Source organism: Mixophyes fleayi, chromosome 6, assembly GCF_038048845.1.
Source record: "Mixophyes fleayi isolate aMixFle1 chromosome 6, aMixFle1.hap1, whole genome shotgun sequence".
Classification (NCBI taxonomy): Eukaryota; Metazoa; Chordata; class Amphibia; order Anura; family Limnodynastidae; genus Mixophyes; species Mixophyes fleayi.
The window spans coordinates 154,081,487-154,153,575 of NC_134407.1; the positions used below are offsets into that span (position 1 = coordinate 154,081,487).

Sequence of the window (72,089 nt, forward strand, 5' to 3'; positions counted from 1 at the left end):
TTCTGTGGATGTTTATGTTATATTCAAATAAACTCACATTTGTTTGATTTTTTTCCTGCCTCTTTCTACCATTGACTTACCTAATAAACAGACAAGATATATCAAGCATCTGAACCTGGTTTTCAATAGACCAGGGGCTAGATTTACTAAGCTGCGGGTTTGAAAAAGTGGGGATGTTGCCTATAGCAACCAATCAGATTCTAGCTATCATTTTGTAGAAGGTACTAAATAAATGAAAGCTAGAATCTGATTGGTTGCTATAGGCAACATCCCCACTTTTTCAAACCCGCAGCTTAGTAAATCTAGCCCCAAATGTACATTATGTTACACCCCTAGTGGTTATATGTGCCTCATTAGAATTCTGCTGGGCAGGAGTGTGTAGCTGTAACCGAGGGGTCGTTAACCAGAAGCAATCCCTATATCCTGAATCACCTGAAATGAAACACAGCAGCCATCTGACATTTAGTGCACATATCTGTGAGCACATGTTAAACATTTCAAAAAAGTTTCATGAAATGATGATTTTTACCTACCCAGTAGCCCTCCCTCCGGCATTTCCACTTTCTCAAATTTGGTAAATAGGAATGTCTGGTGCAGGATATAGGAGTCAGGGCATGAACCAGGATTGCCAGACAGAGCGCTCATACACGTTTGCATCACAGACCACCTGCCCATTCAAGGAGTGATAGTGGTGGTAGTGATGGTTGATAAAGTCTCTGCTCTGTGGTTAGGTGGTGTCAGCCCGATATGTGTGCAATCTGTAGTTCTCAAGACAGCAGAGACTCTGGAGAGCATATAGTAAGCTATTTTAGCTCATGCCACAATGCCTCCAGTCTGGGAAGCAGATGTGTGTATGCAGCAAGTTTTTAATGCACTTAATACTTCAGAAAAGTGCCTTGAAAATATCAGCTGTGTAATGCCTACAACTTGTGAGAACACAGATTAGAATCAACCTGTGGATATAAATTGTATAGCACATAATAACTTGTGCAAGCCAGACACTCTATTAGAGCCTAATGTTAAAGACTCCAAATTATCTGTCACCTGCTCAAGACGCTAAAAGATTTTTGGTGAAACATTTGTACAACATGATCTCAGGGGGACTCCAAGGTCAAGTGTGAGCTAAATATACGTATTCTACGGTGCCTCCATAGACTCTGGTGTTGGTGCTCCTCCTTCCTCCTCGTCTCCATCATGCAATACAGCATGTACTCCTCAAAACCATTCATCATATTGTCTGTAGCTGCCATCTTGAAACACCCACAGTTGCAAAGAGGTTTGGGGCCATTTTTATATAGGCAGCATACAAAAAGCAGCAGTTTCACTAAACTGCAGTTTAGTAAATTTACCCCCTGGTTTGCAAAGTTAATGGCGACTTATTCATAAAGACTGGTATAATAAAAGCAAAAGTATTAGATTTGGGGTGTGCACACTTATGTAACAAGGCTATTGTATGATTTTTATTTTAACTTCTGTTATTCTCTAAAAATTGTCTATTTGATTTTCACTTGAACTTTGCTGGTTGCAAAGTGATATTAAAGGTGGAAAAGGGTCTGACCTGATTTATGTTGATTTCAAGCTTTATATCACAAACACTTGCAATTTCGATAAGGGTGTGCATACGTTTTAAAAGCACTGTAGGTACATGTCCACATAATGGTTTTGATAACTGCACCTGGAAAATCACTCTGTACCTACTATTGCAGTATTGTGGGTCTTTCTGATAATGTGCAAGATGGAAAGAATAAAATAGTAAAAATGCTACTTATACTAGTGAAGAAAACTTTGCTGACCACTGCTTACCAAAAAAATTCCCGTTAATACGTTCTTTCAGCCACAATCACATTTATTGTCATATCCCTACCTGCAAAACAAATAAAAAAAAATCCTAGATTGTCTCAGCAGACATTCCTGCAGATGCCGCCACGTTGACACACAAACTTGTGTGCATCCTGTAATAATGGCCACAAAAGTAATTTGGACTGAAAGATTCATATTGAATCTTTATTATTATCAATATAATAGTACATACATTTTATTTTTTAATAGTTTTATAGGGCTTATTGCCCATGTTAAGCACACCCTGGCGTTATGCCCATAGGATAGCAAAAAGAAGAATAAAAAGTACACAAAAAATGATGGTTCCTGCTTAAAATCATATACAATATTCTTATTCTTATTTCTTTGTGCAATATTTGTCAGCTGTTGCTAATTTCCTCTTGTGTAAAATGATTAACACTATTTTAGGCTCACTCATAATCCATAGAGGTCAGAGTTAGAGATACTTGGAATGCTGTGTTGCATAAGATAATATATAACATAGGTTCATCAGAACGTCTACATATCAGAAGCAAATGGGTAACTATCCTGTGCCCAGAAGTCTGTTAAGACTATTCCTGCTGCTAATCCTTAATGGAAAAATTATGTGCTGTAACAGGGCACTGTTCTCAATCAAGGAATCTCTGCCAAATTGATCGGGTGCCTGGAAAATCGGAACCAAGCCTCAAAAATGTGACAGGTGCTAGATGGATGGGGTAAACTTACAAGACACCTAGTCTACTTTACTGATAATGGCAGAGTGTTCTACCAGATGCATAAGTGTAATCCTAGTTATAATGTTCATTCATTTTGTCAGCCAGAATTTACCTGCATCATTTGAACTTTGTGTATTTGTTGGCACCCAGCACAAAAAGACATGAGACTTATTCAAAGTCAGTAGGAGTCAATACCTGTTTTAGAACTGAAGTCTGTAGAAAAATTCCATATCTAGTAAATGTGTATGGTGGGCAAAGTAGTCACAGTATGAATATCTTCAAACCCATTTAAATGCTTTTTAGATTTGAGTCATATCCAGGATTACGGTTGGCCTAAAACTTTTAGAATGAACAAAACCCAATAGTGCAGAGAGTGCTATGGCTATGTGGCGGCTGAGGGGTGCTTGGCAATGTCGGTTCATCCACTATGCCAGTCCCAGTTCTTCTCTTCTGGGCATGCATGGGAGCCAGCACATGTGCAGTGACACCCCAGGAAATAATTTGCAAGGAGGCAGGGTGATTATCTGTTATGCCCATGGTTTAACCATTGAGGTTCTCACCTACCCATAATTGAATTAAATATTCAAATGATCAATGTATTCCAAGTCTTAAGAGGGAGGAAGTGTTGTTATGACTAGGGTCTGTACACCTTTTTATTATCGGCCTCATCCATTATCAGTTTTCATCTGCTTGTATATTCCTAGTTTTGAAGAGGCTGGGGATAGAATAACCTGTAGCCAGTTCAGATCAGCTGGAAATTTACATCAGCACAAAGTATTTCAGGAGAAGAATTGGCTGCTCTTGTAGGAAACAATGGCCTGTCTCGTCAGAAATTCAGCAAAAATAAAACATATTTATCATAATATTGAAAATAATAGTAACAATAAATATTCATATATGTATTATTAATTCTATTAATTATTGCTAATAATAGTAACAAAAATAATTAAATGCGCTTCATAAATATTATGGAGGGCATTTATAAAGTGCACTTGATGAGCACCACAAAATGCCTTGGTTTTGCACCAGTGCATCTAGATTCTCCACCCAGCGTACATGCACAAGGTACACGCTTAACCTTTGTGCTCCGTAGTCACCTCCACAACCTAAAAATGCAGCAAGGTGTGCCGGGTGCATTATGCAAAATTGAGAAAGGGCCATCAAAGTCCAACCTCCTGCTCTTCAGTAGCACACCTTTTAATAAAAGAAACGTTTCAATTCTTCTCCTAAATACTGTTCAAATTCATCTCTATATGGCTTAAATTAATCATGAGAATGAGGGGTATTTGATAATGATGACTGGTGTATGTTTGTAAAAGACATTCACTATTTGGACAAACATATTTGGCCACATCTGTTATTTATTGAATTGAGGTGTTTCAATCAGACTCGTTGCCAGAGGTGTATAAATCAAGCACCTAGCTATGCAGTCTTCATTTGCAAACATTTGTGATACAAAATGGGTCATTCTGAAGAGCTTAATGACTTCAGGCATGGTACTGTGATAGGATGCCACCTTTGCAATAAGACGGTTTTATCCCTGCTGGATATTCCACGGTCAATTGTAACTGATGTTATTAAAAAGTAGAAGCATTTAGGAACAACAGCAATTCAGCCATGAAGTGGAAGACCACATAAAATCACAGTGGGGTCAATGACTGCATGGTACGTAAAAGTCGCCAACGCTCTGCTGATTCCACAGCTGAAGAGTTCTGAACATCCACTGGCATTAAACTGTGCGGCAGGAGCTTAATGGAATGGGTTTCCATGGCCGAGCAGCTGCATGCAAGACTCGCATCAACAAGACCAATGCCAAGCTTCGAATAGAGTGGTGTAAAGCACACGGACACTGGACTGTAAAGCAGTGGAAACAAGATCTGTGGAGTGACGAATCACGCTTCACTGTTTGGTAGTCAGATGGGCGAGTCTGGGTTTGGCAGATGCCAGGAGAACATTACCTGCCGGACTGCATTATGCCAACTGTGAAGCTTGGTGAAGGAGGGATAATGGTATGGGGCTATTTTTCAGGGTTTGGGCTATGCTCCTTATCTCCAGTGAAGGGCAATCTTAATGCTTCAGCATACCAAGTAATTTTGGACATTGCTATGCTTCCAACTTTGTGTCAACAGTTTGGGGAAGGCCCGTTCTATTCCAACATGACTGTGCCCAGTGCACAAAGCAAGGACTACAAAGACATGGTTTGATGAGTGTGTTGTGGAAGAACTTGTCTGGCCCGCACAGAGCCCTGACCTCAACCCCATCGAACACCTTTGGTATGAACTGGAACCGAGATTGCGAGCCCGGCCTTCTCATCCAACATCAGTGCCTGACCTCATAAATGCTCTATAGAATGAGTGGGCACAAATACCCACAGAAACACTCCAACATCTTGTGGAAAGCCTTCCAAAGAGAGTGGAAGCTGTTATTGATGCAAAAGGGGCGCCAACTCCATATTAAAGTATATGTTTTTGAATACAATGTCATTACAGTGCCTGTTGGCGTAATCATCAAGCGTCCGAATACTTTTGTCCATATAGTGTATCTATGCACTTTAATTTAGGTCACATGTGTCTTAAGATATATGCAAATCAATATGCACATGTAAAAATGCAGATGTGAAGACACATTTGTGCATGCAGATTCTTAGTGCATGCTTACTTAAAACTCTAAATAAGGCATTTCATTGTTCATGACATGGCAAAAAAGTAAATATTTAGGGTACCAGCTGCACAAAATTTTGTATGCACATTAAAACAATGTGTTATTTAGAGTACAATATAAGTTATATTTGCTGCCCTTTATGCCTGGAGAGGCAGACTTGGGGCAACTGAAATACAGTAAGGACATGTACACCTAAGTAAGGCACACCTCCTGGAGATGCTGCTAGTTATGCCTGTTAACAGTTGTATGTTTTCAGGATACTTGACCCCTGGTGTAAAGCTACATACTGCTGATAATCATCATCAGCACATGTCTTTAATAGTTTAAAAAAAATCAGTATAGGAGAAACCCTCCCTTATACACAAATAGCCATCTAGAGTGGCTTTCCCATAATCTAGTCGATCTGATTGGTTACTTGCAGAAATAACTCCAGCATGTCATTAGCGCTGAGGTTCCTAGCGCAGCAAGTTTCTCACCATCCAAGAGGGTTTTATTTCTTTTAAGGAATAATAAAAGAAAGAATATAAGAAGATGGCAATGGACAACTAATGAAAATATGAAGACTGGTATGGATAGAAGACCAGAAGATGAAAATCCCTATGGATTTAAGTGTAAAAGTGGGCTGCCATGGCATGCTGGCTATTTTAGATGCATAAGTGCCAACATGCTGTAGCAGGATCTGGCAGCATTGGATATGATGGAACTTGTAGTTCTACAGGCACTAACATGCCCAATCAGCTACTGGATGCCAACCTCCAACTGGCACCAGGGAGATTGAGATTAGCTACAGTGCTATCAGCACAGGGCTGGTTTTCAAATAATAGGTGGGGCCCACGTGTTTTTCTCTGGACCTGATCTCCCTATGCAATTCAGCCCCATGCTGACCATTAATTCCCACTATTATAGGGGAACCCCAATCTGTGGGTCTCCCTGTTACAATTGCACGATCCCAGGCCAGCATAGCCAACATTACCTGTAACTAGTACAACCTAGTCTATGAGCACTGGTGCTTGGTTCAATCTGGGGGAAAGGGTGGCCTACATATTTTCATCCTCTTAAGATACGTACACATGAAAATACACAGGTAAGAACACAATGCTGCCCTATATTGTATGTGTTAATTTGGGCTGCAAAGTTGCATGCAACTCTATATGAGGCCCTTAGTGTGAGTGTTATGGAAAAAGAAAAGACTGTTTGTCAGCTGTCAAAATATTGTATAGCGCTCTAGCCATCATATACAGTACAGCTCAATGTGAAACAAATACAGTACAGTACATCTCAATATATTCATGTATGCGGTGGGCAGCCCAATGCCCATCAAATACATGTATATATTAGTAGATATCCAGGAAAATGGTACTCTTTAATCAATTCCGTCATTCCCCAATCTAGCAAAATTGTGCAGGTCCAATGCCAGTGACCCTCACACAGTTCAGTAAAACATCACCAACAGCTCTGCATTGGGTCCTCTGTTTTAATACCCTGGGGGGATTTGAAATCCAAACTGAGCAATGACTCTGCTGTGGACACAGGGAGAAACCCCAGAGCAGTGCTGGATGAGCTCCCACTAATTTAGTGTCCGTGGCAGGGAATCCCCACAATCCTGCTATTGGAGTGGGGTTGATTAAAGTATACTATTCAATTATCCTTTAACAGGCGTCTGCTGCCATGTGCATGACTATGCCACCATATAGTCCTGTACCAACACAACTCTTTGTGTCAATAAATTACAATCCCATAATGCTTTTTCTCCACTTTCTTTCTCACCATTTTTTTTCTCTTCTATCACCCTCACCGCAGCTTTCTATTTTTCCTCAAGCTTTTCCCCTGCTCATCCCCACAGCTCTTTATTCCTCTCAACTATCCCCACTGCTCTCTTTCCATTTACTCTCACAGTTATCCTCCACAGCTCTTTCTCCTTTCAGCTATCCCTCAGCTCTTTTACCCTCTCAGCTTTCCCCAAAGCTCTTTAACTCTCTTAGCTTTCTCTTAGCTCTTGCTTTTCCTTCCTTCTCACAGCTATACCCCACTGCTCTCTTTTTCTCACCATTCAGCTATGCCCCAGCTCTTTTACCCTCTCAGCTATACCCCACTGCTCTCTTTTTCTCACCATTCAGCTATGCCCCAGCTCTTTTACCCTCTCAGCTATACCCCACTGCTCTCTTTTTCTCACCATTCAGCTATGCCCCAGCTCTTTTACTCTCTCAGCTATCCCCCACAGCTCTCTTTTCCTTAGTTCTCACAGTTATCCTCCACAGCTCTCTCTTTTCCCCTTTCAGTTATCCCCATCACTTTTACCCTCTCAGCTATCCCCCAGCTATCTTATCTTTATTCATATGTTTACTTACCTGCACTTATTCATCTTCTGTCTATTTATTTTACTCACCACAAGTCTGTGGAGGCAACTACACTATGCCCATAAATGAGAAAACTTCTGATTGGTAATCTTTTCATGGAAGCCATTTCAACCCTTAATGTAATAGTTTTACCCTTATATTGTTATTTACCTGATATCCTTCTATTATTTAAATATTCCTATTTTGGCTATGTGTCAAAATGATTCCATGATGTCTCACTGGTGAGGAACTTAAGGATTCTGGACCTGTTACACAACTGGCAGACACAGTGCTGAGGTAAGCTGAACACGAGAGACTGGTTTCCATTAAGTAATAGCAGTTGCAACTGAACAGCAGGTAATGAGGTGGCTAGTGATCATCTTCCTCTTTTAGAAACGTGACATACCAGTAAGACATTTTGGCATGACACTTTGTGTAACTGGAAGTTAGGCCTCAGTTTATCAGAGCACTCTAAGTATTAACATGTATTTGAACTGGATAATGTACTAAGCATAAAAACGCCCTTTGCGGTCTGCATAAATTAAAACCCAATGAAATGGTGTATAATCAACAAGATCTTGCACATTAAAATATGCCCCAACTACCTTTGCATCATAGGGGCATTGCTAAATCCCCAAATACAGAAAAGTAATGTGAAAAAAAAATAAACTGTAGTGGAACTCTAACCTATTGTATATGAATAATTATAAATACATCAATAAGTCATGGCATTCAACACAATAAGGAATTGGCTTGGTTTATAAAAAAAACAACTAGATTTTAATTCAAATACGTATGTATAAAATCAACTAATATTTGCACTTCAATCAGTAGCAGCAAACATGAGGGCCATGTAATGTTTTGTAATAATTTGAGCCTAACAGGTGGTCAGCAAAATTTTATCCCAGAAATCAGTTAGCTTCGAGTATCTTTAATCCACTATTTTATAGTCTTTTATCTGGTACCTTTAATGTACAAAATGTCCAAACAATCTGTTTACCTTAACATTAATAATGCCCTGTTGATACACTCATGCAGGCTGACGTGATTACCAGGTAAGATTACTTCCGTCTGTGTGTCAGCACATATAGACCCCAACTTGGTACTTAGACTGCTTCACTCACATTTCTCTATAGCTAACAAGTGTAACCCCCTGTCACTGTGTGTATTGTGGGGTGCACAGGGTACACAGTGCACCCCCTTCTCAAGCCCTGGCTAGCTGATGGGCATAGGTGTAAATGATCAGGGGGTCCCTGCACATGCAGGTGTTTCTCTGTAGTTAGTGGGACACAGGTAATGTCACTTTGTAATGCAGTGTAAAAGTCACAATAATTTGGGCGCCAGACCATCTCTATGATAAACTGAACTTTTATTTACACTCCTCTTCCTCCAGCACGATAATCATAATGGTTGCAGCAATAAAGAAAAATATATACAGCTCCTCACTCTCTCCAGCACATTTCTTAATGTTATCCAGATGTTAAATAACATAATTTACATGTCTCTTGCACTCCATACTCACTGCAGATCACCCTCCTCTGCAAGGGCATTCACATGGATGCTAATAGGCAGGCAGCTTCTCCTCCATGCAGTTCTGACACACTCTGTGTACCTCTCAACTGCAGCTCATCCCTCCTCTGCGGGGATGATGTCTCCTGTGCTTTGACACATCACTCTGTGTACTCTCAGCCTCAGGATCTGACACTACAGCTACCTTGCCTCTTGTAGCAGCCCTCACTCCAGAGCCTCTTCCATGCGAAGTGTCCCCCTCTCTCTTGGGTTATCTATAGTGGCATGGAGTTCTCCCCCTCATCCAGGGCACACATTTCTTGCCCTGGCTCAGTCACCATGCTCAGACAGCCAGGCAATGCTGGGGGAGCCTGGGAGCTTCCACCCCAGGTCCCCAGCTACATCTCTCCTCTCCTCTGTCTCCCAGTCTCTGTCTCTCCTCTGTCTCTCTTCTCTATCCCCCCTTAATGACAGCCCCTCCTTCCTCTCACTCAGTTTCACAGGCTGGGCTGGGTTATCACCATGGTAACCAGTTTATGTAACTTTTTATAAACTTCTAGCTTACCCTCTAGGTGACCCCTCCTCTATTCACTGAAGTGCAGGGTTTTACTAGAACACCACTAGGGGGGTGTTACACAAGGAGAAAAAGAAACAGCCCTTTGCTTATCCTCTGTGCTGCCTAATAACTGACGTGTTTCGTCCAATCAACTTGGACTTTCAAAAAAAAAAAAATCAGTGGGCAAGAGAGCCGTAACTAGGAATTATTAAGGTGCCACTGAGGTAAACAGATTATATGTACATGTCTTTTTGAACTTTTTTTTTTTTTACACACTACAAATATATAGCTATAGCTCAACAGAAGGCAATCCAATAGAAACTGCCCTCCTTGCCTTAAATAGTACTAATATCCAATGAGAATGTAGGGTCTCACCTGAATCTAATCAGCCTCAGGAGGCTGTAATTAGCTAGGTTAAACTGCATAAACGCATCTAGCTGATGACAGGTTGCCGGGCGCGGCGACAGATGAGAGTGTCCTGGCTGTTGCCCAGGCAACCGGGATGCTCACAGCAGAAGTGATATCCTAGCCGTCTGGGCAACAGCCAGGACGCAACAGGAGAGAGACGCGAGCAGCACAGCGGCCCTTGACAGTATTCCCTCCCTTGAGAAGGGGTGATGGAACCCCTACAACCCAGTTTTCTGGGGGACCGCCTAAACAAAGTTTGTAAGCATGTAGATTCTTCCTAGGCACCCAGGAACGTTCCTCCGAGCAACATCCCTTCCAATGCAATAGGAAATGAACCTGGCCTAGGACTGTCTTAGAATCTAGAATATTCTCGACCACAAATTCCTGGCATCCATCAACTTTGATGGGACAAGGTCTGCATGATAGATGCGGTCTGAGCTTGCTAGAGATGAAAGTAGGTCTTAGAGAGCAGTGGAAGGTACTGGGTATCCTTAAGGACCTAGGGAGCTTCAATCTGAAGGCTACAGAATTAACTTGTTTCAAAATGACAAACTGTTGAATGAATTTAGATCCGAATTTTCTGTAGGGCTGCCGAAGTCTGATGTTTCATGTGGACAGCTACACCCTGTCACCAACTTTCAAAGAACAGGAGCTACGATGTAGATCAGAGAAGAACTTAGATTTAAAGGATGCCTGCCTTAACGCAATATGAACCGTCTTCCAAATCTTTTGAGGTGGCCTGCCATGAAGCGGACTTCAGGCGAACCTGTCATTACCATAGAGGAAAGAGATTTAGCCCTGGGATGAAACCTGAAGTTACAGAAGAACGGGGAAACTCGAGTAGATGAGTGATAGGCATTACTATAGGCAAGGTAGCAGAGTGGTCCAATTATCATGACATTTAGCGATATATAAATGAAGAAATTGTTTGAGGAACTGATTAACTCTTTCTGTTGTCCGTTGTATTGCTGATGGTAAGCGGATGATAAGCTGACATTGATTCAAAGTAACGTACAGAAAGACCTCCAAAAGGGCGCAAAAAAGCTAAGAGCTTCAATCAGACACTACATCAACAGGAAGACCATGAAGGCGGAAAATGTGCTGAACAAATATTGATGCTAGAGACCCAGCACACGGGGGTTTGCAGAGTGTGCCATCTTGCTGAACCGGGCAAATGTTACTCTGATGGTATTTTATCCTGAAGACTCTGGTAAATCAACAATAAAGTCCATAGGAAGATGGGACCAAGGTCTAGCAGGAACGGATAAAGGCATTACTAGACTGGAAGGACATCTTCGGGTAGGTTTATTTTTCAAGCAAATTTCACAGTAGAGGACTTATTCCCTGATGGTCGCAGACAAGGATGGCCACCATATAGTAAAGAAAAATGGGATCTGCGCTTCCTCACCTAAGTGTACAATGCTGCCATTGCAAGTAGTGAAGGGGCTCGTCCCTATCCCCAAAGAACAAAGTGGTAAATAAATTAACTCCCAGGCGCAGGTGCCAAAATGTAAACTGAATCAATAATAGTATTGACAATGTGAAAAATGCTTAAAAAACCTCTAATGTTTATTTTACACACAAGATGTTGAAATAAACGGATACAACCTGTGCACTGGACAAATAAACTTATAAACAAAACACATCAATTGATATTGCTTGTTTCATCAGGTATCAGTTCACAGCCTGAAGTAGGAATAAGTGTGTCAGGCTAAACTTTAATAAGTCTGTATGCATAGAAGTATATAATGTCCACAATAGGTATATTACAACTGTGATTAGTGCATTTGCACACGAAGACAGCACATTGTAATGTGTCCGTTGGTAAGATATATAATCTTAGAATAAGTGGTTGGAATAAAAATCAATCAGTCTGAGAAGGGGCTAATGGGACTAACCTGCTCCTGGATGCTTGCCCGGAGAGCCCCGGTCCAGAGGTTGGCATCCAACTTGTTCTCCAGATAGTTGCCCCGAAGTTCTATCTGTTCAGGAAGGAAGGCCCTTTATGGCCGTACCCGTGTCCTTGCAGATGTGTGCAGCGTCACTGGATACTAGACGTTAGATGGTTCGTGCATGCGCAGGAGCGCGTGTCGGCGTTCCAGAGTGAATCAAAGTAAGATGGAAAAAACTCATGAGCTGTCAGTATGATAGGTAATATCAGTTTCTACATGTTTCGCCCCCGTGGGCTTCGTCAAGGATTGTCTGATAACAGTTAAATGGATTTCCTAAGTCCTCCATTAAAAGGGTATGCCAATAACATCTGTTTGCACTGATTGGTTCTTGCAGAGGATTGGCATCAGGGGGGACCAAGATGGGCGGTCGTCTGTCTTTCCATAGTATTACACGGTTGTGTTAGATAATTTCTCCATAGTAAGCAAACTTTAAATGGATTGTTTCCAGTACTAGTTCACACAGGGCCAGTTCACACATCTTAGACTCAATTGCTCAGGTCTTGCCTACTATGACGAACAGGCTGGCATTCTTAAAGACAGGTTCTTGGAAAAACAATATGAAAGTAAAGACATAGAAGGTGCCTATTCAGAGCTCAGGGAAACCGATAGGGACCTTCTCCTCAGGCAAAAACAACATCAGGTGAAGGACCCTGATCACAATACAGTAATCTTTCCTTTCATTACAAAATACAATAGAGACCATAAGAAGATCGAACACATCATTAAGAAACACTGGCACATCTTATTGGGTGACAGTGACTTCAACAAAATACTCCCTTTGAGGCCTAACTTTGTGTATAAACGAGCAACAAATCTAAAAAATAGCTTGTTACAAAGTACCATTCCACCAGATCAAAGCATAAATAAAGGTACCACATGGTTAATGAGAACACACCAGGGTTCTATTACTGCAACCGATGTCTAGCCTGTAAAAATAGTGGAATTAGAGACACCAAACCCATTACAATTTTCAAATCAAACACTATATCAATATGATCCTTCCAAATTACATTTCCTAGGGATCTGTAAGGTTAATAAACAATGGCGGGGAGGTGACTTTAACAAACATATATCGCAGATTGAGACCAAGTGTATTTACAACCTTAAAACTTTGTCACCACAAGGTCTTAACATTGACTTTGACATTAATTGTTTTATTTAAAGTACAGAGCACAGAGATGAGCGAAAGGGGGTAAGAATGATTGATCGTGATCTTGTTTAACCCTTGATAGTCAATACATGGTCTTAGACTGCCATCTTATTTGGTTACAAAAAAGAAACCAGCTCCAGCTGGCGACTTAGAAGGCGTAATAAAGTCTTTCCTTAAATTCTCCGTTAAATAAGCTTCCATCACTTTGGTTTCTGGAATGGAGAGAGCATACAACCTACCCTTAGGTAACTTTGAACCCTGAACAAGATCTATGGTGCAGTCATACTCTCTATCGGTGTAGAGGAAGAACATTTGCTTCTTTTTTAGAAAACACATCCTGGAAGTCCCTGGAAGAAGCAGTGAGTCTGGACCAGCTTGAAGAACCCTGAGAGGAAGGGTTAAAAAAGAAGAAGATCAGAATGAGCTCCACTGGACATTTTCCCCCTTTTTACAATCAATAAGAGGGCTATGGAGAGACAGCCAAGGATGACCCAAAATTAAAGGTACAGAAGGACAGTGGATAAGAAACAGAGTCAATGTTTCAAAATGGAGGGCACCAACCATGAGCTTCAGAGAGGCATGCGTAGGACAATCTTGCCTCCAGTTAATGGATTGCCATCCAGACCATATACAGAAATAGCAAACTCAAGTTGAATTGGCTGAATGCCCATAGTCTTAGCAAAATCCAGATCCAAGAAACTTCCTGCAGCCTGTTATGCACGTTTTGTCGCTATCCAATAACGATTGTCGAATCTCGATTTGTGTTTCCAAAGCACAAAGTGATTTATTATCCAAAAGTAGCAGAATAATGATGCGAAATAAAACAAGTATAGCCGTTACTTATCGCAGGTGCTCTGGATCCAGTGAACAGTCATTAAGGTCTAAAGGCTGCGGTCAAAGAAGACTGGTCACTAAGACTAGAGTTCCTGCTTATATGCAGTCAGAAATACAGTAAAACAATGCAGATGATGTGGCTTGCTTCTATTGGTCCAGGCTTCAGGAAGGTCCAGTGTACTGCAGGTCATAGGCCAGTTCAAACCAAAATATCCAAAGGTGGGGGTCATCTCTCCTGGGGATGTGCTCTGACTTTCCTGCCAAGAATCCAGTTTCAACTAGTCTATTTGCATTTTACAGTTGGTATCACTTTAAACATTTATTCCCTAACATCACTAACTAGAGTATGCAATGTGCGATCTCTTCGGCGAATGAACCGGACAACTGCTGATGAATAGGGGATTAAAATGATACTAAACATGACACTGTTCCTGCAACCTAAACCTTGGGTTTCACTAACATGCATATAACTTATAATATTAAACATAAATACTGCTATATTTTGACATAAATAACTATGTGTTGCAACTACAATAATGTGTACTAATTACAAATGTGTGTGAATGTGTGTAAAAGTGTAAAACCTGTTATTGCCACGTGTTGTGGCCGGATACGTCCTTCCATGCCGTAGAGTGCTCTACGCATAATTTCAAAGACAACCAAGTTTGCTCGATATTAATTGAAATGACTTTATCCAATTTGCTGACTTCGACAAGCCCCACTGTCCAGGAAGGCAGAGAGATAGAGACTGTATTTCCATAAACTTCAATCTGAGCAGGAACTAACAATGAATTCTTGGAAGGGACAATCTGCAGGCCCAAGTGAATCTCTTCCACACTTACCTGGCCTGGTCTTTTCCCGCTTTGTTGGGGCATGCCTAAAGAAAATGACCCTTACTGCTACAATATAAGCATAGGCCCAAAGAACGTCTTCTGTACCTTTCTTCTGGAGAAAGGCGGTAGGCCTCCAACTGCATAGACTCAGCAGTGTCACTAGGAGGTAGAAAAGGATCAGATGGCACAAAAGAGGATGGAGACTCCTTTTCCACTTTTCTCTCTTTAATTCACCTATCGATCCTGATGGCCAATTTCATAAGATCCTCCAGTGAGGTCGGAGCAGGATATTGCACCAGGGAGTCCTTGATTAGTTCAGTGAGGCCAAGGCAAAACTGGCTGTAGAGGGCCAGATCGTTCCGTTCGCTGTCGGTAGCCCAGCGCTGGATCTCAGCACAGTATTCTTCAGCCGTACGCTCTTGTTTGAGTGATCTCAGGTGAAGCCACCAAGTCGGGGTCATTGTACTACAAACCAAGGGCGTTAAAAAACGCTTCTACAGATTGAAGGGTGGGGCTGCTGGGAGCCAAATTGAATGTCCAGGACTGAGGGTCTCCCTGAAGGCGGGAGATTACTATGCCAAATTTCTGTTGTTCTGAGCCAAGAAGTGGAGCCTTAGACAGAAGTAAAACATTCTTTGAAGTTGCGGAAGTCTCTGGTCACCGGAAAAGCGGTCAGGAAGATTTAGCTTAGGTTCCTCCGCAGGAGCCATAGTGACTCGGGATGATCTTGTGCCCTCTTTTGCATCGACAAATGGTGGGATAACTCCTGAACTACCTGGGATAGTGTCTGAATTTAACCAGCCAAAACCTGTGCTGGATTCGGAACAGCTTGGTTGTCTTCCATCTAAGCAAGTTCCTCCAACAGTTTTTTTTGTTTTTTTGGGCTGGTTATAATGTTAGGCTAGTGTCCCAAACATAAACTCCTAGAACAGGCAGGAAAGGTCTTTGCCTATAGCAGCCCCTTTTCCCATAAAGCAAGTATTGCTCACAGGTACTCAGATGCCCCCAGGTCTTTAGCTCTAAGTAGTAGGAGCTTATATTTGGCAAACACAGCGTGGGTGGTAGGAAGATACTTAGAGACAGGACTGAGTCTGGGGTGGAACAAGGCAAACGGCGGACAAGCACAAACCAGTAAGCAGGCAGAGGTCATGGCAACAGGCATTCAGGCAGAATCCAGTAATCAGGAAAAGGTCAAGGCAATAGGCATTCAAGCATAATTCAGTACTCACGCAGAGGTCTCAGGAACAAACAAGAGCAGACCAGCAAACAGGACTCTGAAGCTATAACCGGCAGGGAGGCTAAGCCCGCCCTGCCTTAAATAGTACTATTGTCCAATGAGGGTGCAGCATCTCACCTGCATGTAATCAGTCTCAGGAGACTGTGATTGTCCAGGTTAAACTGCACGCGCGTGCCCGGTTGTTGACAGTTAGCCGGGTGCAGCGGCAGATGAGAGAGAAAACGTCCCGGCTGTTGCCCAGGCAACTGGGATGCTCAGAGCGGACGTGACGTCCCAGCCACCTGGGCAACAGCTGGGATGCGACAGGAGAGAGACGGACCGTCGTGAGCAGCATGGCGGCCTGTGACATTAACCACTACACCACTGTACATTGTGGATGTATTTTCCATACTAAATTACACTTAATAAGTTCAAGTTTCTGTTATTGCGTATTCACGCAACAGTTTGGTCAAAACGCTACATAATTGAAAACAGGGGAGAACATTGTGCTTTCCTAAGGTCCTTTACGTTTTGATACCTACTTGATAAAATTTCAGATCTTCATTTCTCTCTTCCGTCAGAATATTCACAATATGTAGACAGCTTCTGTAGATGCAAGGCCAAAACTGTTCCAGCACACTGTGCTTTTTTACTGCACCATTGTTTTAATCCCTGGCACTACCACTCCTCCACATATCCACTCCTCATCATCTGGAGCTGGGTTCTTCTTTGTTAAGAATAAAGATTTTTGAGTTTCCGCATCAACTATAGAAGATGAAATAAAATTACCATAATAGTTAATATACTCTTTGATCTCAGAATTTATTTATGACATAAAAAGTTACATTGTTTTTCTTGAAACTAAGGAGTGCATACAATTTAATCCCTAGAAGGAGAAAAGTGGAAAACTACTTTTAATACAATGGATGGCCACTATGATCGCTTTGTCATGCCATTCATGTTGTAGAACTACAAGCTCCGGCATACCCATGACAGTGTGGTAAAAAAAACCAACAGTATAAATAGACCTATAATTCATTCAGCTTTGCATGATTCTCCATAGCGGAACAAACGTATGGTCGTTCCTTATGGTTTGTTTTGTTGCCAAGCCTGTTCCTGTGGCATTATTATGGGGTCTCTAGGACTGAGGAAAAGAAGATGGATTACTAAGCAATTTTGGAATATTATGGGTTCTTTTTACCCAAAGAAAGAAGATGTTTACATGGATTTTTGGATTATTATGGGACTTTGTAATCAAAGAAAAGAAGATGTTTTTCATGGACATTTGGAATATAATTTATTTTGGACTTTAATTGTTATGAACTACTCCTGGACCTGGAATTGTATTTTTTTTGGACAGCAACAGGATCTTGGGAATATTTTAGTTTGTTTTGGTTATGATGGATTGAACGCTTAGAAGACTGGACCTCATACAGATGAAGACATCAGATAGTAAGTACAGTCAAGTCTATAATTATTGGGACATTGACACAATTCTCATATTTTGGGCTCTATACACCACCACAATGGTGTATAGAGCACATTTTGTTTGCTTCATTTCAAATCCAATGTGGTGGTGTATAGAGCCCAAAATATGAGAATTGTGTCGATGTCCCAATATTTATGGACTTGACTGTATATGGGGTTTTATTATTTTTAATAAATAAATGTGGTTATAACAAAGGTTTTGTGTTTTATTTAAGGACCATTAAATAAAACAAATAAAAGACCATTAACAGTCTGGGCATGGTGGCACTTGTAGTTCTACAAGCATCAGCATGCCCAGACTGTTAATGATCTGCCTGGACTGGCTGGGACTTGTAGTTCCACAAACTAAAATGGTGTTTTTGACTTATTCTTACATTACACACACTTTATTACCCTACACCCACCAAACCAGGGGTGTAGGAAGTGCCATAGTGCTTTCAGCCCCATGCTGAACAGCCTGGGGTTAGTTTGTCATTATAGCAAGAGGACTCGTGCTGCTTGTCCCCCTGCTACAGTGCCCTCCACCCCGGCTAGTTGGCCTAGTGATGGTTTTGGTGAAATTGGGGGGACCCCAAGCATTTTTACCCTCGATTTTGCAGGGCTCGCTAAGGCCATGGCTGCGTGCACTCTAGTGTGGCATGCCCACACTGTACATTGACTTCGGACACACGCCCCTTTCACAAAGGGGGTAGTAACAGCCCTTTCCATGCCTTATCGAACGGAAAACGGCTGTTTTACCAGACAAATCTGCCGGTTCTGATTATGCCCTGAGTGATTTTGTGGATTATACGCTCAAAGCCAGCAGATAGGTGCCCTAACGAATCAGGCCCCAAGAGAGCTATTTGCGCTTAAATTATAATGAGCCTCTTGAACATTAAGGGCCTGACACAGACAAAATAGTTGTAAATTACGCTACAAAACAGTGTACACAAAAGTAGTTTATTTCCACCCATATGCAGAGGTGTACACATCTCCAGATGCACTCGGCTTGGCGTCGGCAGCATAAGCACCTGGGTTACGCCAAGTCTTCATCAACAGCAGCAGTGTGTATTTGCACCTTCCCTCTAGCAGGTGCAAAAGATACGCCTCCTAAGCCGTATATACATGATTATGTAGGCCTGCGTGCGTGAGCAGCATTTGTATACACATACCCTTACTGTACTTGGCCTACATTAGACCGCCTATTCCCTTCCCCCATTTTGCCACTCCAATTGTAAGGAGACGGATGTGCCAGTTAAACACAAGTTTGCATTTTCACACAAGCATTCGTTCTCTTTGTGAAAATGTGTAGAGCAAATTTACACCATGGATACTGGCATAAGTTCAAATCAGTATCCTGCCCTATAGCAGCAACCCCACATAGAAGATGCATTTTTTTTTTCTTTAAATGGCAAGTTAAGTACCTTTTAAGCGTGCATCTGATTTTTTCGTCATTTTTCTTGATTTGTAGCCATCCTCCTATAAATCATTATCTCCTTTTCAAAAGCTCTTTGTTTGGCAAATGAAAATGGCTGCCAGACACAGACAGACTGCTGCAGAAACACAGGCTTTTACTTCTCTGCATATCCTGTGATTTCAGAGGGGAAAGAAGTAGGATGTCACAGTGTAGACAAAGGTTAGATGGTTGTTCAGAGCTTCTTCGTTCACTACATCATGTGTCATGTGACTGTGGTTACCATGGTAGTTCACAATCATAAATTATTAATAGCAGCCATAAGGAAAAAAAAAGGTTAAATAGTAAATGTCAACATTCTTATTATAGTCACAGTGGTATATACTAAAAAATGCAGCTTGATACATCTACACCTGATGTTTTCATGGTTTAAACAAAACTTTTCTACTGCAGACCACCAACAATCTCTTTGACAGACAGACAGGGTTAATTGGATCTGACCATTTAATACGACTGAGCAGATTTACTCTGCAGATCAAAATTTGCACATATTTTTTGTGAATTTATTACCAAAACTTCTAGTTTCATTGTCTCTGGTATACTGTTTATGCTAAACGTCCATTGTTATTTTCCTTTCCTTCTGGAGTTGCTGCTGTTGAAACCATTATCTCTAAGACAATTGGAGGGGGTACATGAAGCCCTTGTTTAAGGCATTTTTTAAAGCCAAGAAATAAAGTTTGCCTCTCCACCAAAGACATTAGATTTAATGTACATTCTCATTCCCCACTTAATTGCACCATACAATCTTGTAGAAAGTGTAGAAAGTTTCTTTCTGCTTCAAGTTATTCACTAGTGTACTCATTCCCAATATGTTTAATGTCTCACTACTTAAATCATTTTTGATGAAATGTAAAAAGGAGTTTCAAGAAAAACACATTGTGGAATTTTTTGGCCTGATTCCTCAAGGCATGTTTTCTGAGTGAAACCTGCGTTTAGTATTATTCACACGTATTTAGGCTTTGCATACTCCCGAATTCATCAAGGCATGGATAGCAAGATACGTGTGATTGTGAAATCAGGGCAGGTATGCTGTGCTCTACTACATAAGACGCTGCAGGATAAATCCAATACCTATGTGGATTATAAATTTGCAAAAGAATGCACAGGAAATTTTAAAAAATCTTGAATTAATGTCACCAGTTAATAATGCATTAACGATAACACAGTTAAAACAAAAGTTTTATTTATTAAAATGTTTTTTTTCCATTAAATACATTTATTAGAATGTTGTTAATCTCTACTGGACATAAAATTATTTACATTTGCTCCTGATTGCAAACACAAATTATAGCATGCATACAAGACTATCATCACTACTGATCAGAACTTAGACTAGTCCTTTAGTTGGAGCAAGAGATACAAGTAACTTTGAGACGCTCATAGCTGGATCCAAACTGAGTTCTGTCAACAATATCCTACCTACTACCATGCTATTATTGTGAAGTGGACACATCTAGGAGCAACAACAGCTCAGCCACAAAGCAGTAAGACACACAAGCTCACAAAAAAGGACCACAGAGTGTTGAAGCAAGCAGCACCTAAAAATCTTTTTGTCCTCGGTTGAAACACTCATTACTGACTTCCAAACTATGTCTGGAAGCAACGTGAGCACAAGAACTGTTCATTGGGAGTTTCATGCATTGGTTTTTCATGGCTGAGTAGCCGCACTCAAGCCTCAGATCACCATTTCGCAATTCCAAACATTTACTGAAATGGTGTAAAGCACACCAACATTGAAGAAGTTGAAATATGTTCTCTGGAGTGACAAATGAATCTTCTACATTTGGCAGTCTGATGGGCGAATCTGGGTTTTGCAGATGCCAGGAGAACACTTCCTACCTCATTGCTTACTGTCAACTGTAAAGTTTGGTGAAGGAGGAATAGCGGCCTGGGGCTCTTTTTCATTATTTGGCCTGGGCCCTTTAGTTCCATTGAAGGGAAATTTTAATGCTACAACATACAATGACATTCTAGAGAATTGTGTGCGCTCAAATTTGCTGCAACACTTTGGGAAATCTCTTTCCTGTTTCAGAATGACAATGTCCCCATGCACTAAGCAAGGTCCATCAAAAAACAGTTTCCAGAGTTTGGTGAGGAGAGAACTTCTCTTGCCTGCACAGAGCTCTTAACTCATCCTCATAGAACACTTATGGGATGAATTGGAAAGTTGACTGCCATCTAGCTAGGCCTAATCTCCCAACATCAGTGCACAAACTCACTAATATTCCTGTGGCTGAATGGATGCAAATCCCAGCAGCCATGTTCCAAAGTCTAGTGGAAAGCCTTCCCAGAAGAGTGGAAGCTGTTATAGCAGCAAAGGGGAGGACCAACTCCATATTAATTCCCATGGTTTTGGAATGAGGTGTTCAACAAGCACAAATACAGTGTTCTCCACACCACCTATTTCTCGGGCGCTCAATCTGGTTGTTTTTACTTGCCGCCTGGCTCTTGGGAGTCCTATTGTAATTAGAGATGAGCGGGCTCGGATTCCACTAATCCGAGCCCACCGAAACAGTGCGGATCCGAACGGGATCCGAGCACTGTTCGGATATTTCCGGCGGGCAAAAAATTGAAAACGAGGCTCTGTCGTCCAAGTCTCGCGTCGAATCTCGCGAGGGGTGGGAGGGAGGGCCCAGAACAATTCCATCTTGTACCTCTTTTTTTGGCATTATGTGCTCAAGCTACCTCGTGCAACCTTTTGGCCTAAAAACAATATTGTGAGGTGTTCAGAATAGACTGGAAATTAGTGGAAATGATTGTTATTGAATGTTATTGAGGTTACAAATAGCGTAGGAGTGAAAAAAAAAACACAACACTGGTTTTTAGCACTTTTTATGCTTTTTTAAAAATAAATCAGAACCAAAACCTTTCGTCGGATGTTTTGGCAAAACAAATCAGAACCCAAAACCTCAAGCTAATCAGAACCCAAAACCCAAAACACTAAAAGTGGCCGGTGCACACCCTTAATTGTAATACAATAAACCACTGTTTCTCTTATTAGAACAGTTACTATGTGAACACTACAGCCATCAGTGTGTGTTAGACAACTGACCAACAGTCTGACCAGGCCTGGTAAATGTGGGCAATAACCTCCAACATTTTTCAATATAGCCCTAAAATACCCACTTTTAGGTGAAAGTCTGCCCCTCTATGCAAAAGTCTCATCCCTTTTGAGGTCTGCAATTTTGGACTGTCCGGTAAAAAATCAGGACAGTTGGGGTGGGTGTAGATGTTCACAAACTTCTGGTTGTTTAGTGTATCTTGGTTACATTTATTGAAACAAACAAAATGCAAAAACAATTCATGTCAGTTGAGGCATGCATGCATCAGTAAGATGTTGTCAGATACAAAAAATGTGTGTTGCACGCCATAGGAAAAGTACAGGTGTTAACAGGAAAAGTCATATCTCCCAATATTTAGAATCCCAAAAGTAGGCAAATTTGGTTAAAACTCCATCCATTTTTCTGGTAAGCCTTGCCTCTTTTGCAGTCTATGAATCAGAATGTCCCTCCAAAGTCAGGACCATTAGAAAGTATGGAAAAGTGAAGGTGTTGCCCGTAGCAACCAGATTCTAGCTATCATTTGTTTAGAGCAGTGTTTCCCAAACCCAGTCCTCAAGGACTCTTAACAGTGCATGTTTTTCATATCTCTTTCTGGAGCACATATATATTCATTACTGACTGACACATTTTGAAAGATCTAATTATTTCACTTGTAACCTGGAAAACATGCACTGTTAGGGGTCCATGCAGACTGTGTTTGGGAAACACTGATCTAGTACATTTCAGAAAATGACAGCTAGGGGCATATTCAACTCATTGAAGTCCCCGCGGAAAAGAAAGAAAACTACCGTAATAACAGTATTTACGCGCACTATTACCAATAGTGTGCGCGCCGTGAGTTTTTGGACGTTTTCGCCAACAATTGAATATGCCCCCTAAAATCTGATTGGTTGCTTGCTATAGCCAAAACATCCACTTTCATTTTTCGAAGGTTTAGTAAACATACCCACCCCATTTTCAAAATTTGGTAGCCTGAACAGTAAATCAAGTAAAAGGCAGGCAAGCTGTATTCCAGCTGTTGTGGAATCATGCTTTCATCATGCAGTTCCATAATAGTTGAAGTGCCCACAGATTAATTCATGTTAGTTAGTCATGCTGTGTTAAAGGTTACACAAAAAAATAAACATCAATATGGCGGAACCGAACCTTTGCGTTCCACCTTGGAGCTGGATGTGAAACGCAAGCTGATCATGTGACGTTGCAGTCACGCTACTGAGGTTCGACGCTCTAGCCGATGTTTTCGCAAGTCTCTATGGCTCTAGGTGGATGACGTTATCCGGAGCTGGGTTGCAGAGTCACTGCTGAGTGTTGTACGCAAACAACGAGTGTTCTCCGTGGCCGGTGTGTGGTGCCGTCTTCACCTGGACACGGCCTTCATGGTAAGAGGGTATTCTGTTTGCAGTACGGGAACCTCTGCATTCCATGGGCGGCCTGTGGCTGTGTTACCTCTCAGCGCTATGGGTGTGACTGATTAGACTTCTAGGCTAGAAGTGAAAATAAAACCCCTGTTCGAAAATTTCAATGGAGGTACCGAAGCTGGGAGTAGTGGATAGTGTTGTGGGATTTTGTAAATGGGATAATAACTGGAGATGAGGAGGGGGCTATGAGGTAGTGAGGAGGGGGCTATGGGGTAGTGAGGAGGGGGCTATGAGGTAGTGAGGATGGGGCTATGAGGTAGTGAGGATGGGGCTATGGGGTAGTGAGGAGGGGTGCTGTGAGGTAGTGAGGAGGGGGCTATGGGGTAGTGAGGAGGGGTGCTGTGGGGTAGTGAGGAGGGATGCTGTGGGGTAGTGAGGAGGGGGCTATGGGGTAGTGAGGAGGGGTGCTGTCGGGTAGTGAGGAGGGGTGCTGTGGGGTAGTGAGGGGGGGGCTGTGGGGTAGTGAGGAGGGGTGCTGTGGGGTAGTGAGGAGGGGGCTATGGGGTAGTGAGGAGGGGTGCTGTGGGGTAGTGAGGAAATAATAGCTATATGTATAGTGGGGCAATAGTTTGTGGTCTGGGGGCATGTGGATAGGTATGAGTTTGGTTAGATGTGGTACTGTGTATGGATAAGAACTTTTGATGACCTAGAATAGTGTGGAGGGTGTAATGGTGACAGTGTGAAGTGGGCTGGTGGTGTGATCGTGGCAGTGTGATATGTATTTGCTATTAGGGATCAATAAAACTTAAAAAAATCTTTTAATACTTGAGAAACTACTTGACTCGTGTACATGATTTTTTTTTTTACTTAAACACTCACACAAAAGAAAATGCATGTGCAGCAATGGAATCGGTTGTTTGTAGAGCTTTCACAAATTGCAAATCGCAAGTGGTTTGCTACTGCTTCAAACCACGATCATCATCATCATCATTTGGCCCTTGACAACCTGCAAATAATGTTTCACATCAATGCGCCCTCACTGTACTCCAACTATGTTGTTATGAAAGCCCCTTTACTTCCCCTGTCCTGCATCTTAAGTAAGAGTAAGTGCCATAATCGTGCAATTCTTCATATGTGCAGCCACTTTGCTGGACATTCGTAAAGTGATTTTATGCTATATCTGCTTCACAAACTGGTGTAATATACACTTTGCATCAGCCCCTATAACCTTAGTTGGATTAGAGATTAGAATGAGTTTAAAATGGTTTTAAAGCAGCTAGCAGTTTTGGGAAACTTGCAATGAGTTTAAATTGAGACTACCTGATTGTATGGATTTTTTTTGAACTCTTTTGGAAGCTGTTGGCTGGTTATAAAAATAAACACAGCTCTTCAATAGTTGATAACTACAGACCTGTATGGATTGAGTAACTCCATCAAGTTGACAAGATATCCTAGCATACTGTTTTCCAATTTCTGTAAGGTGTAAGACCAAGAATTTGAGCATCTCCATACAGCTACTTTTCCTGTTCTGTAATACAGAAAGCAATGCCATTCGCAAAATGGCGGTTCAAAGGGCAATGTGAGTGAGAAGACGTATCATAAGCCCCACTCCTTCCACTCATTACCCCCTGGTTTTAGACTGGGACTGAGAGGAGTCCTGGAAAAAATACTTTGTGTTAGGAGGAAGGATCATGTTTGTTAAAATACAAAAACACAAAAAATCAGTAGTGATAGTGCAATTAAATACAAAATGGTGTTTTAGTTGGTCTTTTTTTGTATGCTATTACATTTATCCTAGTAAGCTTGTAATATCTTCTGATAGTTTGGTATAATAGTAATAGCGGTTATATACATGCCACATTGGATAGTTAGGAAGATATGTTTGAAGTCAATGTGAGTTGTGCATCCTTGTTTTTGTCAAAATAGTGTAATTTGTATGCTTGCTTTAATTTGTAAATGTTGATCAACTTCAGAACCCTTACAACTTGTACATTATATATTTGTTTTTTGTTTATTCTAGTTTTGTAGTATAAATATATTCTATAATAACATCACATGCAAATAATGAAAAGAGCTTAGCGCTTCCAACATATTTTATTGATTTGTCTGCTGAGATGAAAATGTACCTGTCTCCTATGCATTGTGGTGGCAGACACTTGACAGATATTCCTTAGAATGCATCCTGTCCATTTACCAGGAACCAGTGATGTTACTGTCTGTTCACCCATTGCTGCTGGTTATTGGCAATTTCATGAACATTTACTGAAAGTCAATTATTTTTACTGACAATGGGGCATATTCAATTGGCCGCATTGCTGTCAAAAGTAACGTGGCCCACACACCATTACCGTTGCTACAGTAATAGTGCGCATTATTTACGTTAGTACGGTAATGTTTAATGCTGAATTCTGTTCGCAGTTCAGGCAGCTGTGAGCAGAAATACGGGTTAAAATTACCGTTGTGCACCAGCTGCGTTACCTTTGACAGTAACGTGGTCAATTGAATATGCCACATGATATGAAAATATATTTTTATAATTTTTCAAACCCGCAGCTTGATAAATTTACCCCCAGATCTCGGTCAGTTCGGCCAGCTTGGCCACTAATCCAGCTGCCCAGTACACATGGTGGGATCTGCGTGTGTGTTTCTGACTAGGGCTCCATAGATTTACCTGATAATACAAGCATGGTAATATTGCTTCAGTTAATTCTGAATCATTGATCACCTGTCAAGCAATGCCTCATATCAGACATCTTGATGTCTGAAAAAAATGCAGTTCATAGGGCAGCTCAGTACTGCTGACGAGCATTTAATTTGCATGACTGATAGTAAACTTTGACATTCTGTTGTTCCTTGTAAAGTTGTTGTAGGTGTTTTACATTTATACACAGCAGGTGTCTCATTTTGAGAGAACTTTTGCTTTCACTTTTTTCTTATTGCATTAGCTCTTTAGACTACTGTCGTAGATTAGCTGATACTGAACAGTATATGGCTCTACATTTAATTGATAAGCAGCTCTGTAAAGTTAGTGGCTATGTAAAGTCTAGGGTAGCAACACTTTGTCCAATTTGTTTTGAACAGTTCATTAAAAAACAAAAAAAAAAATAGCCCTGTCTACTTGGGTATCCATCTTTTGACTGTTCAGTTATAAACTCCAAATGATAGAGTTGACAGTGCTTACTGACAGGGTGTGTAATGTCAGGATTGAATATAGGGAATTGTGTTTAGAATGTAAAGAGAGGTACACACTACAGGTTTTTCACCAGATTGCCACACAATAAACGACCGTTAGGTCCGATAATGCATTAGTGTATACGCTCCCGAAATCATATTTTATTGCACCAAACCACATCATATTGTTTGATTTTATAAGCGGACTAAAAATCTCTATAAACGATGGAACGATGTCAGGCAAATTCTGAAGTGTGTGTACACTCGCGACCAGCAGTGTAGGCAGATCTCCATAGTTACATTCTTTTCAGCCGATTTTTATGATAGATGAAGAGCACAGATCTAAAGGCAAATTTTGTAAAACGTGTATAGTGTGCATACATGAATCGTCATGCTGATCAGGACTTTCAGTCGTTGGTAGAATCGTTAACGATATTGCATTGTACTTGGTCCTTTATTTCTTTATGATTTGCTAATGTCATGCCTTTGCTGAGGGTTTATTTCTGATGTATCCTTGGGAGAACATCATATTATCTTTATTCATATCACTGGTCCCCAAAGTGTCAAACAGCTGAATTTGGAAAACAAAACAAATTTTTTCATGGGGGTAGAGGTGGACCAACACTGCATGGGTTAATGCCTCAGTGAAGTCACTAGTTCCTAAATGTGTTCTATCACAGGCCCTAACTTTTAATAACAAAAGGCCCTAATTCAGCGCAGATTTGGCCGTTCAGCTCTGAATGTTGAGCATTCACTTGGATATGAAGAGGACACTACTTGATCGGTTTCCTGTGAATTCGCCTTCCCTGTTGCAATTTGAACCAAAAATTTATTTCCCTAAATATTTCTCTGAAGATCAGAAGTCTTCCAAGGAGTTTATGGGGGAAAAAAAGTTGCATGTTTTACTTCTAACTAAAGCAAAGATGTACTGGTTCAGAGGATCAAAAGGTTGTTATCAAAGCCTTGTTATATGTTCATACAGACCTGTGTATTTGATCTGAACTCATAGTTCTAAGCTTGATCAGCCGAGAAATACTGTTTATTAGTGTTGTTGTTGTTATTATTATTGACATTTATATAGTACCAGCATTTGCTATATTACTTTACAATTGGGAATAAATAGTAATGAAACAAGACTGGTTGTTACAGACAGTAAGAGGACCCTGCTCACAAGCTTACATTCTGTAGGACAACAGGAGTTTGATACATAAGTTTAAGTGCTACATATTGGTCCAGCCAGATTGCAAAGGTAAAAAGTGCTTAGTGGGCTATACGATCCAGTCACACAGCAGTCCTGGTCACAGGGTGGTTTGAGTGTAAAAGAATATGTGTAAGTCTTGTGTGGACTGTGTAGAGGGATGGCAATAGGGTAGCCAGGAGAGGTTGGTTGAGGAATTTGATAAAGAAGTGGGTTTTCAGATAACACTTGAAGGTTTTTAGATTTAGAGGAAGGTCTTGTTGTGCGAGGGATAGGATTCCACAAAGAGGGCGCAGCCAGAGAAAAGTCCTGTAGCTCGGAATGGGAGCAGGTAATCATGTAGTTGCAGGTCTTTTACAGAATGGAGGTGTCAAGTTGAGAGATTTTGAGACAAGTGAAGAGATGTATGTTGGTGTAATTTTGTTTATGTCCTTGTATGGTCATAGAAGTATTTTAAATTGGTTACATGTTTTTTACCGAATCCATTGTAGGGACTGATTGAAAAAATGTTCTTCTACTGCTACTCCGTTCAAAGAAAATCAATTTAGCCTATGCGTGCAAAATATACTTTAGGAGTGTGAGTTTGGTTCAGGGAAGACCAGTAAGGTGGGTATTGCAATAGTCAATGCTCGAGTTAATAAGTGCATGATTTAAAAGTTTTTGCAGTGTCCTGTGTGAGATGTGCATATTTTGGAAGTTTTTTTTTTTAGCTGTATGCAACATAATTTAGATACAGATAGGATGTATGGAACAAAGGATAGTGCCGAGTCAAGGATCACACCTAGACAGTTAGCTTGGTTAGTGGGGTTTCTTTTCCTGTCAACAGAAATAGAAATGTCAGGTAGTTAACTTCTGCTGCCTAGTGGCAATATTATTACCTCTGTTTTTGAAAGTGTTGGCGAGAGGACTTCCAAGGTGAAATGGCAGAAAGACAGAACAGTAAATTTTAACTGCCTGACTCTTGGTCTTGGCATTTGAATTTTGACGATTGTTCTGGACAATGTTTTGGTACTGTCCACTTCTTTCGGAACTTGACTTAACTGTGACCTTGGTTTTGAGTACTTATTTGATACTGAATTTGCCTGGAAGTTGCTAAACCTGACCTGGCATTGACATTTCTTTTGGTGTCTCTGTATTTGGTTCTTGTTTTATTCCCGTGGTATTCTAGTTTTGAGTCGGGTATAAGATTTGTGGGCTACCTAGTGCCAGTAAGCATAGCAAGCTTTAAGTCAAAAGGGCTGCTATAGGTGAAAAGCAAGCTAGCCTGGTCACAGGTGTTTATGCGCAGTGTGTGGACCCAGACTTGACACTTTCGATTTGACTGAATATTGTGAGAGCTCGCAGAGCCACTGTGTGAAGGAGATGGGTAAATATTATAGAATGCTGAGCTGCTGTAATATCTACCAGTACTAACAAAATGTTTTATCCTGCAGATTGCAAGGACATTGATGGAATTCTGAGGGGGTTTTTTTTTCCTAGAGCTCGTTGCTGTCATGACAAATAATGTTTTCTACTGCGGGTGACCTCAACTATGTGTTCTCAGCCTAATTTGTGAAATGTTTAGCATATTATATGGAAACCCTTAACACATCAAGAACTGGAAAAATATTTTTATAATGCACTTTATTTTTGATGTTGTGTCTTTAGTGATTGGTAAATCGGGTCCAGCAAGTAGCCTAGCTTTACAAAGGATAAAGTGTATTTGGCTTTCAAATCCCTTTCTCCCTGCAAATCCAGGCTGTTCACAGTTGTATGTGTGGCCAAAAATCTGTATGAAACTCTCAGCTGAACTAGCAACGCGATCCGCAACAAAGGCAGCAGATGTGCACACTTAACCAGCTTTCACTGAAGTGTTAATGAGATCTCCCGACTTGTGGTCTGAACACTGCTAGCAAATACTGTAATGCTGCCAGACCTCATTAAATGGATCAACAACACTGTAATTGCACAGTACAATCTGGATGTCTATGTTTAACACTCTTTTAAGATGTGAGAGAGATGATCCTTCTAACTTTTCAGTTTTTCCTCTGTGTTCAATGTACAGTAAAAACACAGCAGAAGTTTTTGCTAAGATTTACTTGTATAGTTAAACATACTACAAACGAAGGTTTGATGATACTGTCCTTTTAAAGCTTTTTATCTCCTTTTTTCCATTAGTCTGATGGAAATATTTAATGTTATATATGGTTATTATAGGATTGTGACAGGATGGACCCTCCTATGCCACCTTGTCTGTTGTATAGGGGACCGGCTGGACTTGTCTTTCCACTGCCCCTTTCTTCCTCCCAAATGTGCCACTCCTGTAGCAGTAGGAGGAGCCAGCTGCTCCCACTAGGCTCCTACACCAGCGCCTAAAACCGCTTCCTTCTGGATAACTTTCACTGCTGGTGTGCCACCTTACTGGGCATCTGGGCTGGTACCCCTGACTACTTCCTTTAGATCAGGGTAGCTGTGGATGGTTCCCCCTGGCCTATCACACCAGAGCTGCAAGTTAGCGGGCAGAGCAATGGTACTGGAATGCTGGGTCCCAACCTCAGAACAGCTGGATAACTGATTAATCTGTAGGTCACAGGAATCGCCGCAGGTAAATAGGTGTCAAAACAGGATCTTGAATCAGTGATTTTTTTATTAGCTCAAATAGACCTGATAAGGACAGTTACACACACCAGTTTGTGGTACTAGTGATATTTCCAGAATTTACAGATGGTATGATATATGGTCAAACAGTGCTCGTTTTTATACAGTTTTGGACACAGCCTTGCAGGGGGTAAACCATCCCTCTTTTCCAGCCATGCCACAAGAAGTCTTAAATATTTCATTCAAAGAGTAACATCAGGATGTGAGATGTTCTTTTAAATTTGGATTTGAAATGCAATTTATACTTAACAAAATTTACACTAATCTATGATTTCACACATCACGTGCTGTTTACATTGTTCAGACAGGTTCTAACACACAGGACAAAAGGCCTCATGGGAAAGAAAGGTAATGACCCCTGCTGTGTTTTCAGGCTTAACCAGTGTTGGCCAAGTCACATGGAAAAAAGGTCTAACTAGCCTTAATGAGGATTTCCTCTAGAAACGTTACAAAACCAAATCATGACATACTGTCTCAGAAGTTACAAATCAAATTTCCTCCAACATTTGCCTATTGTATCATAAATTAGTACATTTCTGATATAGAAATATAACACAGTATCAAAAATCAGTACATTTGCAATGATATAAATTGGCGCCTCTGCCACTAATTGAAATACATTTCTGTAATAAATAATTTCTACAAGATCCAGCCACAAGGATGTTTTGCCATTTGTCTGAAGATACTGCCATGTCTACTAGAGTTCATCATCCAGTAGACTGCCAATCATCTTGTTTCTACTTCATAATTCCCCTGTCAATATTATTCATGTGTGATGGTTCTCTTACAATACAATAGTTTTTGGTATAACTTTATAGCATTATTGTGGTGAGTTATGATGTATTTGAAGGGCATTGCTGTGTCCCAAAGGGTGAAAATACAAATACAACAATTTAAGTTTAGTTCTATTATATCCCCCATGTATTTGTCACATTTAGGCAAAGATAGATTTTGAATTTCTTGTGTCTTTCAATTAATTTTTTTTGGAGTGTGCCTTCTATATATTGATAATAAAACAGGATGGTAATGTTTGCCTGTTTTTTCCACTTTTAGGTAAATTATATTTTTAATTGGTGGTGTTATCAATAATATGGTCTCAACTCCTATCAGTGGCTGTGGTAACTAAAGTTCAGCTTGTCAGCCTATAAACCCGTAAGGGGCAACACGAAATAGTTGGAGGGGCACATGTGCTGCGCTCCAGCCTTCAAAGGAGCCGCACAGAGGAAGGAGGAAGAGCACAGTGCTCTCCGTCCTCTGCATATGCCGAGTGACCTCCCTGCATTGTGCAGAAGAAGTCGACTACCCTTGTTCTAATGATCAGGGGCTGCTGGCTGGTGGGCTTTTTGCCCACTCCTGCTTTAAAATGTCCATAGATATTTGTATTCTTTGCCCACTTCAGCATAAATGAGGATACTCCTGACTGAAGAGTTGGAACACTAATCTTTTCCACAAATAACTCCCCCCTCCCCCTAAGTTCACTCTAACAATTTACTGAAAAAATTACTAAAATAGTAGTGAAACCACCTTCCAACAGAGGTGGTAGAAGCTAATACAGTGGGGGAATTTAAGCATCCTTGGGATTGACATTAGGCTATATGCTAAATCTGGTGAAAAGGTTAGGATCAAATAGGGTCTCTGAATTTTTAGGAAAAACATGGGCAAGCAAGATGGGCTATGTGACTTTTATCTGCTGTAATTTTCTGTATGTGTCTAGGGTGTCTTGCAGTTTTGGGTGTGGGGAAAAAAAAGATTCCACCTGTTACTTAGACTGACTAGAAAGTTTAGTGTGAAATATTGTCCAGCAATGGGGGTATGCTATTTTCACACAGCAGAAACATTTGATAATGGGAAGGGAATTAGTATTTCATATAGTTACTTAATGGCAATTTGTATTACCTGATAAATTGTATGTGTCATAACAGTGAGCAGGGGCAGGCTGGGCTGGGAGGCAAGGGGGCATATGCCCCCCGGGCTGGTCCCATAGTAAGCTTCCTTGGGCTGGGTCACTGTGCCACCTGCATTTTTTTCCCCTTTAAAATAGGCTGCTGAGTCGAGTCTTGCCCCCTGGGCTAAAATTTGCCAGCCCTCCCCTGACAGTGAGTCACTGTGGCTGAGCTTTCCTATTGTGTTTGATGATAGTTCAGCATTGTGATTGAGTGTGTGTGTGTCAATTTTATGCATTGTCATGTCATGTCAGCATTTGACTTGATCCAGCAGATTGGCCCAAAAACCAGTCATCCGAGCATAGACTGTTTAGGCCAAGCAACCAGATCACTTCTGGCGCCGCTGTGTTAGTGCAGTCTGAAGATGATTACACACATGGTGCACCGACAGGCATTTTTGTAAATTTGATCATTAGCGGGCTTTGCATAGATGTGGGGCGTAACTTTTTCTTCTTGAGACAGAACACCGCTCCAAAGAACGAGGCAAGTTCACCTCCACAATGCACGCCAGAATTACTAAATATCTATCTATCCTGAATGGTATTAAATGTAAATAGATTTTTTTTTCAGGACAAGTGCGGCTTTGTTAGTTGCTCACTTGAACTAGATTGTTCAAACGTAAGCAGGCAGTAGGAAAAGACCGTAGACTACTTGGTAGGATATAGAAAAAGGAACTTGTGCAGTTTAGAGGAGAGAAGGAGCAGGTGTTGTGAAAGATAAATATTCTACAATATTAAACATATTTAAAAAGGCTGTATTTTAAAAATAGGTTTTCAAAATTAAAATTACAATTTTGGTCAAAGTCCACTTTGAGAAATTTGTAGATTTATATGTTTTTATCTAGATTTAACTTTTAAATAAATATATATAATTACACACCACCTCTCCTTTATTAGATATTCAGGACTTAACCAATTATCATGATAGAATTGGCTCTGCCCTTTTAAAAGCAATTATTTTCTTTAATTTCTTTTAGCACATAGGAATGGCTGTCGCATATGTGGCACATCCGTTAGTTATCGTGTGATCTATGCTAGTTAGTAAGAATACCTGTATTGAGCTACTCATCAGCAAAAGCGTATTATTATTTTTTTTAGATTTATATTTTTAAGTAACAAGTGCCCCCCACCCCCCTACTCCAGTGATTTTGGAGAAGGCCTGTTCTATAATAGAGTCTAAAATATACAAAAGGATTAAAGATGTTTATGGAAGAAAATAAAACTATTTAAAGGTCATGCAGAAATCTACAAGACGCCAGTGATGTAGATTTTGATGGTCTGGCCTCCTATGTTTGGGACAGACAGACCACTTGAATCTACATTGTTAATAGCAACTACTAAATTATGACACATTTGTTTATTCAGATTTGCTAATGGCGCAGTTGAGACTCTAAAGTACTGGTGGAGAGCCCCTTTAAGATATTTTACAGAAAAAGTTATGTGTGAAAGTAAGTAGGTCATAAATTGGGCAGTGTGTCTGCTACTGGCTTGATCTAGAATAATTACTTCAAAAGACTATCTCCATCCTTATAATACATCACATCCTAGGTCAGAACACAGACCTCATCATTTCATTATGTCTTTTAGATTGTATCCTGTCCCCATACATAATGTTGGGATAATATATATCAAGTTTAGTACTTAACAGCTTCTACATAAAAATGCAGAGGCCTTTGTTTTCCAACAGTCTTCCTGATGTGTTCTGTTTCTAGATTTCAACTGCAGTTTTCGCTTTCACATCTTCCTGCACAAGTCAGTGATGGAATCGGAAGCCAAAGACGGGGATGAAGAAAACCTTCAGAGTGCGTTTAAAAAGCTGCGCGTTGATGCAGAAGGGTAAGCTGTCCCAGTGTTCTCTTCCGATCTGGTGTCTTACTTTATATGATCATCGGGTGTTTCAACTTTCACAACATAAGTTGAATGCATTTCATTGTCCATGCATGGATGCAGCTTTTACTAATATTTTTTTTAATATCAGGCATAGCTATTTTATTTTTGTTGCCTTGGGATATGGCATAAAGCTGCTCTTTGAATACAGTTTTACTCCGTGCATTGAATTGTATCCCAAGGGCAGCAAATATATATAAATAAGGCTGAAAAGCACAGAAGGAAGGCAGAGATAGACAACTATATATTTAAGTTTGCAGAACAACTGTACAAGCCAGTAACTTAAAATCCTCTGAAGGTGAACAATAGCCAAGATGACACATCTGTAAGCAGCTTCAGACACAGACTTCCAGTTGCGCTCTTTTCTTATTTTGTTATTACAGAATAATTGCTGTCACCACCAGTAAGGATCTTATGGTTACTGATACTCCTCAGCAAATGTAATCAAGTTCGGAATTAAAAGTTTAAAATCGTCACTGTGTCTTAATAAAGCAGAAATTAGTGTATGGAATGCTGTAAAGGAAAACGGGCCATGGAGAAACACTAAAACCCCTACAGTTTACCAAGGCACTGAGTAGTTGTAAAGACACTGGCACCACTTGTGTACATTAAAAGAAAGCAAACCGTTGAGAAATGTGCATATCTGCAGGGTTTTTCATGGCAAAACACCCTTATGTCAGAACACAAATCTAATAAGACAAGGAGTGCTTAATTACATCTAAGACCAATAGACTAAATTCTAGCTCTCGCCTAAAATTTTCCAATTCTCTGGCATGTAATAAGCTGAATAAATATCCCTCAGTATGCAAATAAGTAAGAGGAGACGGATTTAAAGCGGACCTTTTTGCATAAAGGCATTGGACACTATGTATGTCCTAAAAAGAACAGAGTCCCAATGCTCCCTCCAACCAAGTTGCTGCAAGAAATATCTGTACGCTATATACAAATGTTGGCTGCACAGACAGACTGTTGCTATCTCTTGGACGGTTTCCTCCTATGTTGTGTCTCCCCAAGAGCACAGAGGAGCTAGTGGAGAAATCTGCCCTGGAGAGATTTCATCCTCTGGCCCTGGTAGAGTGAGCAGTGGGGTACTTTGGTTGTTCATTATGTATAACCAGAAAACAATGTGCTTCTGGAACTCTAAAGCGGGACCAGACCTGGGTCACTATCGTTTGCCGAGAGTCCTTTTGGTCTTCCTTTCTAACGCCTTGTATATTACCTAATGTATGATGTATCTGTATAAGTTACAGGTACACATACATCCAAATACAACCCTCATCCTCTGTACACTTTTTTATCAAGTGATCTGACATGCACCTGAAACCAAAGAAATTGTACAGCCTGTTCTGTCTCTCTGCAGGCATGCCTGCTTACATGAGAGGCTATTGCCGGTTTCAAATGTACAGTGTGAGTGCAATGACGCAGCGCCCTGGGTGGGCTTGTCTGTAGAGATTACCTTTCCCTAAGATGAAGCACACTGCAGAATTCAAGATCTGTGGTTGTATTTAGAAATTAAAAAAGTTATTTTTATTGTTCTAGTACCAAAAGGTGAACAAATATTTTTATTTATTCTTAAAGGTGTATCATTTTAGTTTATTGGGTGGAACATGTCTTCTGGGGCTCCTCACCATTGCAGCATTCTTACTGGTTCTCATTTACCCAGACTTTTCCATTCTCTTCCAAAACCACACACCGGTTTTGGACAAGAATGGAAATGCCTGGGTAAATGAGGACCACGAAGCATACACTAAGAAGATGTGGCTTATGTGTTAATTAAGCATATAGCATCCCAGCATGGACAATGTCGTATATTAAAACATTGGACTGACCTGGTTGCCTAAAATTATGGCTAGCATGGTTGCGAAAGGAGACTTCAATGATTGAAAGAGGAGTGATTTTTGTGGCACTTTTGCCATGAGTTTCAGTGACGGCAGCTCACCTTGCTAATGAGTAAGTAATGGTGTCTAAGGTCAACCTTGAACTCCAAGAGGAAAACGTACAGCTGCATTGAGCGAAAGGGCATAATCCAGGATCATAATATTTGTGCAACAATATGAAGTGCAAGGTGAAACAGTTGTGCAATTTCATATCAATTGTCTGTAAACTTTAACCTGTGGTGCAAGCAGTCTGTTTGATTAAAAAAGTCTGGTGAGAACTCCACGGAGCAGTATATCATAATTTGCCTTGTGACTTTCTATCATTCTGTGCAATACTTGTATGTGACAGTGTATGTACTCTCATTGATTAAAGTTAGGACCATCCTATTACCATCCTTTGACTTATGCTTTCATTATTATTTTAGAGACTGGCATTTAATGTGATCCCCCTTTTTTTTTTTTTTTACACTTTGTACAAAGAAAAAAAAATTGCAGAATATTTTCAGTAAGCAGAAAAAGGAAAAACATAATTACAGAAATATAAGTTCCACAATATAACTTGTAAAATGATTGAAACGTAACAAAGTGTTTTGTATTTTTTAGAAGATATTGTAATGGAGATAAGAATAACAAAGGTTGGGGACAAGTTTTTTTTGACAAGGGGGAAAGGAAGATGTGTTGGATGGGGAGAGGGCAGGAGCCACGATTTCTCATTTACTTGTTACCCAGGACTGGGGAGCCATGTAAACTATACCATGGGGTCCATATCTCGCAAAGTAGTTAAGCAGTGCTGTAATATACTCCATGGATGAGATGTGCCATAACCTGTTTATTAATTCTGGTTTGGCAGAGGGAAGAGATTTTTTCCAGGCTCGAGCTATTCATAATTTGCAGGCTTGACTAATTTGAAGTGCCTAACGGTCCGTTTGACTTGCTTATGGAGGGAACAGGCTTTATGTAGCATCTTTTTGTTGTATCATTACATATCATCCATGTACAACAATAAATGATTGTTGTACATGGATAAAAAGCTCAAGAGGAAGCCAGACCATTAAAGGATAGTTTTTAGTAAACTCTTATTCAGGCATAAATATGATTGGCTGCCCAGGAATGCAGTGGCTTAACATGTGGCTTGTGTTGTAGATGCACATCATCCTTATGCACAGTTGACGGCTGCAATACAAGAACATGTGGGAGACCTTCTTTAGAAGACACAAAGTCTAAAGTTTTGGGCCCCCTTAAGGAAAGCTGGCATGGGTAAGAATTTGAGTAATGCTGAGTGATGGACTGTTTTACTTTGATTTCATCATAGAGCAATGGTTACCACTGATTCCTTATCAATGTTTTTTCTATGTTCAGGTATGTTGCCTCCAACAGTCCAAAAACATACTGCCAGGTTACTACTAAATTGTAAGCTCCATCGGACAGGGGCAGATATGAATGAATAAATCCTCTTTAAAATATGTCTGTTGTCCTTTATTATATAAAAAGAGTAAATATGTTTTTTTTTTTAATATTTGCAATGTACCTTTGCTCATTAAAACTTTAAACTTCTAATTTATCACCATATTTCCAATCGTTGGTCTACATTTTCTACATAACATCTGATCTCCTATATGGCAAAGAGTCCTTTACTCAGATCAGATATATTTTTACAATTTCTCTGTTGGTAGCCAAGAGCCTATTTCAGCCCATACATCCCTGAATACATACAAAGATGATGGGGTCTACCTTATAGAATTAAACTGCAAAGTACTGTTTTCTTGAGAGGAGGCAGTCTGCAGCTTTAATTATTGGATTTATGTTTAATACATAATTCATCTTGTAAATGGAAGTTGCCTTTAAAAAAAAGTTATGTTTCTGTTTTTATACTTGCATAATATTATTATTAGTTCACTATTTAAGATTTTAGCATCATTTGGGTAATTTCCAACATTTGGAAATAGTTTTTCTTCACCATATATATTGGTTACAAATAGTTAGCAATTATTATGTGAGGATATGATTGTGTGTTAAGGGCTCTTTACCTGATAATTTACTTAATTCGCTGACGCCTGTGACTGAGATAAGGACGCAAATCTACATTGTTTGATCAAACATCATCATCATCATCATCTATTTATGTAGCGCCACTAATTCTGCAGCACTGCACAGAGAACTCATTCACATCAGTCCCTGCCCATTGGAGCTTACAATCTAAATCCCCTAACATACACACACACAGACCGAGAGAGACTAAGGGCAATTTAATAGCAGCCAATTAACCTTCCAGTAAATTGTTGCTTGTAAATTGATTGTACATTGTATAACTGTAGACTATTGTAATTATAAATGTATGCAGTATAATAAAGACTAGTCTCCTGGAGGTCCTCTTATTGGAGGGAAACACTTTCAGGTGACCAAGGCCACCCTTTTTATTATGCCATACACATGCTGTGCACTTATTGAAATACTATAGGTAAGCTTGGCTCCTGTGTTGGAATAATTATGTGCTGAATTTTGCATTCTTGCTTTGCCTTTAAAATGTTTCCATGTTTTACAATTGCATTAGAATTGGATTCTGGACATCAGACTGTACTGGTTTATTACCAGAGGCATTTCGACCTAGTTGCCCATTTTGATGTAAAGCTATAATCCATCTCTATGGTACCTTTGTCTGGCCTACTGCACTCCCTTACTGTTTGGGCCTGGCTTTTTTTTCCATCGACATAGTTGTCAAGAAACAGCTTTGCTGTAAATCAGAATTCTGCAGCTGGGAGGACATTCCCTGCAATGGCACCTTTTATAGTTTATAGATCGTTAAACAATTTTTATCATCACCCTTGCTTATTTTCCCCTATTTTTATTTGTAGATCCTCAAGAAAAACTACAAGAGCAGCTGGAAGAACACCACGTAGAAGACGCTCTAAGTCTCCAGTCCTTCACCCGCCAAAGTTTACACACTGCAGCACAAAGACAACTTGCAACTCCCAACTAAAGCACAAGAGCCTTTGTGATGCTCTAGATGGAAGTGTTGCCATCAACCATTCAGCTGCTAGTGATCCACCTAGCTCTTCTCTTAATGTCAGTGGCTACATGAGATTTGGCCTCAAACCCTCTGGTGAGTCTGCATCGGAGACTACATCCCAAATGGGGAAGACAAATTCTTCCATTTCCCAAGAGCCCCGAGCAAGCTTAAAGGCCAGCCTCCCTTCAGATTTTCACTCTGTATCCGAGCTCAACACAGCTGCAAAATGTACTTGCAACGCTAGAGACTGCCAGTGTGATAACTGGCAAAACATGGAAGTGTATTCCTTTTCTGGCTTGCGGGACATGCTAACAGAATGCGAGAAGACTGTGAAGGAGGACTATTCTCAGCCTTTACAAAACAGAACTCAAACAGCGGGCAACAGCACTTCTGGATCTCCACGCTCCTGCTCAGAACAAGCCAGAGCATCAGTTGATGACGTAACCATAGAAGACCTTGCTGGCTACATGGAATACTACCTGTATATTCCAAAGAAAATGTCACACATGGCAGAAATGATGTACACCTGACTTCAAGACTTCGATTTCACCCTTAATCAGAGAGAAATGCAACAGTGTGTTAGTTACTGATCAAGCTCTCTGGTCCTGGAACTTCCACTTGTCACCATTTTGTGTACAATAAATACCATCTCTGTGTTCTACACACGTTGTCATTAAATCACAAGGGTAACAGCTCCACTCCCTAATATAACTACCAGCATTCCTGTCACTTAAATAAGTTTTGCCTTGTAAGAGATTTCAGGGCTAACTTCCACTCCCATTAAGATGCTATGAAAAAAAGTCTCTAGATATGGCAACAGGATTGTTATTAGTAATACAGTAATGTAAACTGTGCTTTCACTTTTAATCATACCCATGAATTGGTGGCTGCATTCTGTGTCAAAGCAAGACTCTTCTACCTGCGTGTCACTAATAAGTCATGAAGTTGCATGCAAGCAGCTGTAGCCCATTTATCACGCTGGTGTGAATTGTAGTGGAGTTTAGTACTGAATGATCCTCTGCTTTAGCCTCCTCTATGCTATGAGGGCTATTTCCAGGTCTGAAATGTGCAGCAGTCTCCAAAATGCTCTAAATAGAACCACAGTGGGAAAGAAATGGAACCATTTCCATGCAGTGTTGTCCAGCCGCTATTTTGAGATGGGTTCATGGGAAAATACTTATGTTCTTACAGTGTTACATGAATGTTGGTCATGTTAGATAAACATTTTTTGTGTATAAAAATAGAGAAATTAGATTCTGGATTGTAAAGTAAGAACGACTTCTAAAAAATAAGATTAAACTGTTTTCTCAGTTGCAGTGATCTCTTCATATGTGTTAAAATGTTCTGGAGTTTGAAGCTGAAATGCGGTAGATCAATGTTAGCCAAATAAACATTCAGTAAAATAACAAAGTTTAAATGTCTCATAATGGGTGGTTTTTCTTATCTGTATAATCATTCTGCATTACAGTGGGTTAATAATGATTTTTTTTTTCTGTGAGGTGTGACTACTCTGAACTTTTTTAATGTTCTTTAGTCCAGTTTTGCTAGCCTTGGCTGTTACTATATGATCTTTCTGTTTGGTGAATGCAGTTGTTTTGAAAGATGTGGTGCTGGATGATTGCTATTTTGTTGTCCACTAGAATTGCTTAAAAGGAAGACGGCCACATGTAATCTTAAATGAAGTTATCATTAAATACCCAACAGATCTTTGCAATTGGTCATTGGAGAGCCACATGCTAGAGAGTCTGCATCAAGTACAGTGACTATTACATCTACTGTATTTATTCACAATGCAGCATGTCATGCAATGAGCCAACTTTAGGTCATGTCCGTGTCATAATTGTTAAATATACATTTTAGGTAATTGCTAAAAATACTATTATAAGTCCAAGTGTTCCTTTATAGATGATTATGATCAAAATGTTTTACGTTTGGGGGACAGGTGGGTGAGGGTATATGCATTTGATTATGTGTGTGACTTGACTGCTACCTGTTATTCTGGTGTGTGTAGAAGTTTGTCTACATGGACAGCCCTGGAAATGGTGACACTTCCTGTTTATGACAAAATTATAAGCCAACATACTGATTAGAGCACATTCTGGCTATGCATTTAAGTAAATCTATCACCAACCCAGTAGAGACGGCTATTTTGTGGCTAGATTTTAGGCCTTTCAATTCATTAGGAACCAGTGACATGACTGAGGCAAGTGGCTCTTTGTGTTTGTAATATCCCTAGTGAATTTATTGAAAGGATGTTCAACTCACAAAATGGCTGCATTCCCTGTTTATAGGTGATAGGTCCACTTTAAAAGAGCAAGTAAAGCTACTATTAGAGATTCATATGTGAAAGGCTAAATATGTCCGCCGAACTTTTTCCTTCCTCTGCAGCATGTTGGCATGTTATGAGGGAGATGCTTCTCAAACAGCAGGCAGTGATCGACACCTGGCAAAACTGATTTGCAGAAATACATTGTGGTTTTGAAGATTTGTGGACCGGTAGAGTGATGTCATAATTGCACAAATGCTTATAGTCTCAGCTTTTTGACCTTTTATCAGATCCCATTAGTACACTGTCTTAAAGACGTTGGAGGTTTTTTTTTTTTTTTTGGTTTTTTTTAACAGAGCTGTAGTGGAATGTCTGGGTAACACTGAACAATGTATTTTACCTCCATGGTTCATCTCTTAAATATTTCAATTTTAGGTTGCTCTGGTCCTTTAAAGGGATGTCCATCGAAATCTGCTTTTCATATTAAAAATTGTGTTTGAACATGATTGTTGTCATTTCAGTTTCTTTCCTTTACATCTAGAAAAGTACTCTGCTACATTTCTGCAAGGTGGTTTAGATTAGTAACTAAACCCCCCCCCCCCTCCCCTGGGCAGCAGGAACCTAGACTCCCTCGTGACACATAATCTGTTACAGCTGAGGTGCACAGTGGTTTGGCATCACAATGAGGGTCTCTGAATCTATTTTGTAGGACACCCTCTGATTGTCAGATATACAATGGATTCTATTGGGGACTGCCATTGTTGGTGCCAGAAGAATGCCATGCTGCAATTTTGATTTGCTGAATTTATGCACTCGACAGGACCAGTGACTTCACAACAGCTCAAATGCCTAAACTTTTATGTTTTTTCTTTTTCTTCTATAAGATTCTATCTCGACACTATATAGAGATCTTTACCAGAGCTACAGTAGAATGCTAGGGTATTACTGGACATTGTATCTTTGTCCTTTTAAATATATACATTATACCTTTTTTTATTTTCAAGAAAATACATTGCAGACTACAGTTCAAATTTCATTTACATTTCCATAGTATATTTAAAAATATTTAATTTTTTAACCCCTTGTAATTATCATTGTTGATTTGTAAGGCGCCACAGTACTCTGTAGTGCCGCACAGTAGGGAAGAAACATACATAAAACAGGAACATACACAGTAGACATAATAAATGCAGACGTACAAACAAAGGGCAGGGAGGGCCCTGATAATTCTAAATGAAAGGTTACAGCTGAAACCAGAGGAACAAGTGTGCCTCAGTGTAGATTGGGATAGTTGTGAGGATGCATTAATGTGTTAAGTATATGTGGGAGTAGGGTAAGGGATGATAAACAGATTGTTTTTCAGAGAGCAATTGAAGGAAGTCTGATTGAGTGGTAAGAAATTTGAAGTGACACGGGAGAAGTAGGTGAGATTTGAGAGGTGGTTACAAGAGTCAAGGTGCAGGTCAGAGGTAGATTGAAAAGAGGGGTGAGTGTTTGAAATGAGATTTAAGATGTAGGGGTTGTGTTGAAGGCCTTGTAGGTAAAGGTGAATAATTTAAATTTGGGTTCTGGAGGATGCATATAGCCAGGGTAGGCTGAAGTAAGGATAGATGAGTGAGGGGGAATACCAGATAGGAAGAGGCTGCAGTAGTCCAGGTGGGAGATGACCTTGGTTAAGCGTTCTTGTAGCATTCTTGATAAGAAAAGGCTGTATTCCGGCAATATTCATAAGGTGGAGATTGGAATGGAGGAGAGACTGGATATGAAGAATAAAGAGTCAAGTGTTTGGGAAACTAAAGAAATTGTGTTGTTTGACCATTAAAGAGATTTGAGAGGAGATGGTGATTTTGGAATGAAGGTGGATGATGATTATTTTTTTTTGTTGTTTTTTTCCCCCCTCTCAAAGGTTGAACTTTAGGTAGCACTGGGACAACCACCCAGAGAGACAGTAACTCGGGAAAGGTCACGGATGTGGTAGATTTCAGTGTTGTCTACGTAGAGGTTTTACTGAATGCCTAATGAGCTAATTGGTTTCACACGAGGTGAGGTGTACAGTGAAAAAACAGAACAGAACCTTGTGGGACACCAAAAGATAGTGGGAATTTAGGGGGAGAGTGTGTCGGATGTAGAGACACTAAAGGAGCGTTTGATCGGTAGGAAGTGAATCCGTAAAGTACTGTAACTAATTCTGGGCGCTCAGAGTATCTAGGTAATTAATGAGGTGATCGCTGAAAATAAAGCTTTTTGCTAGCCTCTAAAACAGAAACACTTAAAAATGTATAACAACGCTTGCCTTTTATCTCTATAAGTATATAAAAATAATGTAAAACGCATCAAGTTTAATACAAAAAGTACATAAACTTATTAAACGCTCATTAAAAATAAACTACAAATCACTAATGCATTATTAGATTGGCGGTAGTCGTGATTGCGATTGCCACAATGCTGACCATCGCAATAGCGACAAAAAAATGCCAAGTAGAATAATCCTGATATTATAGAGGCAGGACCCGCTGCCTCTATAATCTAATGTATGAATTAGAATTGGGATTAAGGGTTCTAGATTATACAATCATTGCACCCTTTAAAGCTGACCCAGCTGCCTTCAGCACTCCCATGCCTGGCTCTGTTGCTCAGAATGTCTGGTCTTACCTTCTGCTTGTACTTGCTTTATAGCCTCCATGGGGCCTTGTGAAAAAAAAATAAACCCCGCTCCGGCCTCTGTGGTCCAGTTTTAAAATCCACAGCCATGCTTCTACAGGGCCTACAGTCAGAAATAAAGGTCTCGGACATTTAACGCTGATTTGATGTCTGATATGCATGCCTCTATATGTGAAGTTACCGCTCAAGTAACTGAGCTGAGCAATAGAACCTCACACATCGAGGACAAATGGAGGAATTTGTGGAATCCCATAACTATCTCATCTCTTCACACGAAGGCTTGAGAGCCAAGTCTTTGAATGTCTGACAAGTTGGCCGACATTGAAAACCAGTCCAGATGAAACAACCTTAAAATACGGGGCATCCCAGGGTCTGTCTCTAACACTGATCTGCCTGAAGTTGTCAAAGAGCTGTTCCAAAAACCGCTTTCTGATGCCTGGGAACAGAACCTTCCCTTGACCGCATCCACAGACTCCCACACCCGAGGTTTGGCCTCGACGCTGCCCTCACGACACGCTTATGTGTATACATTTCTACCATATCAAAGAGGAAATTTTAAGGGCTGCCAGGGCACCCACCTCCGCGGAAGTCCTCGTGAAAATCCAGCTCTTTCCTAATTTTTCTGCGGCCACTGTCCCCAAACGGCGGTCCTTCCAGACCATCACTAAAGCCCTCTGGAACCAGGAGATCCATTGTCGCTGGAGCTTTCTGGTCAAGCTTATTATACAGCATAATAACTCTTCACATAATTGCTTCAGTGGAAAATGGGGTACAACTCTTGAACTCCGCTTCTGGCTACAGACTCAACATAAGTTCGGAAGGAGTGGTCACGTGTGACTGGAGATCAAATAACAGTTCCCTTGCTCTCTTTCTATCCAGGTTCGTCACACTTCATTGGGACCTGCGTCAGGGCCCTATTGTCCTCTCTGGTCTCCCTAGACACTTGCCAGAGACTTCCGGTGAAAGTCCGGTATCCTTTCACTGATTAAAGGCGCAGGTCTCGTGACGGTAAGCGAATCTCTAACTGAATTACTCTAAGGTACATTACACCTACTCTCACATCGATCTGATTCTCATGGATAAATTGTCGCTGCAGAATACTAAATCAGCCAAAATCCTCCTGATATCATGGTCGAACCATGCCCCAGTGTTTCTGGCGAATCCCTTGGCTGGAGATTTTCCCAGAGTCATGGCATCTATCCCCTTATCTTTTGACCCTGTTAGAGATGCTGGCCATGTGTACCACTACTAACTCTCTGGAGGACACCTCCGTCTATAACTTTTGGAGCAAGTTCATGCCGTGATGCAAGGCTCTGCCATAGAAACAGGAACGAGACTCAACAAGCGTCCCTTCACCACCAAAGAGGTGGAGTTGGAACAGTGCTCCTGCGACCTTAAGACCCGCATTGCCCTATTAAAGACCTATTTACATAAATTACTGCTGCCTCGTATCCAGCAAGCGCTGTGGAGACTGTCAGATTTTTTACATCGCGGGCAACAAGGCCAGCAGACTGCTCATTAGGAAACTGCACGCTCAATGGAAGCCCTGCCTGCATCAAGTTCTTGGCTAATGGCTCAGAGGCCAGAATCTCTAACCTATGGGACATAGCCAATGTGTTTGCGGCCTATTATTCTAAGTTCTATAACCTTCGAACTAGCGACTCCATACCCCAACCAATGCCATCCCTGATCGAGAGTTTCCTGAGAGTGCTCCACCTCCCGACCATAGATGACGACTCTAAACTTGCACTCAATGCCCCGTGGACGCAGCTCAAGATCTTGACGATGATCAAATTGCTACCTAAAGACAAAAGCCTGGGCCCAGATGGGTTCAACAATAACTTATATTCCACATTCCAGGTTGAGCTAGTCCTGATCCTAGAACAAATCTTTAACGCGGGTACACGGCAGTGGAGTTTTCCATCAGAAATGAAAGAATCTCATATTGTGACAATCCTGAAAACTGGAAGGACCCGACCCTGTGCCTGAACTATAAAACAATTGCCCTCCTCAACTTGGACATAATAATGTATATGCCAAACTGATTGCAAACAGGGTTAACCCTCTTCTCCCGTCCCTTATACATCCGGACCAGGTGGCTTTGTTTTAGGTCGGCAGGCGTCGTAGAGCAATTAATATTATTGAGCAAGTTAACAAACTAGATCATGACTGATTATGTAATTGGATGCCGAAAAGGCCTTCGATAGGCTCCACTGGGAGTGTATGTGCAAGGTCCTGGTCCGGTTTGGTTTTCAGTCATAACATTCTTAAATCCGTCTTAGCACTATATAATATACCATCGGCATGTGTCTACAGCAATGACCTTCACACATGACAGGTTCATAATCTCAAATGGCACCTTTTGAGCTGAAAAGATTCAACAGTAGCCTCAACTGTTGAGCATTACGTTGGCTAAAACCTCCCATAAGTTGTCTTTTTCCAGACAATACCTTATTTATCACCAGCCCGGAGGCTTCATTACCTGTCCTCCTTGACATGTTACACAGTTACAGCAGGGCTTCATACTAATATTGCAAGTCACTCAAATTACTCTCCCTTTCATCTTTCCTTCTCTTCTTCTCTCTCCAGGTCTCCTCAAGGGCCCGCTATGTAATAGAACACATTTTTTTTATTGCAACCCGGACTGTGATAGCCCAAGCGTTGCAAACTCCCTCTCTACCCCATGTCTGCAAAGTTTTCTCCAATGGTCCAGTTGAGTTTTACAATGGAAACGTTAGAGGTCCCATATGCCTTCATTGCCTCCTACCCACACATGAAGTGGTTCACTGGGCTGAACTACATGTCCATGAATATGGCCTTTCGTGACCCCCAGGGTTTTCCCCAAGGACCTTTTCCGTAGTGCCACTAAAAAATCTTTCATGGTCTAGTTATATCCATTGCTAACCTGTAATTGTCTGTATGAACTGTAATACTGCCTCCCCCCACTTCTCCCTTCCTTTTCCCCCCACTCTTTACTTTTTTTTTTCCTGTTCCCTATAATTGAAAAGCCATAATAAAAACTATTGTTGAGAAATATATACTTTCTGTTGTCATTGTCAAGTATAATTTACACTAACAGTATGAGATTGTACATAAGGTAGCTATGCAAATGATTCATTTACATGTGAATGAATAATAATGGTTATTAATATAAACATATTTAATAAATAAATGGTCCTCAAAATATGCCATTCAAGTCCACATTTTCATTTAAACCATTGGGGTACAGACGTTCTAATTCCCCACCTCTTTCAATTATTTTAATCTGTTCTATCCACTTTCAAAGTGTCTAGACACACTGATTAAGTTCTTTACAATATTTATTTTATGTTCCATAATACTGCTCTTAAGTTTTCTTGTGATTCTACCTACGTATTGTAGCCGACAGCTACATTGTAGAAGATAAATAGCACATTTTATATTGCAATTAATAAAATTTAGTTCTGAATTTTTTTTTTTCTTATTTATAGCAGACATAAATTCTGTAGCTTTATTTTCCATATGTCTGCAAGTAATACAATTCATCTTTCCACATTTTTAAAATCGTATAAGTTTTTTGCTAGAGTCCAGTTCACTTTATTTCCTATATCATCAATATTTCTTATCTTGTTTTTATTATAGAAAAAGAAGCTTGGAATATTGCCAAAATTATTGGTCTTCCTAAAGATCACTACTGGATTTTCAGGAATATGTAATTTTAAAAGGTTTTGTTTAAGAATGGAATAATTTTTCATAATGTTTATAATTTCATTGGAACATCCTGTTGAAGTTGGTGATGAAGAACATTTTATTGCCAGGAACTTCCACATACTTCTCCTTCTTTGAACGAAGTAGTGTTTCCCTATCTATTTGTTTCACCTGTTCTAACATATTTTGGGCTTTTACTTGAAAGGTTTCTTCCGAGGAACAATTATGTTTCACACACATAAATTAACCCTTGGGTATATTCTTAATTCAAGGTTTATGGGGCCTGATTCATTAAGGAAAGTTAAGTAAAATATGGAGTAAGTAGCAGGGGCGGATCTAGAAAACTGTTGTACCCGGGGCGATTTAGGCCCCGCCCCCTTTCTAACATCTTAGGCTGCCGACGGCTGCACACTATGTGCAGGTCCGTCCAGCCGTGACAGGCAGGGACAGTGTGCTCTGTGTTTCAGAGCAGCCGGGCAGCACACTGTCCCTGCCTGTCACGGCTGGACAGACCTGCACATACTGTGCAGCCGTTGGCAGCAAGTGTCTGCTAGGGGGGGCGATTGCCCCGATCGCCCCCCCGATCCGCCACTGGTAAGTAGTCTACTGGACAAAACTATGTTACAATGCAAGAGTGCAAATTAATTTTCTATTTTGCACATAAGTTAAATACGGTCTGTTTTTTTATGTACAAATTATAGATCTCCTGAGGAGTGCAGTGAGGGAATTTTGGGGCGGTGATAATAGATGGGTGTGACTGGAAAAATCAATAAATAAAAATGCTCCATCCAAAAGTATTTTGAATTGACTTGATACGTTTTGGTAGGATTATTTGAACATTTTGTGTACAAAAATTAGTATTGTCTAGTTGCCTTTCAGCTCCTCTCTGGTAATCTATAACTTTTTGTATAAGGATACCTCCACCCTTTTCAACAGATTTCATACTGATCGAGGGATCTGTGTTCAATTATTTTATAGCTGGTCTCTCTTTCTTAGATAAATTATGGTTAAATACCCTTAGTTTGGAACAAAAGTTTTTTAGATCATTATTTGTAGCTTTATAGAAACATTCTATACTACCACTCTTGTCTTGAAGAGGATAGAAATCAGATTTACATTTGAATTTAGATTTAATGTTTGAGTCTAGGCTGAAATCATAAAAAGGAATTATGTGATCGTTGTTTATAACTGTGTTGAAATTGTCTGTAAGGAGTTCCTCCAATATATTTAACCTAGTATCACCACTATCCAAAGTGATGGGGACAGAACTTGTATCTTAATATTGAAATTTTTTGTTCTGCACATGGAAAACATATCTGTTTAATTCCAAAATAAATCAAAGATGTTTGATTCTTGTGGTGAAGTAAGTTCCTTATTTGACAAATTGAAGATCCCTCTCATAACCGGTTTGCCCATATTTATCTACATATTTCTCCAAGTTGGAAAAAATAATAATAAAAAATAAAGTTTATATGAAAATAATAGTACATAAATAATAAAATATAAACTATGTAATGTTTGTGACATGCTCTTGTCATTCCTTTGCTAACAATTTAATGAGGAAAGTATAAGAATGTAATATAATAAGCAGTTAATGATTTGTTTGATTTGTTATTTTGGTTTATTGTCATTAATTTTTGTACACATTTGTATAATTTTCCTTTTAGATTAGTTTTGTGTAATTATGATTATTAATAATACTTATTGGGGCATATTCAATTAGCTTCTGGGATCGTGGCATTGCGTAGCTGTGCACATAAAGTGCAGTTATGGTATTGCCACATTGCAGATTTCCCTTTGCGGTATCGGGAGGAAGGCAGCTATGATCCCAGAAGCTAATTGAATATGCCCCACTATTTGATAAAAGGTTTTATTTGATTTTCCATTGCATTATACATATGATGCACTTTATGGGGATGATATGGTTACTAAAGGTTTGTGATTTTCTTTGGCTTTCAATAATTTCTGTATCTAAATCCGCCTACTAATTTATTTTGATTGAACAGGTATGATTGTTTTATCTATTTATTGCAGACACAATCTAGGTTTTTTACTCTAAACTCAATCCTCTTAAGAAGTTATACTCTGCTATAACGAAATGCGTTAAAAATACAATCATATTCATACCAGCACTATCCTTACTAATCAAGAACTCCCATCATATTCATTTGGTTTACTGTGGAGATCGTGAATTGACATGATTACCGTACCTCTCTTGGCGGTGGCTGCTTCATTGAGGAACTGTATAACCTGCAACACTCCATCTGGATCCAGGACCCTTAATAAGACAGCAGACTGGCTGTAATAATCCTTTTTGTGATCACTTGGAACAAGCTGTGAAAGTACGTGTGGACCCATATGGCTATTTTTATTAAACACTGAACTTGAATCTTCATACAGCTAGGTGTGTCACCTAATTGTGAAGCAGTATACTGAAGCTAAGTCTCCACTACATATGACGGCGCAACACATGTGTTTCTTTGGAAGCTGTTGATGTAAGTTCTACACTGCATTTAAAGAATCAGTTAGGTCTGCACATAATGTATAGAAATCTTTAAAACAATAAGTTCCAATCTATCCTTGAGACATTTTTTTTTATAACGCACTGTCTAATTTTTGATTAAAAAAAATATATACTCTGCTAACTTCGGTTGCAGAGTTATGAAATAAACTGTAGAAGTAACGGCTGTTCCAATCTAGAGGTGATTTATTAACATCACCCCACAAAAATAAATAAATATATATATATATAAATAAATAATATAGACAAGAGAGAAATCCCCCAGCAAACCGCTGTTAACCAGTAGCAAAGCTGCTATTTACTTGTACATAAAAATGCAGAATTCTTAGTTACACACATTTGCAAATACATGATAAGCCACCCGATATGTCACGGCGCTTCTGCTAATAGGGTGGTCCTAACTCTAAGTAATGGTCCTTCTTTTTGGGTCATGCATATGTGTTTTGAAATTGAGAGCTAACTTACCAAGAGGTACCCCAGGAACCTGCAAATGGCAGTATAGCATCAGCACTCCCCATCAGCTACTGATGATAGAGCATGCCTCTCAAACAAACAAATCAGAAAGGAAAGTTGCTCAATCAATTTATAGGTGAATAGGTGCTTGAAATGGTGGGGTCATTCTGAAAGGAGCAAATACAGAGAAAAATCCCCCAGCACAGCCACTGTTAACCAGTAAAATAAATGTATTCATAATATATAGATATGTCTATATATATATATATATATATATATATATATACACATGTATATATACATATATATATTTATATATGACTTTGATGCTACCTGCTGTATTTCAATATCAAAACAGTGTACACTGAAATAAAACTGTGTGGAATATTAGTGATTTTCTGAGTCTTTGTTAATCACTGTTTTTTTATGTGCTTTTAGTATTGAATTAATACATTTCATTGATATGCAGACATAGTATGTTTTACATTATTTTTATATTCTTATAGAGAGGGAAGTGGCAGACTATGTTATACTTTTTTTATACATACATTTTTAGGAATGTACTGTGTCACAGCCAATGAATTGAAAGGTGTGCTGGAGAAGAGGTGATCAACAGAGTCGAAAGCGTCAGAGCTGTCCAGTAGGATGAGCATGAAGAAGTTAGACTTAGAGTTTGCTGTAAGTAGTTCTTATTTTATGCTACCAAAGAGAGCCACCATTTTCTAAGCACCCAAATCACTTTGGTAGACCAAAAGTATTCCCAATCTATCTTGTGCGTCATAAAATTCTTTAATCTAGTCTCATTATTGATGAGTAGCCATTTAGTAACGAAAAATTTTAAATATTAATGCAACTAAGGAAGAGGTGTTTTCACAAAAAGTAGCTATTTTTTTGTGCCATCTTCCAACTATTAAAGGCGCTTACTGTTTACCGATCTGTACAATCATGTCATAGGCTTGCGGCGATGTCACTTTAAAAAGTGCTTAGTTAAATAAATGAATGTCTTGACAAATTGTAGTATTATAACCACCTCATAGAAATGCTGTGTTTAAAAGTCTGGTCTACTCCTATGCATAAACAAATGACTAATTATGTGGGAGATATTTAGCAATCCGAAATGATTTGCATTTTTGAGTAGTATGATTAAATCTGCCTACCTTTTATATTATTTTGTTAATGTTTGCTTCATAAAGATGTGTAATACACACTTACTAAAATGTCAAATTAATAGTCTTTCTGTGCAAAAAAGGTTTTGTAAATACAGCTTTAAATGGACTGTAACAATAAGTGTTGTTTGCTTAATTGTTATATATATATATATATTATATCTCTACTATATAAATGCCTAGTGGCGTGTGTGAAAAAAAAATAAAACAAGCTGCAGCGCCACCAGTTATACACTGAGCTATATATTTCTTGAAGGAGACGTGACAGTTGGGAGTGGTTGGTGGTTGCCGGGGGTGACAGTGGGGAGTTTTTAACACTTTAAGTAGCTTGATGAAGGATGAGGTGATGGAGAAAAATGATGAGGTGGTGACATGTGGACAAAACCACGTTAAAAAAGGGCGCTTGCGTCGGGAAGTAACGCTCTTCCCCTGAGGAGGCCTGGGCTAGGCCCAAATGCATGACAAGAACCTTTTTAACATTTTTTTTTTATTATTTTATTTTATTTTTTTTTCTATCCTTTCTGGACTTATCCTCACCCACAATGGTATAGATCAAATTCACTAGGCCACATCCTAAGATATTGTATAATGAAATGATTTTTGAAATATAAGAGAGACTACCTATTACTCTGCTGTAAAAGGTGTCACAGTGGGACAGACCTTCCAACATTCTGGCAGTTGGGACTATAGTACTAACTGGCGAGATGGCAGGAAGGTTCATTAGAATCAGGACTATGCTGCATAAATCAGAGCAGTTGGAAGGAGTGCTACTGTTACTGCTTACTAGTGAGTTGGTAGGCAAAATATGGCATTCAAGTCCACAGTTTTATTTAAACCATTGGGGTAAAGTCGTTCTAATTTCCCACCTCTTTCAGTTGTTTTAATCTGTTCTATCCACTTTTAAAGTGTCTAGACACACTGATTAAGTTCTTTACAATATTTATTTTATGTTCCATAATACTACTCTGAAGTTTTCTTGTGATTCTGCCTACATATTGTAGCTGACAACTACACTGTAGAAGATAAATTGCAAATTTTGTATTACAATTAATAACTTAGTTTTGATTTTTTTTCTTTTATAGCAGACATAAATTCTGTAGCTTTATTTTCCATATGTCTGCAAGTAATACAATTCATCTTTCCACATTTTTAAAATCGTATAAGTTTTGCTAGAGTCCAGTTAACTTTATTTCCTACATCATCCATATTTCTTATCTTGTTTTTATTACTGTTTACTAGTGAGTTGGTAGGCTGCATTATCTTGAATAATGAAGCATACCACAAATTTATGTCTGCCATCAATCACAAATGGAAGATTATGGCAAATTTTGCCATGTGGTCGGTCTGCCACACCCTGACCTTGGTTTCCCAAAATTGGAACTGTTGGCAAGATATGCACACAATTGTTGAATTCACTCTGTAAGTGACAGTTGCACTTCAACCATTTTAGCAGCCTATATGGATTTTTAATTTCAGATAACAATTTTTTTTGTAAAATTCAATGAATATTTAATTCCATAATACACTCTACATACTATGCTCATGATCACATGCAGGGCCGGTGCTAGGGTTCACGGCGCCCTAGGCATTTTTTAAAAAGCGGCGCCCCCCCCCCCCCGCAAAAATCGCCGCCCTCCTCCCTCCTCCCTCCTCTCCTTACCTTGTCTCACCACCGCCGCCTCTCTGCTCCGTCTCCTCCCCTCCACTCACTGACACTAGTAAGTGGAGGGGAGGAGACGGAGCAGAGAGGCGGCGGTGGTGACAAAATAGCCTCTTCCCCCCCCTCCCCGTCCATCTGATGCTGTGCGGCAGCCGTGACAGGTATGGTCAGCGGTCGCCGCACAGTTTTAAAGTATTTTAGAATACTGTGGCGCCCTCCAGAGCCCGGCGCCCTAGGCAAGTGCCTAACCTTGCCTAATGGGAGCGCCGGGCCTGATCACATGACAAACTGGCAGGGGCATGTTTGGTTGCTGTTTCCCCAATCCTTGTAGGCATTAAAAAACCACATTGAGAAGGCAAATGGTATTTATTCTGAACTCAAAATAAATTTGTAAAGATTTATGGTTATGTAAGCAGGTCAATTATAGAAACAACTTGGAACAATCGTGATGGCTTGACACCTCCTTTCTGTCTAATATTATATTACAGAGTGGTTTAGATGATTAACTAATCCTGTCACCAAATTAGACCTGGAGAACGACAACAACCATGGGCTCATCACACGTCACTGCCCATTGAGGTAATCTGTGCCAACTTGGATTTTGCAACTAGAGTACAGAAAGTGTTTATCAAGCAGAATGGAGCAGATAATGCCCTGGGAATGTTTTGAGTGAACAGATGTCCCGACCACCAATTCTTTGAACGTCATGTCCAGTCAAATTATTTTTACATTGTTTACCGGCTCCTTGCTTTTTTTCTCTTGACCTGAAACAGTTAAATGATGTCACTTAAGGACCATTATCGAGCTTGTACCAAGTTTGCAAGCTACTGTACAGTTTAATTTTATGAAGACTGGAATTTATAGGACAATGCATAGAATTTAGATAATCTCAAATCTGATTGTTTGCCGGACTCGTTCACACCTATCTGCTGTCAATGCGCTTTTCATCTGCTAAAAAATGCCCAATGGGGGCTTTTAAAATATATAATAACCAGCAATAAATTGTATTAGTGAAAGTGGAGAACGTGTAAAATACATCACTAAAACACATTTAAGTGTTTTTTTAATAATTAGTTATAGCAATTAGTATGTAAAATGGCAATAAAAGAGATGTAAAATGTTGGTTAGCATAAAGACAAAGACAAAGCACAACAAAATAAAATGATAATTAGATTTCCTTTTAATCGTTTAAAGCATATGCCCCCATTTACCTAATATGGTTGCGTTTTTATTTATTTTTGTGTAGAAACATATTTAAAAAAAACCCCCCCAAAAAACAAACCTTAGTGGTGACTGTCTGTAAAATTCTAGTTTTAGAGAATAGGAAATGTGTGCTCAGACTATCTTTTCAAACTCGCTGTATATAGGAAATCTCCAGCTCACAAGTAGATAGGAGAACAGTTGTAGAAAATTTATTTATACTTCTACCAGAAGGCAGCATAAACATTTGTGATAATTATTATCTTGCGAAGCCACTGGTTTCTGTGCACAAGCTGTTACCATGGACAGACCGCTTTTTCCTTCTGTATAGAATGTGACTTGGTTTAATCCTTAATTAGTTGCGCGGGTGTATCACACCCCACAGCACTTTCTTATGCCTGCTTTTTTGTAACTGTAAACTTTCTAAGTCTATGACTTCCAGTAGATTCATAACTTTATGTAAGCTGCTTCAATCTGTGACAGTTGTGCAGGGCAAGTGAACAGTTGTGCCGCCAGGGAGCCTTTGGGGTGTTCTGTTGGTAGTTGCCCACGTTGTATAAGTATTTTTGCAACTAAATTAATTTTTTTATTTTTGTTTTATTTTAACATTTTTGCACATAATTTATACATGAATTTTCAAATCAAAGCTTTGTTAATGTAAAGCGTTATTTTTTTCCAAACTTTTCCTATATCTTTACGGATTTTCAAGCATAATCCCGACCTACAATCTTCAAGTTGTAGGTGATATGTTGTATTATTGTCAAAATTAATTAATAGGAATTCTGGGAAAAAAGCTCTTTTGGCAATCCGCACTTCCCTGTATTAGATATCGGTCAGTATACTGCCAATGGGGATACAATGAAGGGGAAGTGGTCCCAATCCCCAGTTCTAGGCACAAAAGACACAAGTTTCCAGATGCAATGGGTAAGTATGGCAAGTGGGTGTAGAATAAAATTCAGGTGGTATATGTGCTCGTACCTAATGAAAATCAATAATGCAAGTGAATGTGTATAGAAAAAACAATAATACTAATGCAAATAATCCAAAAACATTGTATAAAAATCAAATAATAAATAAAAATAAATAATCTCCGTGCCCTGGAGAAGTGAAAAACAAAAAACAACAACAATAAAGCAAACGAAAACATTCTCAAATCAAGAAAGACTAAATAACAGCACCAGTATATAAATGATGATATAAGTCCAAACACCAGGATGATCCTTTTTAGAGAAAGTAAAGATCCTATTAATCCATATACCGTAGTTCTTTTCACCCAAGAAACAGTGCAGAAAGGCAATGAGGCTAAAGTTTGTATTCGTGACTAAGGGCTAGATTTACTAAGCTGCGGGTTTGAAAAAGTGGGGATGTTGCCTATAGCAACCAATCAGATTCTAGCTGTCATTTTGTAGAAGGTACTAAATAAATGAAAGCTAGAATCTGATTGGTTGCTATAGGCAACATCCCCACTTTTTCAAACCCGCAGCTTAGTAATCTAGCCCTAAGAGTCACGCAGTCCTATGGGCTCCAAATTTTGTCCACCCCTTATACTTGTAAGGATAATGAGATGCAGAACACACAGGCAAAGTTCATACAGATAAACCTTTCCCATACACATATAGAGAGCAGTGGTGGCTGGTAATGTCAGGATAGGGGTAATCGTAGAAACTTACCCTCGTGTCTGAATTGCTGCCCGAGAAGCCCAGTCAAAGTCTTCATTCCTTCCATTTGTCAGCAGCACCTGTATACTTCACAGATGTGTTTGTGGATGCCGCATTCTATGTCTGTTTCTTCTCGCATGCGCAAAGCACTCTGATGCTCCGTCTGTGTATAGTGTAAATCAGGCAGTAGATGTGAAGGCTCATGAGCTGGAAATAAGTTAGTAATTAGGTTCCTACACGATTCACCATTTTGGGCTTCATCAGGGAATGTTAGGTGTAGATAAAATGTAGATTGAATCCGCTCTGTTATTTAAAGGTGCTTAATTCTCGTAAGTGACCCATGATTACTTAGGAACCCTAGGAATAAGAACACAAGGACGAGTCTGCATTTCACTAAAACAGAAGTTGAACATATTCTACAAGAAGAGGAAGAGTTTTTTGACAGTGGGATTTCTAAGGAAGAATGTGAAGAGCCAGAATGCAGAATGACTCCGATAAAATTACAAATGAAGGTTTGATTCAGAAAGGGGATGAGAATGAGAGATCTATAGGAAGGGGTATTGCACCATTTTATTATAGTATGGCTAAACATACAAAATGGTCCATTCTCTTTCCATCTGTTCAGTGTTAGTGCTTTCAATGTAATAGTCATTGTGGCAGGGCGAGAAACTACCACATCTGAGGAGTCAGGAGTAAACCCTACCTATTCCTCATAGGGGAGGTATTTGGGCCTATTTAAATGCTCAAATTCAATCTAGACTTTGCTGGTGTCTGGGGAGGGTGTAAGTCTCATACCTCTCCACTGAAGGAGCCAATATGCGCTGAAATTTGTGCATAGCTCTGGTTTGCTGTTCAAGTATGTTGCAATAAAGCTCCTGTTTGACCTTGACTAAAGACTTTGGCTAGTGACTTGATTTTAATCCACTACAGTCAGATATATAGGGCCAACAATGGTTTGGAAATGACCATAAGAAGCTTCCTGAAACAAGTCTCCGTGAAGTTAGTCAAGGTTCCTCAGCACCCCTCTACTCCATCCACCGCTGGAAGAAGTTCATCTTATGGCCCATGTGTGTCCTTGCTCCAAGGATCATATGAAAAAGACCAAGGCTCCAAATACTATTGACATGTGTACAATGACCACATGCCTGTGCTATGTGCAGATTGCATCAAATAAATATATATAATTTTTTTTTTTTTTGGGGGGGGGGGGGGTTTGGATTTTGGCAAATGTCTTGCCAAAAAGTTATAAATAAGTTAAATGTTAAAACTTGAGATGTGATGCACCCTGTGCCACTGTGTGATATTTTTATGGCTGTGGTGATACAAGGTATTAATATCACCTCAAACGGTCTGCACCTCGTTTCTCACAAACTGTGGAATATAAAGACATATACTTTTTCTAGCCCTCTGGCTTCCTATACTTGGCAGTTTTAACATATATATATATATATATATATATATATATATATATATATATATATATATATATATATATATATATATATGCTATTTGTAAGTAGTTAAAATGTCTGTCAGCGTGGTTTTCTTATCTTGCAAACTAATCCATTGTTTTAGCCTAGGCAAAAGGATTATTGTCTACCACTTCTGTATGAATGTACATCACACCAGGTGGGTCTCTTGTCTTTGTTTAGCTATGTGTCTGTGTGTGCTAGCATACGGAAAAAGGCCAACAGACTGATGACTACATTATATATTTAAATGTAATGTCTCTGGATTGTAACCTTACTTGTTTAAACAACTTCTGCTGTATAGCCCCTGAACAATACATGTCCCTAATTATATCAAGAGCAAATCATCTGCTATCTGTGAAACGGTAAACACAGGAAAGGACCAATCAGATAGGTCCTGAAACTCCTGATAAGGTCATTTCTGCCTTTAAATATCAACTACAGAGAACAGCAAATTAGCATTCACTACCCAGTGATAGCTGAAGGCAGGCATTGAGGCCTCGGCCTCTGTCCTGACAGAAAAGGGACAATCGGTCCCTGGAGTACTGCCTTTGTCCTGATCTACCTCTCTAGATCTTGGGGAGCTGTGTGCCTGCCAAAAGCGGAGTAACAGTGACTCAGGAACACTGCCTTGCTGGTAGCCTTAAATGAGTGAGGGGGAGAAGCTTGAATGGATAGACAGCAGTCCCTGAGAGTGGCTAGAATACTGGTGAGGTGTTTTCATTATACCCTATATATTGTCTGTGCCAGACTGTAGTGTTATTTGTTGCAGGTTATTATTTAAAGATGTTTATTGCTGTTTGATGCTACCATTTTGTTAAATAAACGTATTTTATTTTGGATATTTGTCTGGGTGATTTTGAACCTTGGATATGTACCGGGTAGGCCAGCTACAGAGGCACAGAGGGTTACATTAAACCCAGTATCATCACACTAACTAAGGGTTAATTATGTTTCCTCTGGAAGCCTTGGTAATGTAATCACTGGGGTTTCCCTGGAGTACTGAGAGACCCTGGGCCTAAAAAGGTTCCTCATGTACCACCTGGAGAGTAAAGAGCATGTGTTAACATAGGTCACTGACATCTAAGCTTGCTTTGGATGTTGGCACATAGTTTCTTTAACATTAACACATAAAAAAGAAAGTGTTTCTTCTGTGAAGTAAAAATAAATACAATGTGAAAAAACAAAGGGCAATAGATGGTAATGAAATGCATTTCATTTATACATAGAAAATTTATTAGTGCGCCCCCTCTCTCCACTTATATTTGCTCTTGTTATTGTCCAACTTAAGGTTCTTCAGAGAGGGGGAGGCTTGGGGATTCCCGATTTTCAAAGATACTACCTCTCCGCCCAACTCGCTCAGTGTGTCTTGTGGTCCGGTCCGACAGAAATCAGAATTTGGTCTAAAATAGAGGCCAAGGGTCTGGGATTGCTTTGTTTAGTTTTTCTCCTATGGTTCCCAAGATCTTGTCGCCCCAAACGCTTGTTACTTCATCCAGTAGTTTCACATTCTCTATCCATTTGGGACTCATCCTCCCAGAAATATGCCTTGTCGCCCCATCCCTCCCCGGTCATACCGCTATTCAATTCTCTGGAATTTTCTCCAGGACTTCTCCATAGTTCATTCCAGCCGTGGTACTCACGGGGAGTCAGTTATCTCAATCACATAACTACCTCTGCAACTTTTTCTCAGTTTTATGAAATTCAAGCACATATCAACATCTCCTCAAAGCACTTTCACCAGTTTCTGAAACTTCGCCACTTTCATAGTGTTGTTAAAGATCGCCTTCTATCTCGACCTCTTTCTACCTTTGAAGCCCCCTGCTTATGCCAATCCTCAACTAACGGTATAATATCAACGCTCTACTATGAGCTTGCTCCCTCCTCTTCAACTCTTAGAGCCCCCCATGAACTCTCTTGGGAATGGGACCTTGGTGAAGAGCTGTTAGATGAGGAGTGGTCTGAGATATACGAGAATGCTGCCTCTAGTTCCATTTGCGTTAGAATTAAAGAGAATGTTTGTTTATAAGGTGCTATACCGGTGGTACTATGTGCCTTCGTGCCTTTATAAAATTCATCCTGATTCGTCTGATCGGTGCTGGCGAGGGTGCTCCCATTAAGGCACATTCCTCCACATATGGTGGTCGTGCCCAAAACTGTCTGGCTTCTGGGTTGTGAGATTAGAGGCCTGATTAATTCAATTCTCCAGTTGGATATTCCCCTGGAGCCTAAATTTTTTCCTCTCCCTGTGGGGGCTCCCTTGGCATCCCGACATCAGAATAAATTGATCAGGCACATTGTCTTGGCAGCTACTTGCCAAATAGCAGCAGACTGGCGTATGCAATCCCCTCCCTCCATGCAGTCCATAATTATTATAGAGTCTGGCAGACTCAACGGATGGAGTACATGACCAGTATTATTTGGAATTCCTCGAAAGCCATCACCAGGGTTTGGGACTCATGGTTATCCTACTTTCAGATGTGTCCACCCTTTACATAACCTAATTCTAAAACCTCATTTATTTTTAGGACTTCTCTCTTTCCCTGCATTGGATCTAGTCACTTCTTAACCTCCTTCCTTTTCTCCCTCTTCTCTCGCTCCTTTTTCTTCTGTACATTCTCTTTTCTTGTTTATACAAAATTTTGGGTCATTCATTACTCTTACATCTAAAAGTTCGGTTGACTTAGCGTTTCACATGTTTTACGCTGGTCGTAGACTTGACTATCTGTGTTGACTATTTTTTGATAAGTGTATTCACTCTGTCAATCATTCTCTTTTGTTATTGTGACCTTGCAAAAATAAAACTTAAAAAAAAAAAAAAGAATTTATTAATGCACATAACAAGCTGGAACTCTGAAAAGGTGGGAAATACATTAAAGTGTTCCTGTTAAGAGGAAACCACCACAATTATTCACTGAGATTAAACTGCTTTGTGAGGAATTTTTGCCATCTATTGTGCAGGGCTCTCATCTTGAGAGTTGGAGGAGTCACCCACAGCAGAAAATTCTGTCTGGCACTACTCCCCAGAAAATAAGCGCCCCTCAGGAGGTGGCCTTTCCCCAAGGACATCCCACACTGTGAGACCTGGAGGGACTTTAAAAGAACAATGCCGATATGGAGCTGGGACTGCAAGTGCTGCCTCCATTCTCCATCTCCACAGAGCTATCCCCTTGTGTGTGCCTTTCCAAAATTGGGGTGAGTGTCCAGTCTGGCAGAAGTGCCTCCAAAGATTAAAGTAAAAATTATTTATCCCAGATGACCTGTAACATATGCTCATTGTGTAATGTACTGTTCCCTGTTTATATTATCTTATAATGCATAATGTAAAGTAATTTATTCTTTGACAGTGCTATAGCCATTTTGGTGATCATGATTATACAATAAATAATAATTTATGTGAAGTATGAGATATTTACCTGGGTATAAGAATCTTTAACTGCCATATGGTACCGGGTCTAGAATGAAGTCTGATAGGGTTCCATTCTTCCACTAATCAGGTATGGGAGTAGTTATTGATTAACTCATGGAACATTCCTCGCCAGTTAGTGCTGGTAAGAGACAGTATCACACACACACACACACACACACACACACACACACACACAATTCTTATTCAGATTGTAATAAACCTAGTCCACTTCTTCTGCACAGACAATGCTATGCTCTGGTACACAGTGATCTGACAGCTACACTCAGGTAATGGTGAGGGTCCTGAAAATCTGAGGTTGCTCTTGAGGAGCAGTTAGTCTTTAAAGAAGGGGATCAGCACCAACTTGCCTGCATTGTATACTGAGCGAGGTATCACTTTATATATGTTTTGGTAGTATCATCCTTTAAAAGTTCTAGAGGTCCACACTGGCATTTTTTTTAAAATTAGCTTAGATTCCTTAAAATTCTGGACCCTAAAAATTGTCCTCTACCACTGGATAATGTAGTAGTTCTCACTATGGCCAAACCTGTTCTGCATCTGACAATTTATTATGCCAAATAGCCCAGTGAAGAACTGAAGGTTTAAACAAATTAATAGTTTTCTGTTAACTTACAAGCACATGGCTAGTATTTGGACCCTGAACTGACTGTTGACTTACTGCACACCTTCTAATTGGCAAATCTTTATGTGATGATGTTTAAAACTGTTTTATGTCAACAGATATAATGTGTATGCTTGCTTAATAATAGAGACTTTTTTTTTTTTCCACCAATCGAGACACAACTGCTTCCACCTTCCTCTTATTTTCACAAAAATGTGACTAAATTATTGATTGATATATGTTCATGTGATCATTGTGAAAACTCACAATCTGTTTAGATAGTGCAAATCCTCATACTAAGGGATCCCTTTTCAAGTAGTCCCACTTGGCAAAATTAAACAGACACACAAATGCTAACACGGGTTGTTGTAAGAACAGTTCATGGTTCAGTCTTAATAGTTCAGGGAAGCATATCCAGTTTTATTACTGAATGACAGGAGAGCAAATGTTTAAAATTAACAATTGGAATAATTATATGCTAGTGTGAATTTTTAGTTTTGGACTAAATGAGATGGGGGAGTCATAAGCAACACCAATAGAGGTTATAGAACATGTGTTGGCATCCATGGACCATCAAAGAGCCAACTATGATGTTTACCCATTGTTGCAGTTCTAAGAAATTTGACTTTTGGAGCTTGCATATGTTACGATATTTAGACCAAATTGACTATCTAAAATTGTATATGCGTATAGCATTAGTGCGGCTCTGTAAATCCTTGCAATGTGGATGCTAGTGTTAATGTACACACAGATACTGTTTTAGAGTTGAAAAGTAAATATAAATGATGCCCCGTTGCAACCTTAAATCTAGTGTATATCTGTGTCCAAAGCAAGTATACATCAAACATAATCATCAGCTCCAAAACTATCATATACATACATAAAGTTGAGAGCAAAAAAACAAAAAAGAGAGAATATATTAGGTGCACTGATGCTCTCTCATGGCTCATGATACTCCTGACAAATATATGGAACTGCTAAATAAAACTTAACTTTTATTGGCTGTATAGGTTCAGCAAAATATTTAAAAAATGGTTCACAAAAACCATAAAAACAACTGTGTGCTTTAAAAGGTCGCTGGCTGCACTGTTAGCTTTATATCCAAGTATATGAGGGAAAATAGCAATCAGAACATTCTCGGATTGCTACAATTTATCCAATGTCATCAGAAAATAATTCTGAGGATACAGCAATCACTAAGCTACTAGCTCACCTGTAGTAGCACAGGCTATATATATATTGCTAGTAAATCTTATAGTGTCTTGCTAACTACCTTTCTATTGCTCCATCTAACTTTGGACCTATTGGAGTGGATAAGGTAAAGAAAGTATCCCTTTCAATATGCGAGGCAACAGAAGCAGCCAGCGAGATGCCGACGCACGTTTCGCTGTGTGTGCTTAGTCTTGGCAAGACCTGGACTGTTCTGACAGTTGTTAAATACTGTCAGTGTGGAACTAACTTGTGTGACGTATGAGATTCATCTCCAATCAAGCGGACATCAACATGATTGATAAAAGGATTATTCAATCTGGAGACAGCAAGACTCCAGTTTAGGACTCCTCCCTAAGATTTTTTATTGGTTCTCAATTAAACATGACATAAGTCATGATAGACCATGTAAAATTTGTCAATACCCAGCTTAATGAATGAAATGCAAATGGATCTTGCATTCTATTAATATTGAGAAGGCAAACGTAAATTTTAATTATCCTAATTAGAATTTCATTACGATCTTATAATCGGGACTACTTGTGATCTAATTCTGTAACAAATTTATGTTGTTGTGAACAGAAATTACCAGAAAATCTCTCCATTAATGGAGTTTAAACTAAAATTACTCCCAACTGTTCTCCATAAATCCGTGCCAATCAATACATTAATGAACAAGGGGGGGAGAGACAAACACATACCCTTATAAGTCCCAAATTCTCAATAAAGGAATTTATTAAGCCCAAAAAATAAAGGGCTATAGGACCACTTAAACAATGTTTATTAGTGTAATATTCATTCCAGGTAAGCACCTGGCGTATGGAATAGTAGTGAAAAGAAACTGAACAACTAATACACTTTAACGGATAGATTAAATATTGAGAACCTAATTCTTGTACAGTTATTGATTTATTATGACATAATCGAGATAAAGCAGAAAGAAAATTAAATAGCTAAATAAGCCATTAATACTTTTCATAACCTACTGTGATTGAAAAATATAAAAACTGAAAAAAGGTATCGATTAGTAGAGATGGGCGGGCTCGGTTCCCCGAGAACCGAACCCACCCAAACTTTGGGTATCCGAGTACCGAGCTGAGCAGGCTCGGTACTCTCCCGCCCGTTCGGAATCCAAATCGAGGCCTAAAGCCATCGTGACGTGTCGGATGTCGGGGTTCGGTTCTTGCGATACTTGAAGATTATAAATACAAGACTCCACAGCAATCCATCGCCATTTGACAGAGGGAGAGAGCAGGGTGTAGTCACAGACTGATTAGAGCAGGGACAGAGAATACAATATTCTGATTCCAATTGTGCTAACAAAAATCGCTAGAGAAGAGAGGAGGATAGAGGGTTTTTTTTTTTTTTTTTCAATATTTGGCACTCAAAGTGCTTTTTGGGTGTCCCCCATTATTTTGCCTAAATATTTCTGGCTGTCAAAATTAATATCTGTCAGCCGTATCTACCAAATAATTTTTAGCACTCCCCAGTGCTTTTGGGGTGTCCCCCATAATTGTGCATAAATATTTCTGGCTGTCAAAATTAATATCTGTCAGCAGTATCTAACAAATAATTTTTAGCACTCCCCAGTGCTTTTGGGGTGTCCCCCATAATTGTGCATAAATATTTCTGGCTGTCAAAATTAATATCTGTCAGCAGTATCTACCAAATAATTTTTAGCACTACAAGTGCTTTGGGCTCAGAATGGATTCAAAGCAGTCCACATATGAGCAGAATGAGCAACCAGGTTCTGTCACCAGTCCTGATGGTAGTGTTCCCAGTACGTCATCTGGGCAAGGCGAAGTCAAAGTACACAGTGTTTTGAAATCAGTCAAAAAAACACACCCCAAATTTTTTTTTACTGTGTTGAAGCGAAAAAAAAGTGTAACTGAGGAAAAGTTAAGTGCCGATAAAAAAAAATATTGCCAACATGCCATTCTACACACGCAGTGGCAAAGAGAGAATGAGGCCTTCGCCTTTCTCTATTAGTGGCAGATCCAAAAATGTTACCGAGCCTACAAGTGGTGCACAACTACTGTTACGCGTCAAAGCCGAGCTGCAAGATAACAGTAAGGCATTAGAGGATAATGTTTGCTCTGAATCAGAAATGACACCAATCCCTGTAGAGAGTCCATCCAACAGTGGGGTGTCTAATCGTGAGCATTCTGTTAGTGTACCCATAAAGAGGGGCCCTTTCAGCAGTTCTGCTGATGTGTGCCTGAACAGCCCGAGTGTAGCCAGTGATACACCAAGTGATGATGACACTTTGTCTTTAGAAGAGGATGTGGGGGAGATTTGAGTATCCGACGAGGGCGCTGATGATGATGCGGTTGATTGTGTAAGTCCTGCAGCAGTGTGGCACCAGTGGCAGCAGTTCTGGCACCAATTTGCACTTTCCAAACACAAGCAGGGATGACACAGGTGGCAGACCACAACAGTTTGACATCTGGGCTGGTTTGAAGGATTTGTCAAAAAAAATGTGTGACCTTGACCGTAACTCCAACCAATCCTACTATTAACATGCAAAGGATGGTGGAGGGCCTATCGGGGATTAAACTGTATTTTTCCTAATTTTCACTAATAATGTTTGGGTGTAATATACACCCAAAGACGAGTGTTCAATTGCTAAGAGTCATTGATGAAGAGGAAGACAAGCAGGCTTGTCTGTAGATTTTGCAGGCAAATTGTGCTGCGTTATATAGGTAATACCCAAAGAGAAGAGCTCCATTGCTCCATTGCTAATTGTAATTGCTGAAATAGAAATAATAGGGCTCACAGTCTTGGTCTAAATCTGCAGTTACATTTTATTGTACCATAGCTCACTGCGAAACAGGAGAGGTGGCAGGGTTTAGTGATAATCTTCCTCAAACAATACTAATTCATCCCACCATCATAGAAGTCTGTTTAGTATGATGTAATTGCCGATAATGGCCTTCCAAAGGGAATGACTAGTTGATTTTAGGGCAGAGCTGTCACGGTTTTTGGGCAATTCTTTTACAGCAGAGCAAATATGAAAATGTTGTGCGGACTCATCTGCATCACCACTTGGAAAGCAATTTTTTTTACAACAAGCAGTTGCCAGAGAAACTGAAGGAGAAGACATCCAAACAAGATGTTGATAAGTCTGGGATCCTTGCAAAGAAAATTAAATATTTAATCGACAATTAAAATATAGTTAGCACATTTACTTTGTTTTATTTCACACTATAATTTTCTGTAGCACCTTTTCAAAATGTATTATTAAGGCAATCACTTGACTCAAGCTAACCGTGTCTGCACTTTCTTCACAGGTAACTACTTCGCTGGACTAAATTATATTCCCCTCAAATGCTAGTCTTCTTGCAGCTGCTGTATTCTCCTACATGCTGTTGCAGAAACCAGATATTGACCCTAAATGTTTCTGGACACAAACAGCATCTCCTGCATGTCATTTTTACAAAGTTCTGTAACACCAAGTTGATAGTGTGTGCAAAACAGGAAATGTGATGGAATTCAACCCCGCTGTAATGCTTGACCAATATTGGGGTCGTCATCAGAAATGACATATCCTCAGGAGAGTCCAAGCAGGATTAGCCATCTTTCAATGACATCCCTTAGTTTTTGGAACAGTTTGTCAGCTGTATGCCTCTTACTGAAGCCGCTGATACACAGAGTAGCCTACTTCTCAAAAATGTGACATACATGGGTACATGCTGTTGCTGTCCATGCTGTGGAAGGCGAATGACCAACCCAGTGGGCTTTCACAGTCATATAATCTTTAGTTTGCCCAGTTCCGCTTGTACAAATATCTGTGGTTAAGTGTACAGTGGGAAGAATGCCATTTTGTCGCCCAATAATTAAATTTTTATGAACTTTCCGGTACAGGAGAGAATTAGCTTTTCTAGTAAAATGGTATAGTGATGACATTTTCTAACAGGGACAGAACACCTCAATTAAATGTCTTAAACCAACTGTATTAATAGTGGACATTGGACGCAGATCTAACACTAGCATAGTACCCAGGGCGTCTGTGATCCACTTTGCGACTGGGTGACAGGTTTCATTCTTGCTTCCTCTTGCAAAGGATTGTTTAACTGCCAATTGTTGGTTCAGGGGATATTGATTATGAAGGTGTTGGGGAGGGGGGTGGGGGAGATTGCAGGTGCTGGGATGTGGATGAGAGAAGGGAGGTAGATTATGCTTGTTGTTATTTTTTTTAACCTAGGTTTCTGATTTTCCCAACAGTTTTACAAGAACTCGCTGAAAAATGACGAAACATGGATGAGGATCCCAGATGGTTAAGGTCCCTACCTCTACTGAGTGTGGCTTTAAAAATGCTACAAATGGATAGACAACTCTTGCCAGGATTTGTGTAAAAATAATTCCACACTTAAGAGGTGGATTTTTGGTCTTATGCCCAGGCATGACAATGGCCTTTTTGTTATCACTGGCAAGAACTGCAGCAATTTTTCTTTTCAAGTGTATGAAAATCATATTGTGACATAGGAGGTGGTCAAAATTGAATAAAAAATGACTGGAAATTAGTGTTACTGAGGTTAATAATAATGTAGCTACAAAATAATACCTAAATTATGTTATTTTAGCACCAATAAATGTAATTTTTTTAACAAATTGCAAAACAAAACCATACAAAACTAAAACCAAAACCAAAACACGCAAGGGCGGTTTTGCAAAACCAAAATCAAAACACGACGGTAATCCAGATCCAAAACCGAATACAAAACCAAAACACGGCGGTCAGTGACCATCTCTATCGATTAGTGACTTGAAAAGTAAGATTATTGGCTATTATACAAATAAATATTATTATTACCCCATTTTACATACGTTACATCAATAATAAGGATCCAATAAATGTTAAAACATAACGTGATACTGGTGAAATAATTCAGGAGTAAGCTGACCCCAATTTCAATGTGAAAGTGAAATATAACAAAGGGATAATCATAAGTATCAAGAAGTGGCAAAAAGTGGCAATACTCATTGTCGATATGTTCCTGGTGGAACATATCGGCATGTTTAATTGAGAACCAATAGAAAATCTTAGGGAGGAGTCCTAAACTGGAGTCTTGCTGTCTCCAGATTGGATAACCCTTTTATCAATCATGTTGATGTACGCTTGATTGGAGATGAATCTCGTACGTCACACAAGTTAGTTCCACACTGACAGTATTTAACAACGGTCAGAACAGTCCACGTCTTGCCAAGACTAAGCACACACAGTGAAACGTGCATCGGCATCTCGCTGGCTGCTTCTGTTGCCTCGCATATTGAAAGGGATACTTTCTTTACCTTATCCACTCCAATAGGTCCAAAGTTAGATGGAGCAATAGAAAGGTAGTTAGCAACACACTATAAGATTTACTAGCAATATATATAGCCTGTGCTACTACAGGTGAGCTAGTAGCTTAGTGATTGCTGTATCCTCAGAATTATTTTCTGATGACATTGGATAAATTGTAGTAATCCGAGAATGTTCTGATTGCTATTTTCCCTCATATACTTGGATGTAAGGCTAACAGTGCAGCCAGTGGTCTTTTAAAGCACACAGTTGTTTTTATGGTTTATGTGAACCCTTTTTATTAATATTTCGCTGAACCTATACAGCCAATAAAAGTTAAGTTTTATTTAGCAGTTCCATATATTTTTTCATGACTATCATGAGCCATGAGAGAGCATCAGTGCACCTAATATATTCTCTCTTTTTTGTTTTTTTGCTCTCATTACTACAGTGAAAGGTTGCACCCCCTGTAAGGTATTGTCTTGTATCTTGCATCTGTATAGTTAATGGGGTGATGCTCTGTATCACTTGTGCGACAGATTTAGGTTTGTCCCCCTCCCTCTCTCTTTTCTTCCCGCTAGATATAAATTAGACATAAAGTTGCCAATTTTAAGAAACGTATTTCAAAGATATGTGTAATAAAAAATAAGATGCATACTTAATGTATGTCTACGCATCGCTACAGTACTCCACTTACACATGAACACCCCAATCTGCCTCTCAAATGCAAAGGAGTCCCAAGTGTCAGCTGTGCACATTTGCATGCAGCATAGTTTAAATGATGTGTAAAGTTACGATGCCCAAATACATTTGCGTCCAACATTAAATCGCCCCCACAATGAGCATGGTGACCGCTTTGAAATCCACACACAATTTGCTGATGGTAAGACAGTTCAGAAAGATGTCATACACATGAGCGTCGAAGTAGTTTAATCACTTTATATCCCAAAAGTGCTGTAAATCCAGTTCTAAAACCAGAAGATCATAAAAAGTTTATTTTGTAAAACACATTCTGTAGTAAAATAAATAGAATGACTGGTTCACTGGTGTTCTATTTCAAGAATCTCATTTCATAAATATAAAAAGATCGGTGCTAAAAATAAGTTTGAATAAATAGTGGAAGTTGCTATGTGAACGGTCTACTACAGGATTAAATTGAAATGGTCACCCATTCCTGAGTATAAAATGCTGTGACCTGATCTGCTTGGCACTATATGTTAATGAAATTCTGAAGCCACAGCAATTCATTGTGCAATGTGCTGATCTGAAAAGTGTGGTCTGTAGGACTATCAATATTAAAACAAAATAAGCCATTTGCTAGAACAGTGTCTCTACGGCACTGTATATTTGTAGATCTTAATCTAGTATCGGGACCATTTCTGGTATCTACGTATGAGATACTATGGTAAACACATCAATATGTTTCTGTCAAGCAGCTGTTGAACCGAGCTGTAGTTATATAGATCTCTAGACAGGTTAGTATATTTTTAGTCAGAAAATTATTTATAGAAATCTTTACAGTGGAAATTTCTGCAGATCCCACAAATCTAATTATTGATAGAGCTCAACTTATTTTGTGGACTTCATATTAACATAGGTAAATGATTGCAAGATGCATCTGGCTGTCCTGTTCTTCACTCTATTAGTTATGCTGTTAACCTTACACACATTTCGATGGTTATCAACAGCAGACAACATATTTTCCACCCTGCTGTGTATCATATTATATCTGGCTGGATTGGCTTCTTATTTGGCATGATGGGGCCATACTTCGTACAATGCATGACCAGATTCTGGACCTAACAGAGGTAGCAATCATTAGATTCACGACAGGTGATTATGTTGTTCTTGAGAAATTAACAGAAACAAATCCTAGCAAAACTGCCTATCTCTACCCAACCTTATGATTCGGTGACCGGGTATAATACATGTGAAATTTGAGATTGATTCACTCACAGAGACTTATAAGCTCCCTGTGCCATTGGAGGCACAAAACAAATGTCCTCATTCTCCAACAGCTGACAGTCATTCTACAAGCAATGACTGCAGATGGAAACTCACATTGAATCAAATCAGCAGGCTTCAGGTTTAGAGGAGATACAGGAAAGGGAGCAGAAGTAATCTCCAGCCGTTCAATCCCATACTTCTGTCACCATACTCCTTACATAGAGGACAGAAGGTAAGCCTGGTGGTATGTATCATTGTACTCCTACTCCTGCACTTATTGTTCATGGTAGCTGTGTCTCCCATTGGGCACTTGGGTTTAAGGAGAAAACATGGCTTTTTGACTTCTAAATTTAGCCTTCTAAATTGAGGTTCTCACCTGGTCCTGTTTACTCCGTGATGGAGAAGCAAGCCATAACATTACATTTATTTTACGTTTTGTGAACATATTTTATGCAAGAAACAGAAGAATTAAAAGTGATTAATGTTTAAGCTCTAATGTGGGGTGTAAGTTCGTCCACTTCAAGATGACATTGTGTGGATGCTCACATCACTGCAAAAGCAGCTAAAAACATACCTTTAGACTATTGTTTTATAACATGTAATGGAATGCCACACATCGGATGAGGTTTTCCATTCCAAACTGCAGGATTTACTATACTAGGGTTTGGAGCTGAATACTTCAAGCTGGTATGTGGCATTTTGCAAATCCTATAGCCATATGCGGTTTAGGCCAAACTGCACGATACAATCGGATGTGAAACATTTGTTTTTCCCCTTACATTACATTCTGTAACTGCCAGGCCTATTTAGCATTGGGCCCAAAAAAATGATATGGCCCCTAGAGAGTACTGGCCCAATTTTGAGTAGCACTGGGCACCTCATGGTAGCCTTGGTCGTTGGGTACCAGGTGCTGGTGCTTATAGAGCTACTTATAGTGCCACAAGAATTAAAAACATATTGCCCAGATATGAAGTAAATAGAAAATGTCCCTGATAGGTTATCTATCTATCTATCTATCTATCTGAGCAGAAGTTTGTTGGCGAATATATTCCACAGCTCTCTAGGTAAAGCTGCCAAATCTTACATAGTTATTTAGTATTAAAGAAGTAGGCTATTAAACCACATAGCAAAAATGCAACAAACTGGCAGAGCAACAAATATTGAAAAATATTTTTTTGTTTGTAAACAATTGACTGCTGGAAGGAAACATCGCAACAACACAAAATAATAGCAAAGCGACAAAGCAACCAATCTTATTTTCTAAAGAGAATTTTTGTCTATTTACCAAATAATTTGCTACTATTTAAAAACTACTACACATTACAAATCGGACCCGAGCAATGCTGGGTGACCCTGCTTGTATCTAAATAAATGTATTACATGTATTATATATTACCTATCAGGGACATTAGGAATTTAAATATTACATATCGGGGCCATTATTTATTATTGCAGAAAACACCAAAATGTAGGTTATCTTTTCAACATATTAAGAGGGTTTATTTTATATGTACAGTATATAAGTGAAAATTTAAGTTCAAAATTTCACAATGTGCAATGCGCCAAAGAATTTAATTTCCCAACATTAGCCGTTAGCCCAGGAAATAGCATTACTTTTCAAGGTGGCGTTTATGCACCATGCTGCCTACCACCAACCCACACAACAAGAGAGCTCTGAGTATTAGCGGAAGCTGGCCCAGTGACCATATTTCAGTCTGAGTAGAGAGCGCCCAGGCCACCTTCCTCTGTACCTCTATTTCTCTTGCTGCTTCTTTTACATCTATTATATTTACTGACTATGTAATAAACTT

The 72,089-nt window shown here is 39.6% G+C and overlaps 1 protein-coding gene across 2 annotated transcripts; it reads left to right on the forward strand.

Moving 5' to 3' along the window:
- The first annotated feature begins 23,233 nt into the window (after positions 1–23,233).
- On the forward strand, positions 23,234–40,486 carry OSER1 (oxidative stress responsive serine rich 1). 2 transcript variants are annotated; one of them, XM_075176829.1, is made up of 4 exons: positions 23,234–23,371; positions 33,986–34,134; positions 37,206–37,319; positions 38,915–40,486. In XM_075176829.1, exons 2-4 carry the CDS (start codon positions 34,058–34,060, stop codon positions 39,597–39,599), a joined length of 876 nt encoding a protein of 291 aa, XP_075032930.1. In that variant the 5' UTR covers positions 23,234–23,371; positions 33,986–34,057; the 3' UTR covers positions 39,600–40,486. The 2 variants fall into 2 exon arrangements, with proteins under 2 accessions (XP_075032930.1, XP_075032929.1); XM_075176828.1 differs by having other exon boundaries at positions 23,235–23,371; positions 34,011–34,134.
- Positions 40,487–72,089: the final 31,603 nt, after the last annotated feature.

Excerpts from the sequence above, each read along its gene's own strand:
- OSER1 (XM_075176829.1), top strand. The coding sequence starts at position 34,058 with ATGGAATCGGAAGCCAAAGACGGGGATGAAGAAAACCTTCAGAGTGCG. Across the intron at positions 34,135-37,205 it reads CTGCGCGTTGATGCAGAAGG|ATGCACATCATCCTTATGCA; the intron begins GTAAGCTGTCCC and ends CTTGTGTTGTAG. Across the intron at positions 37,320-38,914 it reads CTTAAGGAAAGCTGGCATGG|ATCCTCAAGAAAAACTACAA; the intron begins GTAAGAATTTGA and ends TTTTATTTGTAG.